We start from the raw sequence: 60,948 nt of genomic DNA on the forward strand, positions 1-60,948 counted from the left end.
CTGTCTGCAGGTAGAGAGCGCCGACGATGACGACTGCCACAGCAACAAGAGTCTGGACCTGAACTTCGGCAAGAAGCTGATCGACTTCAAGCTGTCGACGACCTCAAGCTCCGCTCAGGAAGATCAGCCCTCCCAACCTGCATCCACCTCCTCATCCTCCTCCACCTCCCCCTCCTCCACATCCTCTACCTCCGCTCCCCACGTCGCAACAGAGAGCCAAGAGAAGGAGAAGAGCGCCACCTCCTCCTCGTCCTCCTCCAGCAGCCCTGTGGTGAAGCAGCAGCCGGACTACAAACACGTGTGCCGGGTCTGCAAGAAGAGCTTCCGCTACGCCACCACGCTGGCTCGCCACGAGAGGGCGCACCTCTCCGAGGAGACGCCGCCCCCGGCGCCGGCAGAGGAGAACCCACCGGTGAATGAGGAGGCGACAGAGAGCAGCAGCACCAAACTAACAGAGGAGGAGAAAGAGGAGGAGCAGAGGAAGGATGCGGAGATGGACATGGAGGAGGAAGACGGAGGAGCGAGGGGAGGTGAGAGCGACGGAGGAGAGAGTGGAGGGGAGGAGGAGGAAGAGAAGGAGGAGAGGAGTGACGAGGAGGCGTCAGAACCAAAGAGTTTAGAGGGAGGGGAGGCGTCAGGAAGACGAGTCGACAAGAGGAAGAAGATCTGTAACGTCTGCGGCAAAAGATTCTGGTCTCTGCAGGACCTGACCCGACACATGCGGTCCCACACAGGTACCGTTCACCTCAGTGTGTTAATCCTCCAGTAGTTTGTTTCTATTATATCTGTTATTTGAAGGTTTTACATTATTTACGTCACATTTACTGACTTCTTTATTGATGTTTGATGTGATCGAGTCGTCTGAACGCTTCCTGTCCTCGTGCTGATCTCACCTGTGTCCCTGCAGGTGAGCGGCCCTACCAGTGTCAGACCTGCGAGAGGACCTTCACCCTGAAGCACAGCCTGGTCCGGCACCAGAGGATCCACCTGAAGCCCCGAGGAGCCGACGGAGGCTCGGCCGGGAACGACGACGTCAGCGAGGACGGAGACTCCTGCACCCCGACCCCGACCTCCACCTGCCCGCCCTCGGAGAACGAGAGCGAGTGCGGCAGCGGCACGGCGGGGACCAAGGAGCTGGAGGAGGAGGACGTGAAGGAGGAGGGCGAGGAGGACGGAGAGGAATCAGCCACGTTGGAGGAAGAACAACCTGCGAGCCAGGCTGATTCAGAACCACTGGCCACCGCCGCCTCCACAGACCCGGACGCTGAGGAAAAAACTGAACTCTCTGCAACGACACAACAGCTTCCTGTTGACACGACTCCCAGCCAACAAGCTACTGACACAAAGACAACTACTGGCGACGACTCCTCAGCCGCCGACCAATCCACGCCTGAATCAAACATCTCCAAAGACCCCTCCTCCTCCTCCTCCTCCTCCTCCTCATCCTCATCCTCCGGCGCTCCGCCAGAGGAGTCTGCGGCAGCCGCCCCCGCCGAGGGCTTCATCCAGGGGCTACTGGAGATCCACGCCAAGCCCCCTCTGGAGCACCTCCTGCCCAACGGAGAGCCTCCTCTGGTGGGGGCGGACTGAGGGGACGTGGGCCCTCCGTCACCACAGTGCCATAAGACGGGACGACACCATTGATGATGATGCAAAAACCAGCCCGGAAAACTTTTTTGATAGAAAGACGAAAGCCTCGTTTTCTTGAAGTGCCTTACTACTAGTCCTACTTCTAAGAGATGTTTTTTGCTATATCTTTATCTGCATTATTACGGAGGATGGATCTAATTTTTATAGCTTTTTATGGTGACAATGATTTGCATTACTATTTTTTTGTGCGGGGAATCTATATTTCAGCAATAAAAAGAATAAAATTATGATTTATTATTGTTCTAGATTCTGTTTGAGAATTGATGATCAACTTGAGAGACGCAGAGAGACGAAGGCTGCGACGGACGTCTGCGTTTATTCTTCTGTATTTAAATCGCAGCAGACTGAACGACCCAGTTTTAACATTTGAACCAGCTCTGGATGTGAGAGCAGAACCGGGCCGGGTGACGAACTGGACTTTTGTTTTTTGTCCACCAGCCGCAGCAGCTTTTCTAAAACTCACCAGACTTGGTGGTTGAAACATTTTTGAAATGGAACCCGGAGGCGCCGTCTGGTGGACTGGAAGCGGCTGCTGGTCGCTCGCTGTGTGACAAAGGAAGCTTCTTTTTGTTGTAACTGGAAACACAGAAAGTTCGGCGCCTCGTCGTTCTTTCCACTCGCTTCCGCACCGTCTGTCTCTCAGCTGGCTCACAAAACACACAAACATTCACAAACTTTTTCAAAGTGGCAGCGGATGTCTGTGTGAGGGAGTCGTGAAGGCGACATAGTGTCGATCAGTTTGTGTTCTCCGTGTCTTTTTTAAACCCATCACACTATTGATCCCTCTCTCCCTGAAAGCCACCCTGTGAGTTGGTCTGTGTGTTAATAATTTCTCATTCATAATCATTCTCAGTTGATTCCATGTGTGTACAGAGAGGTGAACATGTGGCTCGTGATGCTCGAGTATTTTCTGTTTTGTTTTTCTGCGTGTGTGCGATTATCAGTGACATGTCGGTGTAGGGAGGGGAATTCTTGTGTTACCTAGATTATTTTTTTTTCTTTTATAACTGAACAAATCAATTTTCTTTCTTGGTGTGTGTGAATGTGACTCCCACCTGTCTCTCATCAGCCCCCTAGTGTTCATGTAGGGTTCATTACAGTGCCTCCAGCGTGCTAACGTAGGCTACATCGCCGCCAACACGTGACCCGGGTTCAGTTTACCTCAACTTCTGCTTTTTAACTGCAACCATTAAAACAAGAGATGAGCAGCTCTGTAGGCGACTCTTTAAATCCTATGTCTTCCTCAAACGGCTAGCAGGGCTAATTCTTTGCTAGCCTACTTTGAACTGTGGGCCAAATCAGAGCTAGCCAGGGCTAACTTGTTTAAGTTTTTACTAGCGTAGCATGCACAATGGCCCAAACGGAGCTAACCGTAGCGATCTCCATATCACCGACAGTGTAAAGTACAGGTAACGTTTGCTAAGTCAGGCCTGGTTTGCGTAATTACCGTGCTAGGCATTGGCTTTATCTTCACCCCAGGTTATTTAAGGGCTAATACTAGCTAGCTGCAGTTATTAGCCTGCATTGGCTAAACTGACATCAGCTACAGGCTTGAACACAAGCTAGCAAAGGGCTAAAAGATGAGACCAAACAAGATAACGGAGCTAACAATGCCTTAATGTGGTTCATTTCTCAGTTAGCCCCGGCTAGCTCAACAGATTAGCTCGGAACTAGACTGGTATGGTCAGTTAGCTCAAGGGAGAGCTAACCATTAGCCTAAAGTTTGCTCAGTGGGCACAGTGATATCAACCTGAGGTAAAAACACATGCTAACTCGAGCTAACTGACCGTACCAGGCAAGCTAATGCAGCCCACACATTGCACACTGTAGTTGGTTAACAGCATTTCTAGCTAACGGCAGGTCTCCTCCCAGTATTATCTCAGTATCGTGAGTTGGTTCTTTCTGTCTTTAGCACATGCTAACGGACAAACAGAGAAGCTAATAAACTCTGTGTTGATGTTGCATCGCTGACGTTGGACACCTGAAGACACGTGGTTATGAATTTGGCGAGACAATCAATCGAAATGGAAAACAGATGTTTTTAAAACTAAAGCCTGCAGCTGAATCTCAGCGTGGTTTCCAGAGAGAGCTAGACGAGGGTGAAAGGGACGGACGGACGGACGGATGGATGGACAGATGGATGGATGGATGTGTAGGTTGGCGTGTGGGGGTGTGAGTGAACTGTATTAGCCTGCTGCACACACACAAACACAAGTTAAAGGGCTGTTCCGCCCCTCACACCAACCTAACCGGACATTCCCAGCAGAAGATAACGGTGTGAACGTGGCGCCGGAGAGGACAGGCAGTGTGATGTGTGGCTCTTGTTTCGTGTGAAGATGAACATAGCAAATCTTTCTTCTTGTACATTTTCGTCTGTTTTTTGTTTTTTTATATATATATATCAAGCAACCTCATAATCAAAACGAATCGAACCTCAGCGGCTCATAACGGAACTGTAAGGCAACGACGGTCAGTCAGTGAGTCGGTGGAAAAGGCAAGAAATACAGAACAACCGCAGCTGGACTGACTGTCTGACTGGACGCTGCTGTGAACTGGCACTAACAACTTCCAAAACTACTACTTCTACTACTTCTACTACTAGTACTACTACAGTGGAATATCGCAACACAATCAAGAGAGAAAGAGAGCGAGAGAGTTTCTCAGCCGTCATCTGGAACCGAAGATCACGCTGACGTCTAGAAGCGCAGACATGGATGATTGATTCTGGAGCTGCAGACGCTCCCAGCAGGCGTCTGGATGGAATCTCTTAAAGTCACAATAAAAGACGAGTTTGTTGAACGTGCGGCGTGTGGACTGAGTTGCTGTGTCAGCAGAGCGTCTGAAGCTTCAGCACTTCCTGTTGTGCAGAGACAAACGGTGCAGAATCAGAACCTGGTGTGTAGCTGTCGGTTGTTCTCGGTCAGTCAACAGATTCACGCAGAGTTTATTACAGACTGACTGTCACAAGAAAATACAATCCTGACTTTAATATCAAAGTGATGGTTGTGTTTGTCAGAATGACGTCTTCAGTCAGAACCTGGTCTTCTCTCTCACGCTGACCTCTGCTGGTGGAAACATGCTGCTGCAGAGCGACCGGCCGGCCGGCCGGCACACAAACTCACAAACTCACAATTCTGTCTGAGCACAAAGAGAGAGTTTCTCTAAAAACGTGTGGAGACTCTCTTCCTCTCTCTCTCTCTCGTCTGTTTATGTTTGTTAGCTCTCTGTACGTCCCTCTCCCTCGGGAATGTGTGTGTGTGTGTGTGTGTGTGTGTGTGTGTGTGTGTGTGTGTGTGTGTGTGTGTGTGTGTGTGTGTGTGTGTGTGTGTGTGTGTGTGTGTGTGTGCACGGCCATATGAATACTGGACTTCCATTCGAATGCACATGGACTGTTTTTAAATGTATTTATTGGAGCCCAGGTGTGTGTGTGTGTGTGTGTGACTGTGTGTGTGTGTGTGTGAGTTTCTACGATGACTTGAGAAGAAGCCATGTATTAAAAATATCACATTTATGCTGCAGAACTGTTTTGAGGAACTGATGGTTTTGTGTTGTGGACTCACCGGCTTGCCGTAGGGCGCCGCGCCGCGAATCGGACGAGCAATAAGAATCCTCTGAATCCAAAAAGCTTTATGTAGATCTCCTGTACACGAGTGGAGAACAGGCGGTCCGAGTGTCCCGGTTCTGTTGTTCTGTTGTTAGTTTGGCTGAGAAATGATTTGTGTTGTTTATTTTTCTCTCCGACATTTAAATGAGTATAAAACTGTGAAAATCCATGTGTTCAGTTAAAGGGTGAGTTTAGCTTAGCTGTTTATTTTGTTTCTGCATGTTAATCTAATTTGTTCAATTATGGATGATTTCTCCTTTCTCCATCTCTTCTGACGCCACACACACACACACACACACACACACACACTTAAATATATATAAATATTAAATATATATAATCTCGCTCTCAGGGTCTTTCACAAATCCATTACTCGAAATGCTTCATGTTCTTATTTCCTGAGTTGCAACTTGTTCTTTCCGAGTCCTGATTATTTTACCTTTTTTTTTTTTTTAAAGTATTGATTCAGAACTGTCAATCACTACATTGAGCACTTGACTGTGAACTCGTCATCACCTGACAGACGAGAGGTGTCGTTGGATTCTGGTGTTCTGAAGCCAGAATATTGTGTTCCGCTCCGTTCTCTCCTCCTCGCTCCTGGTTCAAGTCCCTCTCTCTGTTTCCTGTCTCTGGTTCAACCCTCGTGTCACTTCCTGTCCTGGTCAGAGGTCAAAGGGAACACACACACACACACACACACACACACACACACACACACACACACACACACACACACACACACACACACACCACACACACACACACACACACACACACAGATGCTGGACCTCAATCAGAAGCATTAACAAACAATCATGTGGAAACTTTGTGATTTTCGGTGGTTGTTTCCATCCTCCCTTCATCCCTCGTCTGTCCTCCTCCTCCTCCTCCTCTTCCTCTTCCTCCTCTTCCTCTTCCTCCTCCTCTTCCTCCTCTTCCTCCTCCTGCTGTTAGCAGAACATGACAGTGTTTCACAAAGTCAAGAGATGTAAACCTGTTCTGTATTCAACCCAATAAGAAAAAGCAATAAAGATTATATTAAGGAAAGGTGTGTGAATCAAATGCTGTCCGTGCTTCTGTCTTTCTTTACGCTGCTGTGAGAACATCAGAACCAGGAGCAGACCAGGAGAAACCTTCTGCTGGTTCGGTTCTGGCTGTGAGGCTTCACGGAGACTCGGTCCAGCTCCAGCTCACTGTGTTAAGAACCCACCAGTTCTGATCTGGGGTCAGGTGCTGGACTTGTTCTTCTTCTAACACATTCATGTGTTTAACAGCTGCAGTGTCAGATTAGTGTGTTAGATATAAACATGTGACAGGTTAACGAGCCTCCAGAATTAAGAAGCAGTTAAACTGACGTCCACCTTCAACAGACGACATTAAAGTCTCACTGATGACCAACATGACAACACTGACACGAAACATCCTGAGGGCTTCATGTCAGTCACTTCTAACCTGTTGTTGGCTCACTGAATAATATTTTAATGCAGTAATAATAATTATAGTAACAAACTTTAGTGATGAAGCTTTGACAGTCGAGCAAAAGCAGGAAACCAAACACGAGGAAGTTAAAACAAGAAAGAACAGAACAACACAAAGACAACATGAGTCATCACAATTTAAAGACATTAAAGTGATAAAACAGACAAAAGGAAGAAAGAAGAAAAATGCAACAATAGAAATCAGAGAATAAAGACAGAACTTCAAAGGACGCTCGTGTTGTTGATACTTGATATTAATACTTGAGTGTTCCAACACGTTTTATGTCAGAAGCTCCACGTTACAGTCTGGTTCTATTGGATCGGTTCTGATTCTGCTTCTTATCAAATCTTCACACAGAAAATAAACAGAAGTGTTCTGTGAGCAGATTCAGGCGGCCATGTTGTTCCATCCTGTAACACTGAGGCTGCACCTGAGACGTTCAGAGCCTTTTAATCCTTATTTAGAGGAAAAGTCACAGAACGTTTGAAGTGTTTTTAAATCGGACTTGACTTTAACTTCACACATGCAGTTTAAAGTGAAGCTGTGGCTCTTTATTCCGTCATTAGAAGTCTTGTTAATAATCATAATATTACTTTGGTAGATAAAATGATGAAGATGCTTGTTTAGGTCCTCTAATAGTTCTTCTAAGTGTCCTGAGGTAGTTTTCAACAGAAGTATATGAGTCTGGCTCTCATTCATATGCTGTTACATTAGTGCTTTACTGTGTTGGTCAGAGCTGCAGTGGAGCATGAAGGAGCTGATGTTCAGCTGTGTGTGTGTTCGTCATCAGTCTGAAAAATAACGTCTTCATTTTAATCTATTTTAAAACACTTTAGTTGTCACTTAAACAAAACATCAAAACTCATCTTAATTAAAACTATTTAAGTCAAGAAAGGACACACACACACACACACACACACACACACACACAGACAGCAGTAGGTGGAGAGAGGAGGAGGAGCTAAGATCATGTGATCCAGTGAAAGTGAAAGTGTTCAGTCAGTTGTCTGAAGTTTGAGGCGACAGACGAGGGAGGAATCTAAAGCTGATGCAGGGTGAGTCTTCATCTAACCTTTTTTATTTCACTGCCAAAGTCTGTGAGTGAATGTTCAGATTTAAAGAGAGCTGACCAAGTGGAGATCTGCCTCCATATATTATACTGTACACTGCTGCTGTGGGGGTGAAGGGAGAACCGGAGATTGTGAGCTACTTCCTGTTTCTCAGACATGTGGTCGTGTGGAGGAAACAGAGAACAAAATGGAGTCTCCAGTGTCCAGCTGTCTGTCTCTGAAGAGTGACCGGTCCAAACATGAACCTCCACTCTTCAGTACAGAACCAGAACCCTCAGACACACAGTAAGAGAACTGATACTAACTTATTTATCTGACTCATTTTCAGTCTTTTCTGTTTCACTGGTTGATTGTGTGTTTTATGTGACATTATTTACTGAGATGTATTTGCTGCCTAAATCTAACAAACTGTCTGTGAAACTAAAATAATTAGTCTCATCTTCCTCTTCTTACCTGTGACAGCTGTCAGTCACCTTCTAATGTAATCAGTAATCTAATCTAAAGGACTAATACAAACTTTAAACTCCTAATAATAGGACACGTGGGATGCTTGTGACATGATAGTAAAGTAATATTGCTACATTTCTGCTTATAAACTACTCAAAGTTAACGACAGAGCTAGCTTTAGCTAACATGGCTAACATTAGCCTAGCCACCGTAGCCAGTCTGACTAATCAATAGCAGAAACTTTGAGCCAGTGACCAGCAGCCGTTATTTCAATGTTGATTGAAGATGCAGTTACAACATGAATGTGTCACATAACACAATTAAATTGTGTAACTCGTTGTGATCATTTGTTCAGGCTGAGACGTTACATTGATGAGTGACAACAAGACCTTTCCCGGAACCCGTAACGCGAGTAGTTTATACGTTAATGTCAAACAACACGATTGCGCTGACTGCTGTAGCGCGCATGAGCAAACACTGTGAACAACGACACTCGTAGTTGTAGAGAAAAAGGCAACAAGTGAAGGTTTGAGGTACGAGGCGCACCGGTGCAGTGACTTTCTTTATACTTCTTTATTTTGTGCCTTAAATTTACCTTTTATCCTTCACAGTGGGACAGATTTCTCATTTGAAAGCCAGGATTGCAAATTCTGGTGAAATATGGTCTAAATGTTAACATTTAATCAACATCCTCAAATAGACCTTTACTAAATGTGCACTGACAGCCCAGATGTTCTGGTCTGGATGTCAGGTTTCCTGTCTTAATCTGATCCAATATGCTTTTAATATATGAGGTTTAATTTATGAACCTTCATTTGTTCATCTTTGTTGTGTTTTGTTTTTTTCCAACTATGACTTTTCTGTTTTTCGAGTCAGAGTATTTTGAAAAGTAAAAAATAACTTCACCCTCTAATGTATGTTGTATTTTTCAGCCCTGTTAAGAACCAGTTAGTCTAAAATACTCAGGTGCCTTTAAACAATCCAGACTGAAAAATGTGTTCAGTATCTTTAAATGCCCTGAAATAATCCAAGTCATCAGACGTGGACAGTGCCACCTCCTGGCAGATATCTGGACCTGCGTCTGTACATTGACAGTAAACTATTTCAGGTGTGGTCAATACTTTACACACTATCCTAAGATCATGAGAAAATACCCCGATGTCCTCTCCAATCATCCAGTGTGCATTGTTCCTTTATAAAGACGAGGAAACTGTCTCCTGTCACCACCGACATACGTCCCTGTGCAGGTTTAAAGCGTCCTGTGTTCGTGTCTTCTCACAACGCTCCTAATATTCATGACTAAGCTCAGCTGCTGCTGCCAACGTTTATTCTGTTTATTTTAATTTTATTTTCTACTCAAATTAAGTTACTAATCAAAACTTGTGACACAAAGAAGTCATTTGTGTCGTCTTCCTCTGAAGAGAACTGAAACAAACTTTGAAACCTCCTAATTATCAACAGCAGCAGCAGTTTGTGTATTTAGAACTTCCTGAATGACTTTGTCTTCAGAGAATTTATCAAAGATTCATGAGATATTAATAAAAACATGTTGTTGCAGAGTTCAGTTCTACAGACAGAGAGCAGAGTCTCCAGTATCCAGCTGTCTGTCTCTGAGGAGTGACCGGTCCAAAGGTCTTCCTGTCTACTTCAGTAATGGACCTTCACACACACAGTAAGAGAACTGATACTAATATATGTATATGATTCATATTTAGCTGCTTCTATCAACGCTTATTTTGTGTTCTAATCTATTAAAAATTGTACTATTATGTAGTTAATAAGTAAAACTAGTGACACAAAGAAGTCATTGTGTCGTTTTCCTCTGAAGAGAACTGAAACAAACTTCAGCTGCTTCTGCCAACGTTTATTTTGTATTAATCTATTAAAATGTCAACAAGAATGTAGTTGCTAAGACACAAAAAAAAATGAGTCACAATCTTCCATCACATTTTGGATGCAGAACTATCAGCTCAGATCATGTTTCAAACTGAAATGGATCTTATTTTATTTCTGCAGCAAACAAAATGAGAACTTCCATCAGAGAATTTACACTTCAAGAGAGTATTGTTAGTTTTGTACCTTTTATCAACAACCAACAAATCATATTAGTTAAAAATAAAAGATGTCTTGACAGGAAGAGGAGGCATGTTTCTGTGGAGGAGCAGCCGTCCTGCTGTTCTTTGTGTCAGGACGTCCTGAAGGATCCAGTCTCTACCAGCTGTGGACACTGGTTCTGCAGACGCTGCATCACCTCATACTGGGACCAGTCTGCTTCATCAGAACACTCCTCCTGTCCCCAGTGTGGACAAAGATCCAGGTCAAGACCAGCCGGTCAGACCAGCAGTGTACAATGTAAGACTATCAAAAAAATATCACCTGCTACATGTAACTACAAATAACAGAGGGTTGATAGGCTCTATATGTAGATTGTCGTTGTGTTTTGTTTTGTCTCACACTTTTCTCCCTTTTTCTTTAGTGAATGTTGTTCTGCAGGAGGCTTTAGATGAACATAAGATCAGTCTGAGGATGAGATGTGAACGTGTGACTGAAGGAAGTGATGGAACAGGAAGTGATGGAACAGGAAGTGATGAAACAGGAAGTGGAACCCTCCTCAACAGGATCTACACTGAGCTCTACATCACAGAGGGACAGAGTGAAGAGGTTAATACCCAACATGAGGTGAGACAGCTAGAGACAGCTTCCAAGATGGAGACCCTCCATGACACTCCAATCAGGTGCTGCGACATCTTTAAAGCCTCACCTGACCAACAGAGACGCATCAGAGTGGTTCTGACCAACGGCGTCGCTGGAGTTGGAAAAACCTTCTCGGTGCAGAAGTTCACTCTGGACTGGGCAGAGGGCTCCGAAAACCAAGATGTCAGTCTGCTGGTTCTGCTGTCGTTCAGGGAGCTGAACCTGATCAGAGATGAGCAGTACAGTCTTCTCAGGCTGCTCCATGTTTTCCATCCAACATTACAGAAGGTGACAGCAGAGAAGCTCGCTGTCTGTAAACTTCTCTTCATCTTTGACGGCCTGGATGAAAGCAGACTTTCACTGGATTTCAACAACCATGAGGTCGTGTCTGATGTCACACAGAAGTCATCAGTCAGCGCGCTGCTGACAAACCTCATCCAGGGGAAGCTGCTTCCCTTGGCTCTCGTCTGGATCACTTCCCGACCTGCAGCAGCCAATCAGATCCCTCCTTCATGTGTGGACAGGGTAACAGAAGTACGAGGCTTCACTGACGTCCAGAAGGAGGAGTACTTCAGGAGGAGGTTCAGTGATGAAGATCTGTCCAGCAGAATCATCTCACACATCAAGACCTCCAGGAGCCTCCACATCATGTGTCTGATCCCAGTCTTCTGCTGGATCACTGCTACAGTTCTGGACCACATGTTGACTACAGACCAGAGAGGAGAGCTGCCCAAGACCCTGACTGACATGTACTCACACTTCCTGCTGGTTCAGACAAAGAGGAAGAAGCAGAAGTACCATGAGGGACGTGAGACGAGTCCACAGGAGCTGACGGAGGCTGACAGGGAAGTTCTTCTGAAGCTGGGGAGGCTGGCGTTTGAACATCTTGAGACAGGAAACATTATGTTCTACCAAGAAGACCTGGAGCGCTGTGGTCTTAATGTCACAGAGGCCTCGGTGTACTCAGGAGTTTGTACAGAGATCTTCAGAAGAGAGAGTGTGATCTTCCAGAAAACAGTCTACTGCTTTGTTCATCTGAGCGTTCAGGAGTTTCTGGCTGCAGTCTACATGTTCCACTGTCACACCAACAGGAACACAAAGGTAATTAAGGCTTTTCTGGGAAAGAAACATGTTGATTCAACACTTGATGTGTTTCTGATGGGAGCAATAATGAAATCCCTTGAAAGTAAAAATGGCCACCTGGACCTGTTTGTTCGCTTCCTTCATGGCCTCTCTCTGGAGTCCAACCAGAGACTCTTAGCAGGTCTGCTGGGTCAGACAGACAACAGTCCAGAACTCATCCAGAGAGCCATCAACAACCTGAAGAAGAAAAGGAAGAAAAATATCTCTCCTGACAGAAGCATCAACATCTTCCACTGTCTGATGGAGATGAACGACCACTCAGTCCATCAGGAGATTCAAGAGTTCCTGAAGTCAAAGAACAGATCAGAGAAGAAACTCTCTGAGATCCACTGCTCAGCTCTGGCCTACATGCTGCAGATGTCAGAGGAGGTTCTGGATGAGTTGGGCACAGAGAAGTACAACGCGTCAAAGGAGGGACAACAGAGACTGATTCCAGCTGTGAGGAACTGCAGGAAGGCTGGGTAAGTCCAGATGTGATTATCAAGACTGTAAAACAACATCAGTGTTAGAGTAGAGATCCTCCCTCAAGACACATGTACCATATAAAACCTCCATATTGGAAAAGTTTTCCTTAAATTAGTATTTAACCTGTTTCTTTATCAAACAATTAAACATGTTCATTTAGAAATGTCTATAAAAATCATTGTTGTGTTTCTATCTATGAAACTAGTGAACACTAGTAACTTCTGTCATCTTCTCACTGTCTTTCTTTGGGTGATGGAGGCTTCAGAAATGTCTCCACAGTCGAGATTTTAATCCACATTTTGTGCACTGTTTCTTTTTTTAATGCGTCTTTAACGGTTCAGTTCAGTGGAGGATTTTATCATCACCGAGCTCAGAGAAGAAGTGAAGCTGTTACACACCTGAACTCCACTTTACACAAACTGTCACTGATACAATTATAATTACAGCTCAGTATCAGCAAGGACTTGATTCAATATGTGTCACGATACATTGTGATACGATGCATATTGTGATATATTGCACTTTAACACATAGTTAGTGAAAATGTAAAAACAGATGTGAACTACAAGTTGCTGTGTACAGTCACACTAGCCTCATTCACACGGCCCTGTCAGTGCAGGAATCATGCAGCGATTCTCTGCATCACCGTCTGTGTGACAGTTTCACTGCGGCTCTGATCCGCCTCCGGAGGTAGAATCAGAACCACAGAGGTGAGCCAGCGTCTGTGATTTTTACTGTAAATCATGATGACGGTCAGCCCTCCAGACAGAGACTTCAGTGAACTTTCCCCAGAAAACAGCCTCCCTCCCTGCGAGTGAGAGTCAGACAGCGTCCAGTTTACTGAGGGTGATTATTTAATTATGTAATTAAAAGGGAAAAACTTAACTTTGACTCTTTTCAGGATGTTTGGTGGGTCTGGATCTCAACCACAGCACATTATAACAGCATCCATGTGATTATAAACAGACAGCAGGTACATGTTTAGTTTAACAGCAGGACACCGGGGAAATGTGTTGAAAAAGAAACATCATCATCATGTCGTGTACCGTCACGGCTCTTTTGGATCCACAGCGCCGGCGTGCTGTATGAACTGACACACTGGTGCATCTTTAAAACAAAAAACTAAATAAGCTAAACACAACAATGATATTTACCTCAAATGTCTCATAATAAAAACAATTTCACAAATTGAATCAAAATAAAACTATACTAATCAAACATCATCAATAACAAACAAACAACCAAATAGCTCCAACATCATGTTAAATAGAGTGAAACAAACAAATCACAGCATCTTGGTTGTTAGAATATGACACTTTACATTACAGCTGTTTGATGGACACTTTTGTCTAAAGCCTCAGATTTGTGTTCATCATGTTGCTGGTTTGGGTTTGACATGTGGACAGGAGGTGCTCAGTTTTAAACCACAGACCTGCTGATCAGTGACTGACCAGCTCAGACTCAACAACTGACCAGCTGATCACAGCCACTCATGTTCATTTGCTTTGTGATTAAACTTGCAGTGTCTATTTTAATGAAGAAGTTTTTTCTCTGTCATCACAGATTTAGTCGTTGTGGACTCTCAGAGATTCACTGTGAAGTCGTGGCCTCAGCTCTGAGGTCCAACCCCTCCCATCTGAGAGAGCTGGACCTGAGTTACAACAACCTGCAGGATTCAGGAGTGAAGCTGCTGTGTTCTGGACTCAAGAGTCCAAACTGTAAACTGGAGGTTCTGAAGTCAGTTCATGTCTTTTTCTCTTATACACTGTATATCTACCTGATTTAAATCTGTCACAGATGTTTTAGTTTCCTTCAGTTCTCTTGTTTTCTGTGTTTATCTGAGCACAAATCACGCAGCTCTTTTTAATGTTTGTCAGTCTGAACATTTGATTCAGAATTCAGTCTGAACTCAAACTGGGTTGGAGTTAGTACAGAAACTGACATTTATACATAAAGGCCAGTCTCTGTCACACATACACACACACACACACACACACACACACACACACACACACACACAGAGGATACAAAATTAAGATGGTTTGCTTATTACAAGGAGAAATAAAATCAGTAAGAGAACCGGATGTGGAGATGTTCCCTCCTGGGCTCCACTGAGCCTCTCTGAGACCTGCCAGTCTGTGTGTAGCCCCGCCCCCTTCGAAGAGCGACAGCAGGAGATGATGACAAAATGCCAGCAGGATGTTGTTTTAACGAGCGTTGGCTTGAAAATGGTAATTACAAACCATGGTTAATACGAGGACCGAATCAAGAGTGGCGTCATGCAAGGTCTGCAAAAAAGATTTGCAGATTTGTGCAATGGGAGATTCTGCGCTCTCCAGTCACATGAAATCTAAGTTAAGACTTTTTGAGTAACTTAGGCCAACACTGCACGTTAACACTTTATGCTATGCTAGCCATGCATGAATTGTCCCCCCCAATAAAAATACCCTAAATTATTCAAAATTGAACAAATGTATTTTCAGACTTCACATTCTTCACATTTTACATTCACAGCAAAAAGAAATGATTGAAATGGTGGAACAAATAATGTTTGACAAATATATTTCTGACTCCACATTCCCTCTCTGCTCTCCTCCACAATGCAAATGAATGGGTAGTTTCTTACACAGACGCTAGCTAGCTGGATAAAGTTGGTTGCTTGTTAGCACTAGCCCTAATACTTCTACATGCACTAGCTAGATGGCTCGCCTGCTGCTAGTGCACATTGATCAGGTGTTTGTTTATATTAGCTAGCTATATTACTGTGAAGTGAAGTTGAAGTATTTTGAATCATTCCATAATTAACCAGTGTCTGTCCTAGTAGTTTACACAACTTGGTTAGAGCTTCATATTTTGATATTCATCCATATTACCGTATTGACCCGAATATAGGACAAGTTTTTTTTCGGTGAAAATTATGTGTAAAAGTGGGGTCGTCTTATAATCGGGGTCTAACCGTTGACACATGCTGATAGTTGTCTGGGTCGCTACACGACCGCAACAGCAGAGGGCGCCATCTTATTGTAGAGACGTCACTGACACTGTGGCTGCGGTTATCTGTCAATCACAGCGGAGAAGAAGTGACAGGAGATGAAAAATGGAGAGACGCGGTGATTTTACGGAGCAAAGTGGATCAAGTGTGGCAAGTTAACAGACATCTGAGGCGGAGCTATGATGCTGATTTTAAGATAATGGTGATCAATGCAGCGGAGGCGCCAAACAACTGTCAGCCAGCCAAGAAATATGGAGTTACGGAGTGTAACGTCCGAAGATGGCGGGTCCAAAAAGACCGTCTGAAAACGCTAACAGTAAGAGAAAAGCTTATCGTGGTCCTCTAAGCGGCCGCTTCCAAGAGACTGACAGGAGGGTATGTGAGTTTGTTACTGAGAAACTAATTTTGGTTATCAGAGTCTTTTTCTGAAGATTAGTCTTGAAAAGAGGGGTCGTCTTATAATCAGGGTCGTCCTATATTCCGGTTAATACGGTAATTAATCATGCATAAAGTAGTCCCACACACTGGGAAGAAAGGAAGATGGTGAGAAGGATAAGAACATGAGTAGACATTACATGCCCGAGACCCTTAAAATGATGATTTACTAATATAACATTTAAGTAAGCAGTGATACGCACTGTTGGCTGTTTAGGACAAATAAACAAGAAAGGTAAACACAATAAATGATTCCCTGTGCAGCACTTTTTGAATGATATGGCGAGCCTCTTCAAAGTTGTGATTTCTGGTGGCATGGTAGGAGTCTGTGGCCTGTGTGTCAGCACACATGCAGCCTGGTAGCAATAGAAGGATGGCTGAGGAGAAGGTGGAATTTGATGCAGTTTGGACTGATGACACGTTCAATATTAATATTAACTTTGATAAATAAGCGAACAGCGCTCAGTGCAGACAGGCTGTCAGCAGACGAGTCACTCACACTGGTTAACATCAGAGCTGAAAGTGCCAGAGTCAGAAACTGACTGTTAGTTTGTCTCTGTAACGTCACACCAGGCGCTGACGTCTGTTAAAGGGAATGTTCACTTTTCTCCACCTTTCATTACTTACTTCTAATAAAGTAAGATAAGATGGCAAGCCAAGACTTCTTACAGACAGGTGACACATTCTGAAACATCAACATTTATGTGAAAAAAGAAAATGACAGGGTGCTCGTTTTGGATTCGGGGTCTCTCTTTGTCTCGGTGCGAGTGTGCCTGAAGAACGCCAAGTGGCTTCCCTTTTTTTGGATAAAACTTTGTGTTCTCCTTTAATTTCTAAACTTTTTGGCCGTTATGAAACATGATTTTAGATGTTTAGAGCATAATACAATGTACATAATTGTGATAAACAGTGAAAAAAATAAATAATCATGAGTATATATCAGGGTTCGTACGGGTGCTTGAAATCCGTGAAAGTGCTTGAATTTCAATGTTGTATTTTCAAGGCCTAAAAAGTGCTTGGATTTTAGTTTAAGTGCTTGAAAGTCTTTGACATTATAACTCTGTCTTTCACAAAATTGAGATGGACTGGATAGTTTGCTTATTACAAGGAGAAATAAAATCAGTAAGAGAACCGTATGTGGAGATGTTTTCTCCTGGGCTCCGCTGAGCCTCTCTGAGACCTGCCAGTCTGTGTGTAGCCCCGCCCCTCTTCGAAGAGCGACAGTAGGAGATGACAACATGCTGGGAGGCTGCTGTGTTAACGAGCGTTGGCTTGAAAATTATAAGTACAAACTATGGTTATGACGAGGACCGAATCAAAGAGTGGCGTCATGCAAAGTCTGCAAAAAAGATGTGCAGGTGTGTGCAGTGGGAGAGTCTGCGCTCTAAAGTCACATGAAATGTAAGTGAAGACTTTTTGAGTAACTTAGGCCAACACTGCACGTTAACACTTTGTTTATGCTAACCGCTAACGTTAGCTAAACCATAACAAGCTAAGGAATAATTAGCGGACCATTAATCACGTTACGTGACCTCGTTAAGTTAGCGCCTGACTGTCTGTGTGTGCAGTCTGTGGCCTGTGTGTGTGTGTCGTCACACATGCAGCCTGGTAGCAATAGAAGGATGGCTGAGGAGAAGGTGGAATTTGATGCAGTTTGGACTGATGACACGTTCAATATTAATAAACTTTGATGAATAAGCGAACAGCGCTCTATGCTGCACAGAGCATCTCTCCTGCTGCTCACAGCCAGTCAGCAGACGAGTCACTCACACTGGTTAACATCAGAGCTAAAGTGCCAGAGTCAGTAACAGATAGGTGACACATTTTGACAGTGTTGGGCAAGTTACTCCAAACATGTAATGCATTATTTATTACTTGTTACTGTCATTTCAGTAACTTTATTACATTGTGATATTACTGTATTCTAATTGTAAGGCATTACACTACTATTGCATTACTTTTAAGTTACTTTCACCAACATTCACAACCACTAACGCTGAAAACAACAGTTTTTGAAAGGGCTGGCCATACTGAACATGAATTGCAGTGTTAAAATTGAAACATTTGGGGTGCACTACCTGTTTCATGAGAATATTTACATTGAAAAATCAGTATGTGTCATAACTTTGTGTATGTCAACACCTTGATCGTTATTAACATAAGGGAAAGCATTTTCTAAAAGCTTCTGTCCTCTAGATGTGATTAAACATGCATGATGCATAAACATGTCCCACCTTCCTCTATATATCAGGGACAGTACAGATTCTTAGAATGCATCTACATTGTATTGAAATGTTTTGAAACACACACACTGATTTCCAGTGTAGCCTAAATCTGTTCATGGGGCAGAAAGTGGTCGTACATCTCAAAATGGTCGATGTTAACACTCAAATTCAGTTTGGGCAGACCTTTCAAAAACAGGGGGGAGCCTACATTGTAAGGCCCTTTAGCTAATGTTTATTGTGTTTAACAGAAGTTTTTGTATGTTTTATCTGGATACAAACTGATGTAACACAGACTGACATTATGTCGCTATATTTATATTACAGTCAGTAGCCCAGCAGCACTAACCTGTTGAGGCAATAATAGCTTACCTTGTCATTGCTCGCCTGGACGGGGATCTTGCTCACAATTTTTCTAAAAGATGGAGAATCCACTGTTGAAAGTGGCAGCATGTCTTTGACAACATACTCTGCCACCAGTCTCCTGGCTTCTTGAGGTTTAAGCATCGCAGTACAGGAGAATGTTTTTTTCTCCGCTCTCATCCTCAGTTTGCTTTCTTTTGGTCACTAGCTTAATGTTAGTGTGACACCGCTCTAGATGTTTTGTTAAATGACTTGTGCTATTTTGCGAGGTAGAGAGATCTTTTGGTTTTGCACACAAAATGCACTTAACTATAATGTTCTTCACATCCTTCCAGTCATCTTCTCCTCGATCAATATTTCTCTAGCATTATATGCATTATAACACGCGTTACTGAGATTTGTACTGAGTAAAATATTACCTTTTTTTGTTTTTGTAATGCCTTACATTACTGTGTTACAGCAAAAAGTAATGCATTACAGTAATTGCATTACTTTTGTAACGCGTTACTCCCAACACTGCATTCTGAAACATAAAGATCTATGTCAAAAAAGAAAATTACAGGGTGCTCTCAGTCTCTCATTGTCTCGGTGCGAGTGTTCCTGAAGAACACCAAGTGGCTTCCCTTTTTTTGGATAAAACTTTGTGTTCTCCTTTAATTTCCAAACTTTTTTGCCGTTATGAAACATGATTTTAGATGTTTAGAGCATAATACAATGTACAAAAATGAGTGTATATATTCCTGTAGATATGTATTCTACCCCAGCAATAAGGTGGACAAATTTGAAAAGTGCTTGAATTTGACCTTGAAAAATGTGTACGAACCCTGAATGGAGCATCTTACTTTACTGAGTAAAGTTTAGAAGATGATTTAGGATGAAGCTCAGAGTCAGTCAGCTGCTGCTGATGATGATGATGATGATGAAGTCTGAACGTGTGAGCAGAGAGTGAGTGCTGGAACAGCTGTTTGTAAAGTGATGCATTTACTTAAATACTGTATTTGCCTGATACTGTAATATATGTACACTGTGTATATAATATGTAAGATGAACGAACCCATACTTGCCAACATTGGGTTGTGAAAAATAGGGAGATTTTTTTCATCTGTGTTTCGGCCCAAGGAACAAGGTTCTTCACCAGGTGTGCATATAAAGTGTCATCATTTCCTGCCTTGTATTTTAAACCTGATGAAGGAACCTTGTTCTGAAAATGTTGTTTCTTCTATATTCAATAAATGACTCTGTTTACCACTGAGGACAATGAAAAATTAGCAGTTTTAATTGTTGAAATGAGTACCAAAAGGCTAAGAAAAAAAAAAAATTCTAATTTGGGATTAACATATATTGAATAAATAAATAAATAATAAGGCAGTTACACTGCAATGCATTTAATATGCAGTATTTATTGCACATTAAATGAAAAATACATACATCCTTCCCTCCTCAAAATCTCAAAAGTACTGAAAAAGAGAGTGTACAGAAATACAATATTGGGTTCTCCACCGGCTGGCTCTGACCCAGGGGAAGGTCTCGGTCCATGTTGTGTTAAATCTGGACGCATATTTCTTTTTTTCTTTTTCAGTTTTTCTTTTCTTTGGAGGAGTGTCAGGTGTCACTCTTTCTCTGACTCTATCCATCTCTGTCTGAACGCTGAACTGAGCGGGAAGACAGAAACCACCAGCGGGTGACATCTTATTATTATTAGTTTGGCAACCCTGGCCTGCCTCATACGCGCATGCAGGCCAGGGTTGCCAGATACTGCGAAAAATATCCCCCACAATCTTACTTGTTTCCTTCACTGTAAAAAAGGGAGATTAAGGGAAGATGTTACGGACCGGGAGCATTGTGGGAGATATGGTTAAAAATCAGGAGTCTCCTACGTGAATCAGGAGAGTTGGCAACCCTGCGAACAGAACCGTCCGGTTCGTCCTGTCGGGACTTATTTTCCTGATAGTGACCTCCGTTCTATATATTATCCTGCTTATTACACGGTCACTTGTCAACACTAAAGAAAACTTGACACAGTTTGTCTTTTTACAGTTTATTTGTTACCGTTCAGTGTTTTTCAGCAGAGAAATATAGTTCACCAAACCGACGCCGTTTCTCTTCTCCCTCTTCGCTGCTTTCCTCTCTTTTTCTTTTCTTGACCGGTGACGACGACTCAGCCTTTTGCCAAGAGTTGAAATCACCGTATTTACCAAGAATATTAAAGTTAATGTGAAACTCATCCATACTAGTGGCCTAGGAGCAGTTTTTCCTGATATGAAGTAGACTACAGATCAGCTGACGTCGCTTAGCAGCCGAAGACGCTGGGGTGATGAGTGACCGGACTACTTACAGAGCAAAGATTTTAGAGCGCGGAGTGATACGAAATACGTGAATCAGAGGCAGAAAGGCCACTTTCCTTGACGACGGTCAAATATGCTTAGCAACGGTCAGTTATATGAAAATAATTAATGTTTGGAAGGTTCATTGAAGTGAATGGAGCATTCTGCAGCATTAAGAAGAGCCGTGTGATAAATTTACATATCAGCCAATTTAGAATTCTACAGAAAACATCTGTCTCAGTATTTTTAATGAATTAGAAACAGAAAAGAATGAAAGAACAAAATTAACATGATGTCTGATGTGATCATTGATCCAGACCTGACTGAGATCAGCAGCTTGTTATTAATCTGTGTTGACATGAACAGCTGTATGAATGTTGTGCTGACATGTGGATGATGTCTGTAGAAGGCTGATGATGATCCACAATAACACAATGACAAAGTCTCTCTACTCATTTTAGAGAAAAGCTCATTGATGAGGACACAGTAATGTTGAGCTACACATTTAAAACCTGAACACATCTGACTGGATTATAAAGTGATTTTTATCTCCATCATTTATTCTTTATTCAGATTGATGGACTGCAGTTTGTCAGAGATCAGCTGTGCTTCTCTGGCCTCAGCTCTGAAGTCCAACCCCTCCCATCTGAAAGAGCTGGACCTGAGTTACAACAAGCTGCAGGATTCAGGAGTGAAGCTGCTTTGTGATTTTCTACAGAGTCCAAACTGTAGACTGGAGAAACTGGAGTCAGTTATTGTTGAATTAATATTTAATTTACATTCATACATTACTTACATCCATGAAGTTATAAATCTCCTTTGGTTCATATTTTCATGTTTTTTTAATCTAAGTTCAGTCTTCAGACTTCTGTTTCTTAAAATAACTGTAGAAAATGTTCAGTTAGTTGTTAAAGTAAATTAATGTTTATGATTTAATCTGTTAACAGAAGATCCTCTGAACTAACATTTGATTTACACACATTAGATTATAAAGTGATTTTTATCTCCATCATTTATTCTTTATTCAGATTGTGGGACTGCAGTTTGTCAGAGATCAGCTGTGCTTCTCTGGCCTCAGCTCTGAAGTCCAACCCCTCCCATCTGAGAGAGCTGCACCTGTATAACAACAAGCTGCAGGATTCAGGAGTGAAGCTGCTGTGTGATCTGAAGGAGAGTCCAGACTGCAGACTGGAGACTCTGAGGTCAGTAGAGGGTTGGAGTCAGTTCATGCTGGTTTCAGCAGTATTGTACTAAACACAGTATCAAAGTAAAGATCCAGTATTTCCTGCTTTCCTCAGTGAAGCTGTGAGAGGAGAACAGTCAGCCAATCAGACGAGCCAGAAGCTTGTTGTGATGGTGTGTTTGAGTTGATGTGAAGACGACTGTTGTTGTGTTCATGTCTACAGGAAATAAAGCTGATCACAGCTGACAGCATCACAGGATGTATAGAGACAGTGTCCTCATTCATCAAACTGTCGGAGCATCAAATCTGATCTCAACGTGTTTGTTCTCTCATTTCAACACTGAAGAACTCATCAGTTCATCTTTGTCACAGCTCTCAGATCAGTCTGACTGAAGGCTCTTATTTCAGAGAACCATCATTACATTTAGTAACCATGTGGTCTGTATACAGACCAGAACCTCTGCTGAAGTCCAGAAACCACAGCTGATGTTTTACTGTTCAATGTAGGACCTTTAACATTATATTTATATCTGCCCATGTGTCATTTGATTTGTCCAAATATTTTATAACAGACTCCATATTTACATATTTGTCATGTAATGTTTCCAAAGTAGATGAAATGTTTAAATGTGAGTGAGACTCTGGTTTTTAACAGCAGTAAATCATCATTAAAGTGAGCTGTGAGTATCTGTGTTCCTGCAGTAATGATGCGTTCAGGGACTGTCAGCAGTTTATTTCCACTGTGTCCTTCAGTGAAACCTGCAGAGTAAACAGACTTGATGTCCAAAGTGTCTGCAGGTCTGTGAGCTTCACTCCAACACGTTAACATGAAGCTGAAAGGAAGCTGGCTACGCTACACAGCCGCTCCACTTGTGGTCTGAACAGGACTGAAGTCCTGCTGGTCTTTATATCACTGACTGACAGCTGATGGAGGGAGTCTCTGGAAACACTCATTTATCACTTCTGCTGTCTCTCTGCTTCTCTCATCAGATGGGAATCGTGGTGATTTCTGTCAGAGTGGTGAGAAAGGTGGAGGTGTTGAGAGGATCAGCTGTGTCCTGATGATCCAGAGAGGTTGAAGCAGCACCATCAGCTGGTGGGTGGAGAGGCTCTGACTGGGCCGTGTTACTGGGAGGTGGAGTGGAGAGGAGAGCTTCATCCAGCAGTGACTGACGGACCAATCACAACAAGTGGAGATGACTGTCAGTGCTGCAGTGTGAACTGCTCTGAGATCAGCTCCACTGTCACACACAATGTCCAGTCCAGCATCATCCCTGTGTTCCTCTGGATGTGACAGAGTATCATCAGTGTATCTGGACTGCTCTGCTGCTGCTCTGTCCTTCTACACAGTCTCTGCAGACACACTGACACTCCTCCACTCCTTCTGCTCCACACTCACACACCTCCTCCACCTGGACCTCCACCTGGACCTCCACCTGGACCTGGACCTCCACCTGGACCTCCACTGGACCTCCACCTGGATCTTTATCTTGTACTGTTTAGTAGTAACAAAACATATTATTATTATTTGTTATTATTATTGTTAAAGCATTTTAAGTCACACACAGGCCTGTTAAACTATTGTGAAGTTAACTGTAAAATCAGTTTATTGCTCTGTGTTGTAGCTCCACCTTGTGGTATGATGAAGAACTGCAGCTGATGTCCACATTGTATTTCTAATCATCCTGCAGATTGATATCAGTATGCAGCAGCCAGACTGCAGGTGCAGAGTTATTAAAGTAAGATTGTGTATCATTCTTACTTCTTAATTGTTGCTTAGTGCTTGATTATAGTTTAAATGTATTAGTTCCGTTCTTCATGTGTTTATATCTTTTCACAGATTCTGTTATTTGCAGAACAACAACGAGACTCACGATCCATTCTGTGCTTTATGTGTTTAACAGAGTCTACAGACTGTCAGATGTCTGCAGGACACACACTTAAAAAACAAAGAGAGACACACTGAGGAAATCAGACTTACAGAAATATAGAATTAAGAAATAAGAAAGTGAAGTAAATGATTCCAGCAGACACTGTGAGCACGACTACAAAGCATCAGTCACTGAAGTTTGTTTCTGTTCAAAATAAAAAGACAAAACACGATTGTGGTCTCCTCTCCCTGTTGTTACATGAACTAGTGCAGTGCCCGTAGGAAATATGTCTTCCTGTAGAAAAGTGGGATGTTAAGTAGCTCAGTGAGGGATGTAACTAAGTGCATTTACTCAACAACTTTAGTTACTTTGCAGATTACATGCTGCATCAGAGCCAAATCAACAAAAAACACTTATTTAATAGTGAGCTTTAATTTCATGAGCCCTCTGTTTATTATCTGCGCCAAATTTGGCGCTTTTAGATGAATTTGTGCGAAATTACCTATTTATGTGCTGAAGGCCACCAACTAATAAACACACTGAACACTTCTCTGCAAGGCAAAGAGTGCCATGTGTTTTTGGCACACGATCAAGTCTGCATTCAGGAAAAAGTTGGACCTCTGGTGCGCTCGTGTTGAACTGGGCTCGGGGGAAATGTTCCCAACCTTTGAGGGTGTTGTGGAGAAGACAGGACTGCAACTGGACTGTGTACAACAGGTGGTCATGGCACATCTGAAGGGGTTATGTTCAGTTTGGAGGCTATTCTGGAGAAGAGACCTTGGCAAATCAGTGGGTGAGAAATCCGTTCTATATCCCAGTGACACCCCGAGATGGACTGACCCTGCAGAGGAGGAGGAGACCCCTGTCGAGCTGAACTCTAATATGGACTTGAAACAGAAGATGAGTGAAGTGTCACTTGCACACTGGCTGTGGAGACTGAGTTCTTCCACCTCACCAAAAAGGCTGTAAAAGTGTTCATCCCCTTCACCTCCACTCACCTGTGTGACAGTGATTAAAAGTAAGTCCCGGTCACGGCTGCTGGTAGAGGATGATCTGCGTTTATTCCTTCCTACAGCATCAAGGACAGACTCATTGTTCCCACTTAAATAGAGGTGAGCAAAATAAGGTGGCAAGATTTATTATTCAAGATTATTCATTATTTTATTTGATAAATGTAGTTACTGGAATGGGGAGATCATGTTCAGAGTTTCAGCCCACTATGTCAGCGTTAATGTGGGATAACGTCGGATGAGTGAACATGTGTTTAAAAGATCAGTTGTTAAATTGTGTTGTTTTAAGTGAAGATGTTTTGTTTTTTTTAACAAAAATCAGTTTAAATGTATTCAAACTATGTTTTAAAACACACAAAGGTGTTAAAATGTGTTGAAAAAGATGTTAAAAACATACACAAAGATTGTGTTTAAAAAACTATTTGAGCACATTCACAGATAAACATGTTTAAAATGTTTAAAAAATAAAGATGTGTATGACATGTATTGTTGAAACCTTTTTAACCCTGCGTGGAACATACAAAACAACATCACTAACATTAATAAAAGTAATAATAATGAAAACGCCTGCATTAAATTACTGATTTCATTCACTTCATCACAGTGACGTCACTGTACCTGCATCTTCTTCACGTGTTTCTTCTTCTTCTTTCCTTCTTTTCCTTCACTGGGTGCCGGATGGTTTCAGTCTTTTGGACCTTGTGGTTCCGCTCCACTATCAGTGAATCTCTCTCTGGGTCTCGGGGTCTCGGTCCGGTTAGATTCGGGCAGCTGGCCTCTGGCCCCGCCCCCTCACAGAGGACAGGTACAGTACACCGAGTCTCTCCGTGATTTAATAGTCTTTGCTATGACGTTATGTTGCTGCGGGCTGATATAATATTTAGAAATAATAGTAGTAACGTGGTCGGTGATGAAGGGACGGGTTCCACATTTGCTCCAGTTGTGTGAGAGCTGGGCGGGAATAATGAACTGAAAGTAAAAACAGATTCACAGACTCCATTTGTTGGACAGAGCAGAGGGAGCTGATGCAGGGTGAGTGCTCACACAGCATTTTATTACTTTACTGTTATTCACTTATTTCCATGTTGACTGAAGGAATAAAACACGAGACTGTTACTGAGAGAGTTGTTGGTGACTGATGAACAGATGTTTCTTTGCTCTTTGTGCTCTGAGCTCGTCTTCACTGTTAATGTTTCACCTCTCAGACTGACTTCAGACCAGAACATGAGCGACAGAGAGGTGGAGGAAGAGTCTGCAGACTTACTGTCTCTGAAGAGTGACCGGTCCAAAGAGGATCCACCTCCAGGCTTCAGTACTGAACCAGAACAGTAAGAGACTGTTTCTCCTGATAACTGACCTTTAGACATCAGAGGGAGCAGAGATCATCTGAGAGGGAAAATAAACCTGTAACTGGACGAGACTCCTGCTTCACAACAAACACTACTCACGTTAACCACTTTCACCTGAAGCTGACGTCATAAATGCTAAATGCTAACAGGAAGCCCAGCTAATGAGCCGAGCTCTGAGGAGGTGCTGTCAGCTCTGCTGTCAGCTCTGAGAGGTGTGCAGCAGAGTCACTACATGTTTCATCTTAAAGCTGCTGTGTGAAACTATATTAATGTAGATTACAACAGACATGTGAGACACTGCAGATGGAAAACTGTTTGTTTTGTAATGTTCATGTGTTGAAAAGCTTTTATTTTGTAGACTGCTGAAGTCTGATTGTTGGAAGGACTTTCAGAATAAAAGGGGAATTTAAATGATGAAGAAGCAGCCAGTGCAGTGATGAAGATCACTGACAGTTATATACACACACATATACATTAGAAGAGACGGGGTTAGATCTCTGAACCTACAACAGGTTGCTTAGAAACTGGGAATTTAAACAGTGATTTGTTAAGCTGGTGGTGAGGAGACTCTCCCAGCTTCCACCTGCCTGAATCTGAACGTCTACCAGCTTCCTCTGGATCAGAACCTGACATGAAGCCCTTCAGTCAGATACGACCAGCAGCCTGTTACAGCAGCTCTCCTCTAAATGATCTGAGCACTTGGTCTGGTGCTGGGTTGGATTTTAGGGGCTTTAGGTAAACAATAAGGGACTGTTTCAGTTTGGTAGACTAGAGTAACCTTAAACTTAACACCTGACTTTACTTCCATCAAAGAGACATAAAATCAATGTGCACAACTTTAACTTTAACTATATTATGTTGGTTTTATTGCGTAGACTTTAGCAAGGACAAAGCATACAGTGCAATACTTATTTCAATTACCATCAATCATTATCAAAAATACTTATTGATAAAATCACAATACTGTAACTAACAAATCAATCAAGGCTGGAGCGAGTGGAAGAACCAACTTTAGTCCGTGCTTCTGATTTATATACTCTCTTGCTTCAGACAGTGGCTTGGTTTATGTCCTTATAAGGACATTTTCATTTTAATTTCATGCGAAAATCAAACTGCAGAGAAGAACAATCTGAACTGAAATAAACAACAATAAATGTTCAAACATTCTTATGGGGTGTAGTGGGAGACTACCATCCTTATCCGTCAAATTATTCCACAATCAGGCCCAGTAAATCCACTTGAAGGTTAAAATCCAAATTAAAGGAAAAACAGCCCAGATTTTAGATCCAACTCAGAGGAGAAATCCACTCAGAACCTAAGTTCAGAGCAGAGGTGAAACTGCTCAGAACCTAAGTCCAAAAATTTACTCCAGAGACTAAGTCCAAATCAGAGGCGAGGCAGCAGGTCTTCAGTCAAAAAGGTGTTTATTCCAAGAGAAGTTATAAATCCATTAGGTATCCCCGAACAACTGAGAAATCTCCCCGGATCACCCCCTTTTATACCTGGGGTCAGTGTCACCAACGCCCCTTCTTGGACCACCCCCCTCGTCATGATCACGCGAGACTATCATCTTAATATTATTTAATATCTTCCCTAATGGCTGCAAAGTGTCTCACCCAGGCCTCTATCTTGGCCTTGGGTGGGCTGCGGCGTCACCTGTTGCCTCCGAACTCCAGCCCTGTTATTATAAAGGGAGTATCTGACCTTGGTCTTACATCAGGCTCATATTCACTGTTAGAAGGTGTATTTCTCAAATAAAATGTATATGCATGATCATGACCCAGTTTATATTTGCCACTACAGTCCCCCCTTTGGTCCTTCAAAAAAGGACCAAGACTTCAAACTTTAACATCAGGGAGTACAATCATTTTATCATCGTAACAATACACAATAATATACACAATAGTATGAGTATATTGTAGATAAAACATAATATATATAGTTTCAAACAATATAAATGCAACCCCCTACAAGACTGATAATGAGTATCAACCCATAGGGAAGTGCTTCAACTATCAAGAGGATAGTTGAGAGCTCTCCCTGAGCCATCTTCTGGACCAGCCCTCAAACAGATGACTCTGTGATATTCATTGACAGATCTCTATTCTGACCTGGCAACATGACGGGGGGAACCTCCTCTCCTTAACTGTTCCGGAGAGGTAACTTCCCTGTTATGTGGCCCACCATCTGACCTATTCTGTGGGTGCAAACAGATTATGAGTACAGCAATAAACCACACATTGTAATTAACCTTTTGAAGGCACTCTTGTTACTGTAACACATGTGAATCTAACTCTTGGTGAATGACATCACTCAGCACATCTAGATTTGTGTTTTAAGCATGCATAATAAGGTAACTTGTGCTCATTAGAATGTTAAGAAAATTTAAAGAAAAGCATAAGATTACATAGACAAATTCTTCAACCTCTATGGATTAGAATATTATTTAGACACACCTTGTGAAGGTAATCCTTCTTAGGTCGGTTCAACAAACACTTGATCAGTAATTATCAGATCATTGACATGAAACACCTACACCACCTTCTGTTTTTGTGAAACATTTTTTCTTCTGGTATTTTTTATTATTAATTAATTTATTTATCTATTTTCCACCCATTGATCCAATTAGATAAAGAAAGGTAAGAGCTCTATTCAATCTTAGCAGCTGGACTTATACGACACACTTGGGTGATTTGACAGCCTTAGTTACATGTTACCTGTGGTGTTCCCTTGGTTAGTGTGGCGGCCCTGAGGCCAACATTCCACCAGAGCCCCTATGAACCTACTGGTTTCTGGTAAACCACACTGGTTTAATACCTTTCTCGTGCTTTTTACGGCACTCAGCTTTCTGACATGACCTTCACAAATGAGTGCCCGCTTACCTTTATCAAACACTCATTTCATCATCACAACACATTTACAACATTTAATCTCACACAACTGTGTTGAATACAAAAGATCACTGTACAATTGCTGGAAGTCTTGGAGTGGACAGCAACTTTAGCCAGGCTTGCAGCCTTGTCGGCACGTTGACCAAGTTACATTTTGTCCTCCATCCATGATGTTGATGACTTCCTGGCTGCTGTGGAAAACCAGGGCATAGGACATAAGCTGTAGGCCAGGATATATGGTGAAAGGATTGCAGCTCTGATTGAAAATTCAGCCTTCCCACATCATCTACGGCGAGCATCCTGTAGTCTTGGTTGGGCTAATCATTGAGCCTTCCTGCCTTGTGGTGTGAGCCTCTTTGCGACACTGTCCTCTCTCTCCCTCAGCGTCCGGGCTTGCTGGGCTGGATTCACACATTTTTCATGGTGGTAGCACTGCCCCCATTGGTGGCTGGATACCAGGTGTCGTTGCTGCACTTCACCAGCCGCACCACATCCGTCATGGTGGTTGTATTTCCTTGGGTTACATACTCCAACTCCGCTCCTCGTGCTACACAGAAAACGAAGATTAGTTTATCAAGTTTACATACCACAGATGGCATAGCTGTCATTCTTTAAATTCTATATGGGCATATTTGAGAGTTGGAACTCCATTCATCCAATTTCTGTGCCATGTGCATTGCACAAATAGCAAAACATGTTGACATATCTGGACAGTCACCTCTGTGACTTCCTGGCAGTGGCATGAGCAGTGGTATTCTTTTGGCGTTGTAACATGCAGTACTGTCTGTCTTTTCTGTGCTTTGTGCACTGGTTCAACTGAGTAGGTTATCCACTGCTGAAACATGTCTGAGTTCCACTGTGCAGTTCTTAGTTTGGCCAAATCTCTTTTTTTTCTTTCGCTTACTCATTAGTCAAATCCATCTACTGGCATCTATTGTTGTCATTTCCTGATTTGTTTCTGTGTCCTGACACGACGTGTCTGTGCATATTACCTGTAATGTCACCATTCCTTCTCTTGGCAGTCAGTGGTGCGGGGTAGTCCCACCCAATGTTTACCTGGAACGTTAGCTATTGTGCTGTCGGTGGCAAGTGCATAATCATATGTATCAGTTTTTTACATACAGAAGATGTAGTAGTTCTCCCATTTTTTTTTTAAGGTGACTATGGCAAGTACACAATTAACATGTGGTGTAATAATAGTGGCGCATGTCATTAGGACTTCTCCTTCTCCCTCCCCCCTTGCGAAACCTGAAAGGGTTAGCACAAAGAGAAAGAAAACAAACAAATTAATCTGAGTCAGAGAACACTCCGACTCTGGCCTGAATTCAGGCGTGGGCGGGTGGTGTATGTCTTGCAGGCCGGACAGTCCTGCACGTGCACTTTCCAGGCTGTCACTGCCTGTGGTTGTGCTGAGGGCACCATCCTCTGCAGCCTCTCCGACACTACTATCAGTCTTTCACCTGTTGGAAGACAAGTCTGTGGATTTGAGTTAAACCCCGTAAATAGTCCCCCAGATTTTCTGCTGAAGCGGTGATCCCTCTATAGGGTCCCTGCACTGTGGCAGTGGCATTGGGTGTCCAGTGAGCATTTCATGCAGGGTTAGCTGGTTTAGTCTGTTAGTTTGCAAGTGCATAGAGATTAGTGCTAATGGCAAAAGCATCTTCCCAGGTGAGTTTACCATTAAATCAGCCATGATTTTGGCTATTTTAGTTTTTAATGCACCATTGGCACATTCTACTGAACCTTGTTACTGTGGACACTTTATATGTATGTTTTTATTAGATGCTTGATGCTTCTGTTGTTCAAATGATGATTTTACTTCTTCTGTAACAGGTATGTGAACCTTGATGTGAAAATCATAATTCATAAATTTCTTATCTTATGAACACACCATTTGGGCAACAGAGTAGGTTGGTCAAATACTACTTGATTCACAACAGCCTTCTTCAGCTCACACCCTGTACTTAGAGAAAAAAACAAAAAACAGATCATAGCGTTTACTTGAATATTAACTTGGCTTAAACTGTATTTGCAACACAATTGGTTATAATATTTGAAATAGCAGCTTATATGTAATCATCAAATAAATGTATTTATCACTGGCATATAGGCATTCACTTCAGACAACAACTGCTAATGAGACAGCATGCTGGAAGGAGCTTGAAAAACCACAACAAAACCTTGCTGTACAAAAAAAAAGGAAAAGTTCACTGAGCTCGGACACAGCCGACAGTGAGGAGAGAAAGGGAGGGCGATTACGTCACACCGGACGTGCAGTAGAGCGGTGGGGGCTCTAGGATCCCCCTCTCACACACACCAGGGGAGGAGCAATGGAGCTGCAGTTTGAAACACAACTTTTCAGCACACAACTTCCTCAGCCACCAGCGAGATGGAACCCGCTCTTAAAGTAATACAAGTCCTCATCCATTTAGCATTTAGAAACTCTTAGCCTGAGCGAATAGTATTCATAAGCCAAAAACAACACACACATAAACAACAATCTCATAAATCACACCCAATACTAATATATCTTTAGCACACACGTTTTAGACCAGAACTATCAAGTTTGTCTAATAACCTTCACACCGTTTGACTACTTAACAGCAACACAAAGCTCTTTAGAACAGCAAAATGTCTCTAACACCTTGACAGTTACATCAGCATAAAATCACACAACATTGCGAAATAGCACAATTTATTTTAGGAAACACAAATCTTACCAGCAGATTTTTCAACACACAGTCAGGACACAGGTAGTTAACAACACACAGTCAACAACTGCATACACTACTTTTGAACTTTATTAAACCCCCATAAGAATGCTCGAACATTTATTATTGATTTTACTGAAACTTTTTTTGCTGATCTTCGATTTTTGTTAACTAACTTTTATTGTTGTTTATTTCAGTTCAGATTGTTCTTTTCTGCAGTTTTGGTCCTTGCGTGCGTTATTCTTACATCTCCTTTAATTTAGACCTTAATTTACTTTGATTTTAGTTTATTTATCCAATGTTTGCCGTCCATGGACTTAAGGCTGCATTTTAATCTGCATTTCCCTGTCTTACAAATAGAATAGAATAGAATAGAATAGAATAGAATTACTTTAATGATCCCAGACTGGGAAATTATTTTGTTACAGCAGTAGTAAATACCTGAATTGCCTGAATTGTCTTTATTTTCGGAAGTCCATGGTCCCAAACTCCTACTTTAATCTTTATCTCTATCAAAAGATGAGTCGTTATCAGAATTCATGCACTCCGGCAAACCAAATCACACGAACACTTCTTTGCATAATTTTGCAGCACGAAATGCTTTCCTCACATTATGGTTCTGATCATACACATCATATTCTGCTAAAGTTTTATCTACTATATTTGCACATCACAAATGACTTTTACGTCATAAACTTTTCTGAGAGTCTTCTTGAGTGGTTTTAATAGACCCTCGTATTAACCGAACTAACTGTTACATTATATACGTACATGCCAGCCTCATTCTGGGCTGCTATCAAGGACGGTAAAGTGGTGAGTGGTTCACAGTTTTGGGCTGCAATCAAAGGTCAAACACATATACTGGTTTCAGCTTGCTCAGCGGCCTTATCGGCCAGGCTTTTGCCTTTGGCTATCAGGGAACTGCTCTTTTGGTGTGAAGCACATTTGATAATAGCTGATACACCTGATAGATGAATGCTTCAAATCGTGTTAAGATGGCTGCTCCATGCGTTACTGATGTGCCATCCGCTCTGAGAAAACCTCTCTGTTTCCAGATATTTCTGTGTATATTACACACTGTGTATGCATAATGTCGGTCTGTGTATACATTTAACTGCTTGCCTTCTGCCAATTTGCTTGCTACAGTTAAAAAGCTTTTATTTCTGCAAGCTGTGCTGAGCATGGTTGGGCAAGATAGATTGTTTGGACTGTGGTAAATGTATCGTCTGGCAGCAACTGTACGATGGGGTAACCTGCGTTGTTGCTTGTCGCCAGGCAGGACCCATCTACAAACTAAGAGTGATATGTTGTTATTGGTTAATTATGCAAATCTTCACGTGGTTTCAGAAACACATTTGTGGCTTGAAGGCAGTCATGTGGCGGTATCATCCGTGTTGCAGGATTAACTGAATTGCAACGTTGGATGTTCAGTTGATGCTGAGAGCACAACTTCATAACCTAGCTTGTGTAAGCACAAACAGGGCATGTATCTGGTGAGACGTTACAGTAAGGCTATGTGTCCTATGGTTCCTGCTGAGGCTTTCTGAAAACAAAAGCTGCTGCTGCTGCAAGTCCCTGGCAACAGGGAGGCAGACCAGCCTCAAATGTTATCTAACTTGGTGCTGTTGTGTGCTAAAGGTTGCTTATCAGCTTATCAGCCCTTTGATAATTTCACTATTGCGCTCTTTGTGGTGGAAGGTTGTCTTAATTAATGATCTATTAATCACTATTCGCCACCATGGGGTTACATTTTTTAAATAAACCACTCCATTTCAGAAATGTGTCTTATTTCCATGATTTATTATTTTTTTCCTTAAGGGATGTCTATGGTCTGGGAGGCCTAAAAGAATGAAAAAAAACAAATGAAAGAAAAAAAAAAAGCTTAATCTATGGACAACACTGGCCTGCTAAATCCAATAAGGCAATTGTTTGTTTTCATTTGCAGTTTTGGAACAAAGTTGGATTGGAGAAGAAAACTCTATGGCATCCACGTCCATGTACAAAGTTTACCATTGATAGTGAAAGCAACCTTGAACTGTGAGTCAGGATGAACAGGAATGCTAGAATATGCATTTGTTAAATCAGTAACTGAAAACCCACATTCATTAGTGTAAAACATCTTAATTTATGACCTTAAAGTATTTTAAAAATCTCCACCCCCCATTTTGGTTTATTTTCAGGCAATATGGGGGAGGTACATGGTAAAATGAGGGAATCAACAATGGCACACTGATAAATGAGCAATGACCTTTACAGCCCTAGGGATGAGTGGATATTTTCTTACTGGATAACAACAGAATGTGCATCTTTTATATTTCTAAAAATCAGACTTGCTTAGAGCCCTAACACTATCAAATACTGCCAGAAAACAAAGCTTAGCCTATAACAGTCAATCAGTGTTTCCCTCTTCGTGTGTGTGTGTCCGTGTTTGTGTTTCTGTGTGTGTGTGTGTGTGTGTGTGTGTGTGTGTTTGTGTTTGTGTGTGTGTGTGTGTGTGTGTGTGTGTGTGTGTGTGTGTCTCCTGTCTATGTGCTGCTCAAAGCTCTGACCTCTGACCTCTGCTGTCTCCTTTGGCAGTGTCAAGATCCTGGGATCCTGGAAAATGAACAGACACCTTTAGCTGGTGCATGCAGCCAGGATTCCTCTGGATCTCTCCCTTCTTGATGATTACACCCAGGGCTCCCATAACCTTCCTTTTGCAGCATCAGTCTTCTGGTCAGTGCTGTTGCACTTTCCTTGATAACTTGATGCAGACCCAGTCTCCTTTTCCTCTGGCTGTTGTGTAGTGCCTGCCATCTTTGTCCAGGACTCTGTGGCCCACCTGACTCCAGTCTTTGTGTCAGGTGATTCCTCTGTAGCCTCCTTCAACTTGTTTGGCTGACATGGCCTGTGTACAACACACTTCTGGATCTCAATGACAGTCTGCTTCGTTGTTTGTTCTGGCACGGGGTCGGGGAACATCATCCCCTCAGTGATCTCAACTCCGCACCCAGTAGTCAATAGAAGCTGCTAGCGGAGAAAAAGGCTTTTTTTTTGGAGAAGCAAGGTTAATTTGTGACTCATTTTAGAAGGTAGAAAGAGGGCTGAACAGTCAGGGTGTATTGGTTCCCCTCCTTCCTAGAGTCATCCTGGGATGCCTGACCTTGTGTGGAGAAGGTGTTGTTGAGAGAAGGGTTGTAGGTGTGGAGACAGCAGGGAGGAGGTCTATTCCTAATTCTACATTGTTTCTACTTTTTGTTACTCAAACTCTATTTTCCCATTACTGATTCAGTCCCACTACTGATTAAATAAAAAAAAAATAAAAAAAACCCCAACTTTGTCAGTCTATCTTTTTCCTTCCCTGCTTTCCTTTTATCTTTTTACACTATCTTAAACATTCTGTGCTTAATTTGCCTTTCACTGGAAACACCCCATGGGTGACATAGTGCCAAAGTTGAACATTTTTAACCACATTTTTCCCCATTTGTCTGCTCTTAATTCAGCAGAGCCTGTAAGAGGGTCAGATAGAGCTTATAATTTCCCAGTTTTGTTTCTTATGTTCTCAACTGACTCACTGGGACAGGTGTGCTTAAACTTTCAATGGGATTATCATTCACACAAAATTCACAATTACTCTGATCTTCCCATACAAGCATAGGGTTGGATCTCATCATAGCACACACTAACTTTGGGTAACTTATTCAGCCAGGTGGTTTGTATGACACATTCGTTCCGAGCAACGCACCCCTGTAGTATACAGGCTGTATACTAGTCACTGAATGTCACCACAAAGTTTATTCTTTATGCTTATTTCATATATATATAGTTTCACTCATACGCCCATTTTATTGTAGTGGGGCCTCATATAATACTGTACTGTATCATATCATTATGACAGTAGCTCATATTGGATCATATTTTCTTTCTATCCATCCATCCATCCATTTTCATCCGCTTATCCGGGGCCGGGTCGCGGGGGCAGCTGCCTGAGCAGGGACACCCAGACCTCCCTCTCCCCGGATACTGCCTCCAGCTCTTCCGGGAGGACCCCAAGGCGTTCCCAGGCCAGCTGGGCGACATAGTCACACCAGCGTGTCCTGGGTCTTCCTCGGGGTCTCCTCCCGGAGGGACATGCCAGGAACACCTCCCGAGGGAGGCGTCCCGGGGGCATCCGAAACAGATGCCCGAGCCACCTCAGCTGGCTCCTCTCGATGTGGAGGAGCAGCGGCTCTACTCTGAGCTCCTCCCGGGTGACAGAGCTCTTCACCCTATCTCTAAGGGAGCGCCCTGCCACCCTGCGGAGGAAACTCATTTCGGCCGCTTGTATCCGGGATCTTATTCTTTCGGTCATGACCCAAAGTTCATGGCCATAGGTGAGGGTCGGAACGTAGATTGACTGGTAAATCGAGAGCTTCGCCTTTCGGCTCAGCTCTCTCTTCACCACGACGGACCGATACAAAGACCGCATTACTGCGGCCGCTGCACCGATCCGTCTGTCAATCTCACGCTCCATCCTTCCCTCACTCGTGAACAAGACCCCAAGATACTTAAACTCCTCCACTTGAGGCAGGAACTCTCCTCCCACCTGGAGGGAGCAGGCCACCTTTTTCCGGTCGAGAACCATGGCCTCGGATTTGGAGGTGCTGATTCTCATCCCAGCCGCTTCGCACTCGGCTGCAAACCGCCCCAGGACATGCTGGAGGTCCCGGCTCGAAGGAGCCAACAAGACCACATCATCCGCGAAAAGCAGAGATGAGATCCATTGGCTCCCGAACCAGATCCCCTCCGGCCCGTGGCTGCGCCTAGAAATTCTGTCCATAAAAGTAATGAACAGAACCGGTGACAAAGGGCAGCCCTGCCGGAGTCCAACATGTACTGGGAACAGGTCTGACTTACTGCCGGCAATGCGAACCAAGCTCCTGCTCCGGCAGTACAGGGACCGTACGGCCCTTAACAGAGGGCCCCCGACCCCGTACTCCCGGAGCACCCCCCACAGTATGCCACGAGGGACACGGTCGAATGCCTTCTCCAAGTCCACAAAACACATGTGGACTGGTTGGGCAAACTCCCATGAACCCTCGAGCACCCTGCGGAGGGTATAGAGCTGGTCCAGTGTTCCACGGCCAGGACGGAAACCGCATTGTTCCTCCTGGATCCGAGGTTCGACTATCGGCCGAATTCTCCTCTCCAGTACCCTGGAATAGACTTTCCCGGGGAGGCTGAGGAGTGTGATCCCCCGATAGTTGGAACACACCCTCCGGTCCCCCTTTTTAAATAGGGGGACCACCACCCCGGTCTGCCAGTCCAGAGGCACTGTCCCCGACTGCCACGCGATGCTGCAGAGACGTGTCAGCCAAGACAGCCCCACAACATCCAGAGACTTGAGGTACTCAGGGCGGATCTCATCCACCCCCGGTGCTTTGCCACTGAGGAGCTTACGGACTACCTCAGTGACTTCGGCTTGGGTGATGGATGGGTCAACCTCTGAGTCCCCAGCCTCTGCTTCCTCTATGGAAGGCGTGTCAGCGGGATTGAGGAGATCCTCGAAGTATTCCTTCCACCGCCCGACGATGTCCCCAGTCGAGGTCAACAGCTCCCCACCTCCACTGTAAACAGTGTTGGTGGAGGACTGCTTCCCCCTCCTGAGGCGCCGGATGGTTTGCCAGAATTTCTTCGAGGCCGACCGGTAGTCCTCCTCCATGGCCTCCCCGAACTCTTCCCAGACCCGAGTTTTTGCTTCCGAGACTGCCCGTGCTGCCGCACGCTTGGCCTGCCGGTACCCGTCAGCTGCCTCAGGAGTCCCCCGGGCCAGCCAGGCCCGGTAGGACTCCTTCTTCAGCTTGACAGCAACCCTTACTTCCGGGGTCCACCACCGGGTTCGGGGATTGCCGCCGCGACAGGCACCGGAGACCTTACGGCCACAGCTCCGGACAGCCGCGTCAACAATGGAGGTGGAGAACATGGTCCATTCGGACTCAATGTCCCCAGCCTCCCTCGGGATCTGGTCAAAGCTCTCCCGGAGGTGGGAGTTAAAGATCTCCCTGGCAGAGGGTTCTGCCAGACGTTCCCAGCAGACCCTCACGATACGTTTGGGTCTGCCAGGTCTGTCCAGCTTCCTCCCCCGCCAGCGGATCCAACTCACCACCAGGTGGTGATCAGTTGACAGCTCAGCCCCTCTCTTCACCCGAGTGTCCAAGACATACGGCCGGAGGTCAGATGACACGACCACAAAGTCGATCATTGATCTCCGGCCTAGGGTGTCCTGGTGCCACGTGCACATATGGACACCCTTATGCTTGAACATGGTGTTTGTTATGGACAAACTGTGACTAGCACAGAAGTCCAGTAACAAAGCACCACTCGGGTTCAGATCGGGGAGGCCGTTCCTCCCAATCACTCCCCTCCAGGTAACACTGTCATCGCCCACGTGGGCGTTGAAGTCCCCCAGGAGAACGACGGAGTCCCCGGTTGGAGCACTCTCCAGTACCCCTCCCAGGGACTCCAAGAAGGCCGGGTACTCTGCACCGCTGTTCGGCCCATAAGCCGAGACAACGGTGAGAGCCCTATCCCCGACCCGAAGGCGCAGGGAAACGACCCTCTCGTTCACCGGGGAGAACTCCAACACATGGCGGCTGAGCTGGGGGGCTATAAGCAAGCCCACACCAGCTCGCCGCCTCTCGCCGCGGGCAACTCCAGAGTAGAAGAGAGTCCAGCCTCTCTCAAGGAGTTGGGTTCCAGAGCCCAGGCTGTGCGTGGAGGTGAGCCCGACTATTTCTAGCCGGTACCGCTCAACCTCCCGCACCAGCTCAGGCTCTTTCCCCCCCAGTGAGGTGACATTCCATGTCCCCATGGCTAGAGTCACCATCCGGGGATTGGGCCGCCGGGGCCCCCGCCCACGACCGCCCCCCATATCCCTCTGCACCGGCCCCGTCTGAACCCTCCCGCGAGTGGTGAGCCCACGGGAGGGCGGGCCCACGTTGCTCGTTCGGGCTGCGCCCGGCCGGGTCCCGTGGGCAGAGACCCGGCCACCAGGCGCTCGCCTGCGAGCCCCAACCCCAGGCCTGGCTCCAGGGTGGGGCCCCGGTGACGCCGATCCGGGCGACGTGCACGTCCTTGGTCTTGTTTTATTCATCAGGGGCGAGTGAACCGATCTTAGTCTGACCCGTCACCTAGGACCTGTTTGCCTTGGGAGACCCTACCAGGGGCATTAAGCCCCGGACAACATAGCTCCTAGGATCATTCGGGTGCTCAAACCCCTCCACCACGATAAGGTGCCGGTTCAAGGAGGAGATTTTCTTTCTATTATATGCTATTATATTATTATGTTACCTATTATCACATTTGCACAAATCACTCCTATTTAATTTCTTACTCATCTATAAGGATTATCTAAAACTCTTTTGTGGGGTGGAGAGTTGCTAATTCTCCGAAGAATGTTAGACTCCGTGTGATGAATCAGATCTCTTTAATACATGCTGCATGGAGCGCTCTAGTCCGCTAAATGCAACTGACTTCACTACAACAGAGTGGAGGTCACATACTTTTATGACAACTCATATCTTACTCCTTCTCAGAGCGATGACCCCCTGATGTTTTATTAGGACAGTAAATTTCATCTTTTCTACCCTCCTGTAACGCCTCATGTAGAGATAATTGCCCCTCATATGACTTTCTGACATACCAAAAGGGAGTCTCTCCTACTCCTCTCACATCCTGATCATCATATTGATTACTGAATGGAAAAGTATGTATTACTAACTTAAGTCAAATGCCACAACTTTAGACTAATTTCTTGTTCAGTTTGCTAATGTCCAATTTCCTCATCAAAATATGTTTGTTCAAGCCAAAAATGCGTTCTGACACCTTGAGTTTCTATGTACTGTTCAGTGGCGAAATAATCATCAGTAATTATTTCATTTTTTATTTTCATTTTTCATGCTTGTATCTGTGTTATCACCCACCACTTTATCCTCATCACTTAACTTATTATCATATTATATAATTCTATTTTGTCTATAATTATCAGTTGTTTTCATTAAACTTCTCTTATTATTTACTATTCTTCAATTATTTGCTATTCTCTTTATTATTTATTAACTATTATTATTATTATTATTATTATTATTATAATTATTATTATTATTATCATTATTATTATTATTAGCATCATTATTATTGTCCGTAACCGTTGTATCCCTTTTATGGGGTTGCGGGGTTTTGTTACTGGAGCAAATCGCAGTTATCTCTCTGGGCGAAGGCAGGGTACTCCCTGGACGAGTCCCCAGCTCATCGCAGGGCTTCACTGATGGCAGAGGCCGCCACTTCGACATGCAGCTCGGCTCAGCCCGGAGCTGGGATTTGAACAAGCGACCTTCTGATCACTAGCCGACCTGCACTATCTGCTGAGCTACAGCCGCCACCTATATTATTATTATTTATTACTTATTTGTCACAGCACTGATTTAATGCTTGCTCTCTACTCTAAGTCTAAGTTTTCTGCTAAATGCTCAGAGTTTTGGCTGTGGTTTAAATCTTCTAAATTGCAGCTGCCCTGACAGTGTCTCATTGTTCTCTGCACAGAGCCCAGCTGGTTTTCAAGGTCTCCCCTGATCTATTTTTGGTTTGTGTGTCCTGCTTCTGGCCCTCTGTTTCTCTCAGTTCTAGCGTAATTTTTAACTATTCTCCCATCTACTTCTCATATTATCATCATTCTTTAGGTCTTGTCTCCGTAATTCAGCCTCTATTCGGTCACAATATTTTAGGTCAAAGGTCCCTATTAACGGCCACTTAGTGGCTCCAGAGGATACTCTGTGCCACCTTTTCATGCATTCCTGGATTTTTCTGTTTTGCATTGGGTGTTTTAACATTACTAGTTGAACGGGTGTCAGTCCTGTCGATCGCTTACTGTGCATTTTGCCCATTCCGTTAGACGCTGACTGGCACAGCTGGCGCTGCGCAACTTTTATCTTCTATTTTTCCTTCTTGCTGCCATTATCTCTTTGGACTGGACTGCTCCCGTTTCTGGTCCTCCGCTTATTAATTTTTCTTAAACAATTTAACTGTTTACTTACGTATTTTTGTCAAGAAACAGAAAAACTCTTTTTCTACCACGTCTCACTACTTTTATTTACTTCTTTAACTTGTTCTGCCTCAATTATTCTTTTATTATTTACACGATACTCTTATTCCTCTTTTATTTTATGACATATATCCATGCATATTTCAGTTTTTTACACTTTTATGTACATATATTTACAAAGGCCTTATTTTCTTCTGTTCTACTCTACAGCTGTTTCACTATAACAGCCCTCTTTCATAGGCGCTGTTCTTGGATCCGCATTATCTCTTTATCTCTTTATCGCTCCAGAGAGGGCACAGCGATTTTTGGCTTCTCCGCCAAACAGAACTTCTCGCGCGTCTAAATCGTTCCTGAGAGGGCACAACGATTATTCGTAAGACCGCCAGTTCTCTTGACCCTTTCCCCGGGTCGTATGAGCTCTTTGTTCAAATCTCACAACACAATAACACCTTATTTAACGACTTATTCAGACGATTTAACAGCAGATTAGACTTGTAGTTCTCTCAACCCTCTGCACGGGCTGCTACAGCCTCTTAATCTACTCTCAAACCACAATAATATCACCGACTTCTTCGGATTTTTAAACAACAATGACATCTGATAAAACGTAGTTTCTTCTGGCCCTCTTCACGGCCGCTACAAGCTCTCATCTAAATCTTAAACCACAATAACAACTTATTAACGACTTCTCCGGATTTCTAACAATAATAACAACTGACAAGACACTTAGACAACGATAACAATTTGGTCCGACATCAACACGCATTTTATCCTCAGCTGATCTGTCCCTTCTCTTTACTCTTCACAGCTCGAGCTATTTGTTTCAACAGATAACAGCTTAGTGCAATTTTCTTGTGCAATATTCTCAGTACTGTTGCGTATTTTACAATATACCACACCATTCCACTTCCAAGACTCAAACACATGCAAATTAACATGTTAAAAAGAAATTTTTCACATTTATCCATCTCTCTTCATACATACTTTGTTTTATCATTAAAAGGTGGTTAGGGCAGGCTATGCATTAACATTAATTATCAGACATAATTCGCGTGCGCACATGGACTGACTTGACTAAATCATACTTTTACATAATATGGCTGAAACATACATATATAATTATCAATCATACATACTCACGTTTTTGACCTGAAGGCTGCTGCCACGCCTCTTAAATACCTCAATTTAGGTTATTACTTTTATAAACCTGAACTTACTGGTAATTACAATAATTAAAATTATTTAATTATTTTCAAAATAAATAAAATCAAAAAACAACATTATAGTAATAATTTAGTTCAATTAACCCTAATTCAATTTTTATTTTTCATAATTATCAGTTTTAGGTTCTTTTGGAGAGGTTTTTAGGACAATACCTGAGACTTGTGGGCTGGGAAGGAGTAGACGGCATCACTCGTAAATGAAGAAAAAGTATAAATATATTCCTTAATGTGTGGGGCGCGCCCGAGATCCGCCGTCCGGTCCCTCCCGGTCCTCCGCCGCAGGCTGTGCCGGGCTGCTCCTCCGCGGCTAAGCTCGCCAAATATGTAGTGGGAGACTACCATCCTTATCCGTCAAATTATTCCACAATCAGGCCCAGTAAATCCACTTGAAGGTTAAAATCCAAATTAAAGGAAAAACAGCCCAGATTTTAGATCCAACTCAGAGGAGAAATCCACTCAGAACCTAAGTTCAGAGCAGAGGTGAAACTGCTCAGAACCTAAGTCAAAAAATCACTCCAGAGACTAAGTCCAAAAATTTACTCCAGAGACTAAGTCCAAATCAGAGGCGAGGCAGCAGGTCTTCAGTCAAAAAGGTGTTTATTCCAAGAGAAATTATAAATCCATTAGGTATCCCCGAACAACTGAGAAATCTCCCCGGATCACCCCCTTTTATACCTGGGGTCAGTGTCACCAACGCCCCTTCTTGGACCACCCCCCTCGTCATGATCACGCGAGACTATCATCTTAATATTATTTAATATCTTCCCTAATGGCTGCAAAGTGTCTCACCCAGGCCTCTATCTTGGCCTTGGGTGGGCTGCGGCATCACCTGTTGCCTCCGAACTCCAGCCCTGTTATTATAAAGGGAGTATCTGACCTTGGTCTTACATCAGGCTCATATTCACTGTTAGAAGGTGTATTTCTCAAATAAAATGTATATGCATGATCATGACCCAGTTTATATTTGCCACTACAGGGGGTTTAATAAAGTGAAAAAGTAGTGTATGTGGTTGTTGACTGTGTGGTTGCAGTAGTTAAAAACAGTGTGAAGGTCAGTAGACAAACTTGATAGTTCTGGTCTAAGACGTGTGTGCTAATAGATATATTAGCATTGGATGTGATTTATTAGATGGTAGTTAGCGTGTGTTGTTTTTGGCTTATTAATACTGTTCGTGCAGGCTGAGAGTTTCTAAATGCATGTGTAAAGTGTTCCAAGCATCCAAGCGACGGTCAGTTGAGGTTACAGCTGAAGAGACGCGTCGCCGGGCGGGATTTGTGTTAGTTTAACAGCGAGTTCTGTCTCTCTGGTGGCTGAGAAGTTGTGTTTGAAACTGCGGATCCACTGCTCCTCCCCTGCTGTGAGAGGGCGATCCCATCACCTCACATCCTGCTCTGCTGCACATCCAGTGTGATGTAACCGCCCTCCCTTTCTCTCCTCACTGTCGGCGTGTCAGAGCTCAGTGAACTTTGACTTTTATTCTCTTTGACTACAGCGAGGATGTGTTGTGGTTTTTCAAGCTCCTTTCAAAATGCTGTTTGATGATCACATACAAGCTGCTATTTAAAATATTTCAACCAATTGTGTTGCAAATGCATTTAAAGCCTGTTATATTCAAATAAACGCTGTGATCTGTTTTTCCAAATAAAAGGTGTGAGTTGGAGGAAGCTGTTGTGAATCAAGTAGTATTTGAGCAGCGTTCATAAATGAGAAATTTAAAGCTGACATTAGAACTGAAACAGGTGAAGCACTAATTGAAAATACTGTGTAAGTGTCTGTGATGATTGCATCACAGTTTTCACACAAGGGCTCACATACACACTACAGAAACAAGAATAAGCAGTTCAGTGTCGTACTTATAATCTTTTTTGAAAGTAAAGGTTGTATTTTAGAAATTCATTTTTATAATGATATATACAATAGTTGATAAAAAAGTGAGAGCTTAAGAGTTACCAAGTTGTCAATACAGTATAATTAACATAAGTAAACATCTATATTTTAAGTGCAATCATTTGTTTATTAAGGCTTACACCCAGTAACAGCTGTGCAGCAAACCGTGCAAAATGATGTGCGGTCAATATGACTGCTTATGGCCGAAATAGGTAAAACATCATAAAACATCAAACATCATAATATCCATGTCTTGGATCAAAATATTCTTTAATAGCAGCACATAAGTCGTCACTGGCAGCGCTCTTATTTTGAAAAACATGTAAACCATGTCCTTCCGGTTCAAAGGATGACCACTCCAATCAGCGACGATTCCTGTTGCCCGAGGGTAGCTACCTCTTCTGGTTTGGTTAATGTCGTTGTGTTTTCTGATCTGCGTTTGTGTTTTCTGATTTGCCATTGTGTTTTGCACTTCAGGGCCACCGTAACTTTCAGAATAAAAGGGGAATTTAAATGATGAAGATGCAGCCATGTGCAGTGATGTAGATCACTGATATGGATCCATTGAAATATGGATCAGTGCTGTTCCCCTTCTTTCTGTTGGTTGAGCATCAAATCAACCTCAGTCATGTAGTCTACATGTAGAAACTCTTCACTCTTAAGAAAATGTTTCCAGCTGTAGATAAAATGTTGAGAACATGCAGATGGAGAAATAAACATAATGAAGTCATGTTAATGTTACCTCTGTACATCTGAAAGTGCTTTATGTAAAATATCTTCTGTTGTTTCCACAGACGGAGAGCAGAATCTCTAGTCTCCAGCTGTCTGTCTCTGAAGAGTGACCGGTCCGGAGGTGAGCCTCCAAACTTCAGTACTGAACCAGAACCCTCAGACACAAAGTAAGAGACTGTTTCTCCTGATAACTGACCTGAAAATGATTCAGTTTCTAAATGTTTTCTAATGATAGACATTTGAGTTCTTATGAGTTCTCAGAGATGCTGAGCACTTGTTGGCCCTTTTGCCTTCACTCTGTGGTCCATCTCATCCCAAACATCTGGACTGGGTTTAGGTCAGGTGACTGTGGAGGCCGGGTCATCTGGCGCAGCACTCCATCACTCTCCTTCTTGGTCAAACAGCCCTCACACAGCCTGGAGGTGTGTTTGGGGTCATTGTCCTGTTGAAAAATAAATGATGGTCTAACTAAACACAAACCAGATGTGATGGCACGTCGCTGCAGGATGCTGTGGTAGCCATGCTGGTTCAGTGTGCCCCACACCATCACACCTCCTCCATGCTTCACGGTGGGAACCATGCATGTAGAGACCATCGTTCACCTTTTCTGCGTCGCACAAAGACACGGCGGGTGGAACCAAAGATTTCAAATTTGGACTCATTAGACCAAAGCACAGATTTCCACTGGTCTAATGTCCATTCCTTGTGTTTCTTGGCCCAAACAAATCTCCTCTGCTCGTTGCTTTTCCTTAGCAGTGTTTTTTTTAGCAGGTATTTGACCATAAAGGCCTGATTCACACAGTCTCCTCTGAACAGTTGATGTAGAGATGTGTCTGCTACCAGAACTCTGTGAACACGAACCTCTGTACATCTGAAAGTGCTTTATGTAAAATATCTTCTGTTGTTTCCTCAGAAAGAAAATAAAGTCTGCATTCTCCTGCTGTCTGTGTCTGAAGAGTGACCGGTCCAAATATGAACCTCCATACTTCAGTACTGAACCTGGACCCTCTGCCACAAAGTAAGAGACTGTTTCTTCTGATAACTGACCTGAAAATGATTCAGTTTCTAAAGGTTTTCTAACATGAAGTAATCCAGTAATCTCAGACAGAAACAGTCATCAGAGATGGTTTCCACTTTAAGCTAACCTGATGAAGATTCAGTGTTTCATGTTTTCCTGTTCAAAGGCTCAAAATATGTAAAGAAATGATGGAAACATGCAGTTTTCACTGCAGCTGAAAACTGAAACACTGAAATATCCCTCAGGCGGCTTTAAATACAGAAGCTGACAGTATGTGAAGTTTTCATTCTGACACTTGAATCTACTTTATCTAAGATGCTCCATCTTCTGCCACTAATGTTGAGTTGAAAGCAGTACAGCAGTGAAAAGATCAATTATGAGGGCTGGACGAGACTTCTGCTTCACAACAATCACTACTCATGTTAACCATTTTCACCTGAAGCTGACCTCATGAGTGATAATTTCCTGTGCCGTTCCTTAAGGCAGCAGGTTGAATGAGTCTGTTGCTGAAGCTGCTCTTAAGCTTGTCCAGAGTTTTGTGGAGGGCTGAGAGACATTGTCCATGATCACCAGCAACAACAGACTGATAGAACATCTGGACCTGAGCCTCCTCAGGAAGTAAAGCCGGCTCAGGCCCTTCTTGTAGACTGCCGCCATGTTTGTAGTCCACTCCAGTTTATCGTCCAGCACCACACCCAGGTATTTCTATGTATCCACAATGTCAACGTCTGTCCCACCGATGCAGACTGGCGAGGGCGGGGGCTGGTTCCTCCTGAACCACCATCACTTTCGTCTTCACCACGTTCAGCTGCAGGTGATTCTCCCCACACCACTTAACAAAACTGCAGACCAGGTCCCTGTACTCATCCTCCCTCTCACCCTCTACATGCCCCTCAATGGCCGTGTCATCAGAGAATTTCTGCAGATGACCCGACTCAGTGCGGTACTTAAAGTCTGCAGTGTAGGTGGTGAAGAGGAGACAGCACAGTTCCCTGGGGGGCGCCGATGTTGCCGATCAGACGGTCAGACACACAGTTCTGTAATCTCAAGTACTGCCACCTGCCCGTCAGATAGTCATCGGCCTGTGTGACGAGGGGAGAATCCAACTGCATGTTCTCCAGTGTGCCTTCAGCAGCCTGGGCTGGATGGTGTTAAAGGTGCTGGAGAAGTCGAAGAACATGACGCGGACAGCAGTGTTGGGTCTATCCAGGGAGGTGGAGGCTTCCTGCAGCAGGTAGATGATTGCATCATCAACCCCGACATGGGGCTGATATGCAAACTGAAGGTGTCCTGTGATGGACTCACTGGGGGTCTGAGGTGTGCTAGAACCAGCCTCTCCATGACCTTCATGATGTGAGAGGTCAGTGCAATCAGCCTGTAGTCATCCAGTGCCACAAGATGTCCTTTTTTGGGCACTGGAACAAGGCAGGATGTTTTCCAGAGCACTGGCACTCTCTGAAGGTGGAGGTTCAGGTTGAAGAGGTGCTGGAGAACTCCACAGAGCTGGCTGGCACAGGCCTTCAGCACACGAGGACTGATGTGGTCCGGTCCAGCAGCTTTTATTTGCTTGAGCCTCTCCAGCTCTCTCCTCACCGGGCTGGCTGTGATGTGAAGTCCAGTCTGGGGGGTGGGGGGTGTGAGAGGGTCTGTGGTGGGTGACAGAAGAGGGGTGAGAGGTGAAGCAGGGTGGTATCTGCTGCAGGAGTTGGGAGGCCGCAGTGGGGGGTGTGCAGGTGTCCTGGGAGGGGGCGTGTGAGAGAGTCTGCTGCGGGGCCAGCAGGGGGTGGTGGTGAAAGCTGGTGTCTGCCGTGGGGGTCAGTGTGTGGCTGTGGGGGGGTTTTGACCTCAGCCCTATTCATGCTGCCGTTTGCATGCGGGGATCCTGCGCCAATTCTCCGCTTCTGTGTCAAAGTTTCAGATGCGCTGAGGGGTGAAATTTAGCTCCGGCGCTGATCCGCCTCTGAAGGTAGTATCAGGGCCGCATTATTGGTGAACCGAACCAGTCTGAACGGATGGCTTCGCATATCATATCGAGGCTGTGTAGTTATGTAGTCTGATAACTACACAGGTCCCTTATTCGATTTGATAAAGAGAAATTTCCCACAAATCAACGTTACAGGACCAAACAAAAGTAACATAGTAACTGTAACTGTCTTTGGCAACTTATATGAAGAAAAAAAACAACTCTTCATCACATTTCTGCCTGAAAAACAGCGTCTGTCACCGGCAAAAAACTTTAACTCACCAAGTGTTTGTGATGAAACTAAATCTCCATGACCATCAGCCCTCCAGACCGAGACTTCAGTGAAATTTCCCCCGGTAAACAGCCTCCGTCCCCGCGAGTGAGGGAGTCAGACAGCATCCTGTTTAAAAACTTGGTCACATGTTTGGCAGGCCAGGATCTCACTAACGACACATTATAACAGCATCCATATGATTTTAAACTATCAGCAGGTTTAGATTGACAGGAGGACACCTGGGAAACACCTTGAAAACACACAGACGTCATCATCATGACATCACTGTCACGCCTCTTTAGGAGCCACAGTGCCGCCTTTCTGTGTGAATTACACAGCAGTTCGTCTTTAAGGCGGAGATGCTTTGCTCTGTGTAAATCACCATCGATGGAGAATTGGCGAACCAACGCTGCAGAGATAATGCAGCTTCTCTGTGTGAAAGGGACTCTTGAGTGGTTGCTCAGAGGAGCAGCAGGGGGGAGCTCGAGTCAAACCTGTTGAAAAACAGGTTGAACTCGTTTGCTTCATGTGGGTTAGAAGAGCTGAATGCATCTGTAACATTTGCATACAGCAGATCTATTGTTTTATTGTCCCTTGTTGTATATTTGACAAACTGGCGAAACGTTGGGAGTGTGGATGAAAGAGAGACGTGGTTGAAGTCACCTGTGATGATGACGAAGGCTCCAGGGTGTTTTGTTTGCACGAAAGTGCCGCAGTCGCAGCGTGGATGACATCACAAGCGGCGTTGGCGTTCACAGATGGCGGAATGTTAACAGAATGGTGATGACACTTGTGAACTCCCGTGACAAATAATATGGATGTAGCCCGATGGTGATGAGCTTGATGTCCGGGCTGCAGAAATGCTCTTTCACTGAGATGTGTCCGAGGTGTCACCAGCTGATGTTGACGAGCACGGCGAGCCCTCATCCTTTCTTCTTGCCACTCGTGGAGGAGTCTCTGTCGACTTGGACGGTTTGGAAACCGGGAATGGTGATGTTGAAGTCCGTTATCTGCTCGTGTAGCCATGTTTCCATGAAACACATGATACTGGTGTACTGAAGGACAGATATAGAAGAGGTAAATGAGAGTCAGAACTGCGCCCCCTGCTGTCAAAAAGGAGCCTCCGCAGAGTGGGTCGATGCAGCAGGTGGACATGTGCCAGAGAGAGAGAGAGAGACTTTTGTTTGATTATTAATGTTTCTGTCGAGAGTTGGGAGCTTAACAGTGTGCGTTCAGAGACCAGTGAGTGTGATGTTTGTGGTTGTTTATTACTTTATGTTATTCCTTATGGTTTATTATTTATTTATTTATTTATTTGATAATCCGGCTAACCAGTTAGCTTGTTAATGCTAATAATCGCTAATAGTAAGAAGTCTCTCACACGTATATGTTTGTATTATTACTGTATATTACTGGTTGTTGTAAGTAAGCTGAATGATTCATTCTTTACCATTCCTGGTACTGTATCGTTAATAATGTACATGCTGTTCTGATAACTGTTCTTTTTGTCCTCTGTTACACTGAAAAAAGTATAACCTATCTCAAATTAAAAAAATGATGTCCAGATATCACATCTAAAATATTTGGCTTCACAGAATCTAAATTGAGTTAGTTCTTATGACCTGATTATTTTATGTTGATGTAAACAATAATACTGCACTTGACCCAACCTTAATTCTTTGCCTTGACCCAAAGGATTTTCTTAACATTCTATTTATTGAACCAAACAAATAAATTGAAATTGAACCAACCTAATGTATTCACTTTTACCTAAATTAACATGAATTAATGTTTGCATTGACACCACTTAATTCATTTACATATAACCAAACTATTTTTCACATTATATTTGACCTTACTTCAAAAATAACTTTTATTTCCCACCTCATAAAGTCTATAGCAATTCAGCCTCAAGGAGTACGTAGACTAAAGATTGGTAAGCTCTACTCAGAGACTCACAAATTATTTGAATATACATGAACTGTGTAACAGTATGGTAAGTCTCTCCCGGCAAACACCCCTTCACTCACGGTACCAACGTTTTATCATCTTTGTTAACTCGACACAATTTAACCACAGAACAAGGATGTGAATGAACCCGCAACTGTCTTACACATCATCTTATTCACAAACACATTCAGGAACCATAATTACACCAACTCCAACAGAATAGCCAAGAGTCTTTGCGCCACAGTCCACAAGGGGCGCTACAAGACACTTGGCCAACAGATCCCTTTAAATGTATTTATTCATCTTTAACATATGCAACATATTTATCACTAAAACAAATGAAGGCCGACTGCCTAATCTAAAAGAGGGCAGATATTGTCTGGTCAATATGTGAGTAACCCTGGACTAGAACACTAAAACTTTAATTATCAGCAACTGCTTTGCTACTTTAGTAAACGATATCTGCGATGTCAAATGGTGCGTCTTGGCCAGCGTGCTGAAAGAGAGCTACGGGACTTGACATGTGCTCTGACTGTGCAGTGTGCAGTGTGCATGAGCAATTCACATTCGACTCAAACTAAAAATATTACCTGCAGGTCATGAAGAAAAAAAAAAACAAATTCAGAGAAATCAAATACATTGTTTTGGGTCCTTTGGACGTATATTTAGTTCAGTATAAATCAAACTTGATGTCTCTAAATGCAAAAAGAATGAGTTTCACAATCAAATCAATAACTTTATCCGGTTTAAATGGCAGTTATTCATGAACAACTGCATGTTACACTTTTTTCAGTGTACAGAACCACACACACACACACACACACATCTTCCATACGTCTTTCATACATTCGCACTCATCTGTCATACTCACACCCTCAACCATCAGCAATAAAGAAACTAAAGGGAACATCTGGACTTGTGTATTCTAACTGATGCCCCCCAGCAGCCACAAGTGATTCAATCCAGGCTGCTATACAGTCCTTACAATAAACCACAAAACAACCCTCTTTACTCCCTCTGCATCCTGGTGAGCGCTTCCATTTCGTCCATCTCTTTTGCCAGGGACCTTACGTTTCCAGTTATGACTGCATTTAAAGGGAGTGAGTGATTAGTAACTGGGTGCCAGCTCTGTCAATCACTCTCCTGGCTCTGCTCTCCTGTAGCCGCGGCCCGACCACGCTCACCTCCACAGATGTGTCATGTTAATGTACCTCTGTACATCTAAAATATCTTCTGTTGTTTCCACAGACAGAGAGCAGAGTCTCCAGTGTCCAGCCATCTGTCTCTGAAGAGTGACAGGTCAGGAGATCTGCCTGCTCCAAACTTCAGTAATGAACCTGGACCCTCCACCATAAAGTAAGAGACTGTTTCTCCTGATAACTGACCTGAAAATGATTCAGTTTCTAAATGTTCTCGAATGATAGACATTTGTTTTGTAATGACAACAGTGTCTTTATCAATCAGTCTCTAGAGATGTCCTGATGAATCAGTTGTTAATGTTACCTCTGTTGTTTCCACAGACAGAGAGCAGAGTCTGCAGTCTCCATCTGTCTGTCTCTGAAGAGTGACTGGTCCGAAGATCATCCTCTAATCTTCAGTAATGAACCTGGACCCTCAGACACAAAGTAAGAGACTGTTTCTCCTGATAACTGACCTGAAAATGATTCAGTTTCTAAATGTTTTTAATTTTGGAATGACAACAGTGTCTTTAATCACTAGAGATGTCCTGATGAATCAGTTTAAACCCTGATCCGTTCCCGACTCCTTATATTTACCTAAATGTTGATTTAATATGTGTCTGACACACTGAAATAACAGCAGTAGCTGCTAAATTTTGCACAACTTGTGTTTTACCTGCAACTTGAACCAAGTGCAGGTTGAAGATTCAGATTTATTGTCATGCAACATTACAGAATTGCACAATGAAATGCAGCTGTTGCCTCCATGTTTCACACAGAAAATAATAATAATAATGATAATGCATTTTATTTGAAGGTGCATTTCAAACCACTCAATGACACCGCACATAACAACAACAGTACAACAAAAAAAATGGGACAATTTCGTGCAATAAAAATAGATGAGTAAGAGGATACAATTACATGGTGCCAGGAGCTCAGCACAGAATTCAGACTCCACAGTCCTCACCATACAGGAAGTCAACTGGGCCGGGTTAGGCAGGGTTGAGCTTCTGGGATGGGAAAAGTGCAATGGAGTTGAAAAGAGACCAGGCAGGAGTGTGATTATATGATTAGTCTGATACAGAGTAAGCCACGCCGAATAAGTGTGTTTTCAGGTGAGATTTAAAAACGGAGACACTGTCAGAAGTGCAAATGTCTGGTGGGAGAGAGTTCCCACCAGTTCCCAAAATGTATGAAGAGATTATTAAACATGTTAATGAGACTGGAAATAAACAATGAAATAGAAAACGTACATAGAATTAAAGAAAGATAAGACAGAAAACTTAGTTCATGAAGGACCTCAGTAGAGTTCATGAAGTAATCCAGTAATGAACCTGGACCCTCAGACAGAAACAGTATCAGAGATGGTTTCCACTTTAAGCTAACATGATGAAGATTCAGTGTTTCATGTTTTCCTGTTCAAAGGCTCAAAATATGTAAAGAAATGATGGAAACATGCAGTTTTCACTGCAGCTGAGAAATGAAACACTGAAATATCCCTCAGGTGGCTTTAAATACAGAAGCTGACAGTATGTGAAGTTTTCATTTTGACACTTGATCTACTTCATCTAAGATGCTCCATCTTCTGCCACTAATGTTGAGTTGAAAGCAGTACAGCAGTGAAAAGATCAATTATGAGGGCTGGACGAGACTTCTGCTTCACAACAATCACGTTAACCACTTTCACCTGAAGCTGACGTCATAAATGCTAAATGCTAACAGGAAGCCCAGCTAATGAGCCGAGCTCTGAGGAGGTGCTGTCAGCTCTGCTGTCAGCTCTGCTGTCAGCTCTGAGAGGTGTGCAGCAGAGTCACTACATGTTTTATCTTAAAGCTGCTGTGTGAAACTATATTACTGTAGATTACAACAGACATGTGAGACACTGCAGATGGAAAACTGTTTGTTTTGTAATGTTCATGTGTTGAAAAGCTTTTATTTTGTAGACTGCTGAAGTCTGATTGTTGGAAGGACTTTCAGAATAAAAGGGGAATTTAAATGATGAAGAAGCAGCCAGTGCAGTGATGAAGATCACTGACAGCTATATACATGTATAGTTTATACATATATATACAATTTGTTTTGGTTTATCACAGTTTGTGTGTATTTCCATCACAGGTTTGGTCTTAAATTTCATTTAACTTGGTATTTAAAAGGTCTTACAGTCTTGAGTTGAACTTGTTAATGTCTGTACACCCTGTAAACTAGAGCAATGCTGCAACATTAGCAGGGTGAGGAGGACAAAACACAGCCGAGTGAAGAACCTGTCAGAGTCTGATCAGCTTTATTTGAGATGATATGGATCCATTGAAATATGGATCAGTGCTGTTCCCCTTCTTTCTGTTGGTTGAGCATCAAATCAACCTCAGTCATGTAGTCTACATGTAGAAACTCATCACTCTTAAGAAAATGTTTTCAGCTGCAGATAAAATGTTGAGAACATGCAGATGGAGAAATAAACTTAATGATGAGTCATGTTAATGTTACCTCTGTACATCTGAAAGTGCTTTATGTAAAATATCTTCTGTTGTTTCCACAGACGGAGAGCGGAATCTCTAGTCTCCAGCTGTCTGTCTCTGAAGAGTGACCGGTCCGGAGGTGAACCTCTAAACTTCAGTACTGAACCTGGATCCTCAGACACAAAGTAAGAGAACTGATAATAACTTATTTATCTGACTAATTTTCATTTTTTTTTTATTTTGTCATGTTTGTCCTCAAAATAATTAGTTGTCACGATTCGATTATCAATCAGTTTTTCTCTTTTAGCACGATGTCTCTGCCTTTTTTAGACTAGTCTAGTTCAGGATCATTGGTTTTATGCCTGATGACTCATTGAATTATTAATTCTTGTTTAATAACTGTTTATCCTGATAACTGACCTGAAAATGATTCAGTTTCTAAATGTTCTGTAATGACAGACATTTGTTTTTGTAATGACAACAGTGTCTTTATTAATCAGTCACTAGAGATGTCCAGATGAATCATTTGAAACCCTGATCCGTTCCCGACTCCTTATATTTACCTAAATGTTGATTTAATATGTGTCTGACACACTGAAATAACAGCAGTAGATACTAAATTTGGCACAACTTGTGTTTTACCTGCAACGTGAACTAAGTGCAGGTTCAAGGTTCAGATTTATTGTCATGCAACATTACAGAATTGCACAATGAAATGCAGCTGTTGCCTCCATGTTTCACACAGAAAATGTATAGAGATGATTAAACGTGTAAATTAAACAGGAAATAATGAAATAGAAAACGTACATACAACTAGAACTAAAGAAAGAGAAAACGGAAAACAAAAACAGTCATCAGAGATGGTTTCCACTTTAAGCTAACCTGATGAAGATTCAATGATGGAAACATGCAGTTTTCACTGCAGCTGAGAACTGAAACACTAGAATATCTCTCAGGTGGCTTTAAATACAGAAGCTGACAGTATGTGAAGTTTTCACTCTGACACTTGAATCTACTTTATCTAAGATGCTCCATCTTCTAATGTTGAGTTGAAAGAATTACAGCTGTGAAAAGTGTGCAGACTAATTATTTAGCTTTTGCTCAAATATCAGACTGACAGCACTGATCCAGAGTCTCCTGGATTCATTGCACTGTCCATTTAAACTCTTTATTATTATTGAACCTGCGTATAAAATCTACTTACCAGTAGCTGATAATGTGTCATTGTGCTCTTGATCTGCTCGAGTGTTTACAACATTAAAGGAGTTTCCACAGCATGTTGCTCTCCTACACCTGTTTGTATGTGAAACCACCTTAATGTTTTAGTCTTTGTGATCTGACCTCTGTAACGTGTGGGCTGTTCCTTTAATCAGCTAAGAGATTGTGTCTCATATCCAGTCAATGATTGACATCTGTGATGTTGATGATATTTGATTAGAAAGTTAATTAAAAAAATATCAGGATGTTGATTAAAAACTCCCATGTATTTCTGGTTTTAAAAAACTATGGACAGCCGAGAGGGACACAAAGCACCACGTGGTACTACGTAGTAAGGCTAAACGCGTTTTCGTTCAGAGCTAGCTTGACTGCGGAACTGAGAGGGAGCTCAGCGAAAGCGCTCGTCGCTAACAATAACAATAACTGACAACATCTTACCTCATTACTTGAATCAGTAGAAATACTCGACGCTGTTGGGAAAGAGTCCATATTTTGAAAATGAGTTTCTTGTCCGTCAAGGCCACCGTAGCTCCCGGAACGTCTCCAACGTCTTCAGAACGGGAGGGGTGAGCAAAGGAGTGTTGCAGTGTAGAACCTCACAGCTAGATGGCGCTAAATACTTGATATATTACACACTGTCCCTTTAAGAAGTGCATTCAACATGTGAGGTGTTGGTTGGTCACTAGTAATGTAATGTGTTGTAAAGAATCTGTTCATCTCCACAGAGAGAAGAGTGAGGACCCTGGACTGCAGACAGTAAGTCAGGGCAACACTGTACAAGCTGATAGTGTTCTGCAGGAGGCTTCAGATGAACATAAGATCAGTCTAAAGAAAAGATGTGAATATGTGACTGAAGAAAGTGATGAAACAGGAAGTGATGAAACAGGAAGTGGAACCCTCCTCAACAGGATCTACACTGAGCTCTACATCACAGAGGGACAGAGTGAAGAGGTTAATACCCAACATGAGGTGAGACAGCTAGAGACAGCTTCCAAGATGGAGACCCTCCATGACACTCCAGTCAAGTGCAGCAACATCTTTAAAGCCTCACCTGACCAACAGAGACGCATCAGAGTGGTTCTGACCAACGGCGTCGCTGGAGTTGGAAAAACCTTCTCGGTGCAGAAGTTCACTCTGGACTGGGCAGAGGGCTCCGAAAACCAAGATGTCAGTCTGCTGGTTCTGCTGTCGTTCAGGGAGCTGAACCTGATCAGAGATGAGCAGTACAGTCTTCTTAGGCTGCTCCATGTTTTCCATCCAACATTACAGAAGGTGACAGCAGAGAAGCTCGCTGTCTGTAAACTTCTCTTCATCTTTGACGGCCTGGATGAAAGCAGACTTTCACTGGATTTCAACAACCATGAGGTCGTGTCTGATGTCACACAGGAGTCATCAGTCAGCGTGCTGCTGACAAACCTCATCCAGGGGAAGCTGCTTCCCTCGGCTCTCGTCTGGATCACTTCCAGACCTGCAGCAGCCAATCAGATCCCTCCTACATGTGTCGACAGGGTAACAGAAGTGCAAGGCTTCACTGACGTCCAGAAGGAGGAGTACTTCAAGAAGAGGTTCAGTGATGAAGATCTGTCCAGCAGAATCATCTCACACATCAAGACCTCCAGGAGCCTCCACATCATGTGCCTGATCCCAGTCTTCTGCTTGATCATTGCTACAGTCCTGGAGCACATGTTGACTACAGACCAGAGAGGAGAGCTGCCCAAGACTCTGACTGACATGTACTCACACTTCCTGCTGGTTCAGACAAAGAGGAAGAAGCAGAAGTACGATGAGGGACGTGAGACGAGTCCACAGGAGCTGACGGAGGCTGACAGGGAAGTTCTTCTGAAGCTGGGGAGGCTGGCGTTTGAACATCTGGAGACAGGAAACATCATGTTCTACCAAGAAGACCTGGAGCGCTGTGGTCTTAATGTCACAGAGGCCTCGGTGTACTCAGGAGTTTATACAGAGATCTTCAGAAGAGAGAGTGTGATCTTCCAGAAAACAGTCTACTGCTTTGTTCATCTGAGCGTTCAGGAGTTTCTGGCTGCAGTCTACATGTTCCACTGTTACACCAACAGGAACACAAAGGTGCTGGAGACTTTTCTGGAGGATTTCTTCCTGAGGAGAGTGATGGAGAAATCCCTTGAAAGTAAAAATGGCCACCTGGACCTCTTTGTCCGCTTCCTTCATGGCCTTTTTCTTGAGTCCAACCAGAGACTCTTAGGAGGTCTGCTGGGTCAGACAGACAACAGTCCAGAAATCGTCCAGAGAGCCATTAAGAGCCTGAAGGAGATGAACAGAGATGATGTCTCTCCTGACAGAAGCATCAACATCTTCCACTGTCTAATGGAGATGAACGACCACTCTGTTCTTCAGGAGATCCAAGAGTTCCTGAAGTCAGAGAAGAGATCAGTGAAGAAACTCTCTGAGATCCACTGCTCAGCTCTGGCGTACATGCTGCAGATGTCAGAGAATGTTCTGGATGAGTTAAACCTGAAAAAGTACAACACATCTAAGGTAGGACGACTGAGACTGATTCCAGCTGTGAGGAACTGCAGAAAGGCTCGGTGAGTCCAGATGTGATTATCAACATTATAAACATCATAAAGCTGAAGACATCAACTTTAGAGTGAAGATATCATCATCAAGCTTGGAGAAGAAATCATCTTGTTAAACTCCACTTGAGGAAAATCTTTCTAATACAACTTTAATAACATAATCTTAAGTACTAATTATACTATCAGTGCAATAGGAGTCATTAAATTAATTAAATGGTTGATGAAAATCAGACAGAGTGAAATAAGACAATCAATGATGCACAAAATTAATACTAGCACATGACTGAAGTAAACACATTTGAGTGCAGTTACAACCTACAGTGAATCACTGTAGGTTGTAACTGCACTCATACTGGTCATTGAACAACACGTCAAAATAAACTTCAGCAAACACAAATCACAGCACCCTGTTAATTAAAATATGACACATTTACATCATAGTCAGGATGTTTAAGTGTCAAACTGTATTATTGTTTAAGTTGTATTTCCTCTTTCATCACAGACTTTCTGATTGTGGACTCTCAGAGCTTCATTGTGAAGTCGTGGCCTCAGCTCTGAAGTCCAACCCCTCCCATCTGAGAGAGCTGCACCTGAACGACAACAGCCTGCAGGACTCAGGAGTGAAGCTGCTGTGTTCTGGACTGAAGAGTCCAAACTGTGAACTGGAGACACTGGGGTCAGTTTGTATATATTGTTCTTATGCAGTGTAAATCCTAATTTGAATATATCTCAGAAAGTTTTAAATGTCTCTTGCTTGTCACAACAGCTGTTATTTTAATTTTGTCAGTCTGAACAGTAGTCTGTACTCAAACTGTGTTGCTCTTCGAACAGTAACTGTAGAATTTACCCTGATGTAAAATAAACCAATATTTAAATTTTTTGAGACACATCTGTGGACAGAAAATGAACAAGTTCAGCAGATTATAATAATAATAATGATAATAATAATAATAATAATAATGATAATAATGCATTTTTACTTTTTTGGAGGTGCCTTTCAAGACACAGAAAGACACATTTTAGTGCAAGACAACATACTCACACTAGTTAAAACAGCAAATCATGGCAAAGACATGACCAGCATGAACAAAACAAAACCAGACATAAGGTGGCATCACTGACTGATGACATCTAAATATGCATTGATGCTTTTATTCAGAAGATTAAGTCACTTTGTGTTTTGACTCAACCAGTGAAAGAAGCATAACTACAAATACATTTAATTTATAATCACTATATTTCTGAAAGGTTTTAGGTTAAGTTAGTTTAAGAGAAAATACATGTCACTTTGCTTAGTGCACATTTGATCCAATAATAACTAAAGATTGGACCAATCCGATCTAATATCGGTACGAGGCTCAGATACAGATGCAATTGACTCATTGGATATTGGACTGATGCCACTGATCTTTGTCCCAATCCAGACTAATCTGTGTTGACATGAACAGCTGTATGAATGTTGCGCTGACATGTGGATGGTGTCTGTAGAAGGCTGATTACGATCAACAATAACACAATGACAAAGTCTCTCTACTCATTTTAGAGAAAAGCTCATTGATGAGGACACAGTAATGTTGAGCTACACATTTAAAACCTAAACACATCTGACTGGATTATAAATTGATTTTTATCTCCATCATTTATTCTTGATTCAGATTGTGGAGCTGCAGTTTGTCAGAGATCAGCTGTGATTCTCTGGCCTCAGCTCTGAAGTCCAACCCCTCCCATCTGAGAGAGCTGGACCTGAGTAAAAACAACCTGCAGGATTCAGGAGTGAAGCTACTGTGTGATTTCTTGCAGAGTCCGAACTGTAGACTGGAGTCTCTTAGGTCAGTTCATTCTTTACTTCTGTGCTCAGATTAATATAATGTGAAAGTTGTGTTGATACTTAAGTGTAGACATCAGGCTGATATTATACTGATCCACACTGAGTATCTTAATGCTAAAGTCAATTTCTTCTTCGGTGGTTTAGTCTATTGTCTGTGGAAGAGGAAGCTTTCATTCATCTGCAAAACATACAAATTTAATGAAAAGTTATGGTTGATCTGTATAAATCCCAATAGGGAAATATATCTGTTTTTGTAATAGCATGCAATCTGACAAAGTTAGCTTTACAAAATCATTTATCAAAAAGGGACACAAATTGTTTTTTTTTCAAGGAGAGGCACTTTAATTCATTCGTGTGTTTGAAGGTGCACTGTATGTGTATGAAGGGAACATTGTCTAAGGTATGTTTAAATTACAAAAGAACTGACTTTCCAGGTCCCTGGAAGTGAAGACATTCTCTGTAGCTAGTAGAATGCCAGCTGAAAGGTTACACTGTCACAGTTGTTTACAGTGCGTGCCATTCTGTTTACAAGCATATCTCTTGACTTGTGATTAGTTGCATTTTAACCCCAAAAGGGAAATTCAGTACAATGTATTAATCCCAGAAGGAAAAACCTGTTGTTTTCTTTTTTTAAAAGATCGCAAAAAAATGGATTCAAATTGTAAATCGAGTTTGGTGTGAAGATTTTGTTTTTAGGCCCAGCCTACTTGTATGGTATCTAAGTGAAGTATAATAGATATAAAGAATAAGTAATCAGTATTTCAACTATCAGACAATAACAAATGTATTCAGTTTTTTCCAACATGTTAATGAAATTATATAATGCTGATCCCTCATCATACTAACTGAATCTTTTAAACTGAAAATGTTTACATTTTCTAAACTTCTTCCCTTCACGCAGGAACTTTGTCTTCTAAACTTACATAATTTATTCTTTAATCAGATTGGCGGACTGCAGTTTGTCAGAGATCAGCTGTGCTTCTCTGGCCTCAGCTCTGAAGTCCAACCCCTCCCATCTGAGAGAGCTGCAGCTGAGTGGAAACAAGCTGCAGGATTCAGAAGTGAAGCTACTGTGTGATCTGAAAGAGAGTCCAGACTGTAGACTAGAGACTCTGAGGTCAGTGGAGGGTTGGAGTCAGTTCATGCTGGTTTCAGCACAGTAACTAAACACAGTAACAAAGTAAAGATCCAGTATTTCCTGAGAGAGAAATGAGATTTATCTCTTCTGCTGTCCCTCTGCTTCTTTCATCAGGTGGGAATCTTAGTGGTCTCTGTTAGAGTGATGAGAAAGGTGGAGGTGTTGAGAGGATCAGCTGTGTCCTGATGATCCAGAGAGGTTGAAGCAGCACCATCAGCTGGTGGGTGGAGAGGCTCTGACTGGGCCGTGTTACTGGGAGGTGGAGTGGAGAGGAGAGCTTCATCCAGCAGTGACTGACGGACCAATCACAACAAGTGGAGATGACTGTCAGTGCTGCAGTGTGAACTGCTCTGAGATCAGCTCCACTGTCACACACAATGTCCAGTCCAGCATCATCCCTGTGTTCCTCTGGATGTGACAGAGTATCATCAGTGTATCTGGACTGCTCTGCTGCTGCTCTGTCCTTCTACACAGTCTCTGCAGACACACTGACACTCCTCCACTCCTTCTGCTCCACACTCAGACACCTCCTCCACCTGGACCTCCACCTGGACCTGGACCTG

The 60,948-nt window shown here is 43.0% G+C and overlaps 1 protein-coding gene and 1 pseudogene across 1 annotated transcript; both read left to right on the forward strand.

The window, feature by feature from the left end:
- LOC115569841 (ras-responsive element-binding protein 1-like) overlaps positions 1-4,049 on the forward strand; it is a 10,401-nt pseudogene extending 6,352 nt beyond the window's left edge.
- A 3,623-nt stretch (positions 4,050-7,672) lies between these two features.
- Positions 7,673-60,654, forward strand: LOC115569879 (NACHT, LRR and PYD domains-containing protein 12-like). The gene is made up of 12 exons (XM_030398084.1): positions 7,673-7,788; positions 7,958-8,088; positions 9,809-9,922; positions 10,385-10,602; positions 10,727-12,548; positions 14,116-14,289; positions 21,462-21,635; positions 21,917-22,090; positions 57,922-58,095; positions 59,075-59,248; positions 60,191-60,364; positions 60,500-60,654. The coding sequence occupies exons 2-12, from the start codon at positions 7,991-7,993 to the stop codon at positions 60,510-60,512; spliced, it is 3,309 nt and encodes a 1,102-aa protein (XP_030253944.1). The 5' UTR covers positions 7,673-7,788; positions 7,958-7,990; the 3' UTR covers positions 60,513-60,654.
- Positions 60,655-60,948: the final 294 nt, after the last annotated feature.

Source organism: Sparus aurata, chromosome 19 (assembly GCF_900880675.1).
Source record: "Sparus aurata chromosome 19, fSpaAur1.1, whole genome shotgun sequence".
Classification (NCBI taxonomy): Eukaryota; Metazoa; Chordata; class Actinopteri; order Spariformes; family Sparidae; genus Sparus; species Sparus aurata.

Bases quoted from the DNA above. Each gene is read 5' to 3' on its own strand.
- LOC115569879 (XM_030398084.1), top strand. From the start codon at position 7,991: ATGGAGTCTCCAGTGTCCAGCTGTCTGTCTCTGAAGAGTGACCGGTCC. The intron at 10,603-10,726 runs GTAAGACTATCA...CTTTTTCTTTAG, and splicing joins TCAGACCAGCAGTGTACAAT to TGAATGTTGTTCTGCAGGAG. The intron at 12,549-14,115 runs GTAAGTCCAGAT...CTGTCATCACAG, and splicing joins AGGAACTGCAGGAAGGCTGG to ATTTAGTCGTTGTGGACTCT.